At 36.6% G+C, this 72,089-nt stretch overlaps 2 protein-coding genes across 2 annotated transcripts; one reads left to right on the top strand and one right to left on the bottom strand.

Annotated features, from left to right (window-relative positions):
* The first annotated feature begins 40,515 nt into the window (after positions 1–40,515).
* Positions 40,516–44,788, top strand: LOC106668201. The gene is made up of 2 exons (XM_014396733.2): positions 40,516–40,625; positions 44,002–44,788. Exons 1-2 carry the CDS (start codon positions 40,578–40,580, stop codon positions 44,668–44,670), a joined length of 717 nt encoding a protein of 238 aa, XP_014252219.1. The 5' UTR covers positions 40,516–40,577; the 3' UTR covers positions 44,671–44,788.
* A 13,817-nt stretch (positions 44,789–58,605) lies between these two features.
* LOC106668077 (protein king tubby-like) lies at positions 58,606–59,733 on the bottom strand. Its single transcript, XM_014396501.1, has one exon. It carries the CDS (start codon positions 59,731–59,733, stop codon positions 58,606–58,608), a length of 1,128 nt encoding a protein of 375 aa, XP_014251987.1.
* Between the last annotated feature and the right edge of the window lie 12,356 nt (positions 59,734–72,089).

The raw sequence follows: 72,089 nt of genomic DNA, 5'->3' as shown, positions 1-72,089 counted from the left end.
TAACTTGTTGGTTGCTTTACATGGGCTTGATATGTTTTATTGTTTGAAATGTCAAATAGATAAAAATTTATTACAATTAGCTCCTAGACTGATATAAATTATCTGATAAAATGAATTTTTAGCGCGAAACCGCACTTGGAGATAGGTGAGTTATTACAATATTAAAAGGAAACATAATAGAAACGAGCGACGTCAAAACAAACAACTCGTCGGGTTTCCAAGCGAGATATGGAAGTGGAAACTTTAAATCGCGTTTATTAATAATGGCGTACACAATAATTCTCTTAGAGCGGAGGCTGGTGAGGAAATCTCCATAGGACTCCATCTCGTGAGTTCCACCTCTCCTGTGATAAACTTAGTTCACCGGATTGAGCCTTCAAGAGCAAATTGGTTATCACACTAACATAGCCGGCACCTTACTTTGCGGTTAAACTTGGTACATAACTCGGTCAAACGTGAATGGCGATATTCTTGACATACGCCGCATTAAAGTTTTGTGCGTTCTCCTGAGAAATTGCTCTGTTGTGTGTTTTCCCCGTTGTACGAATTAATTTCCGCCTCCCTGGCGAAATCCTACCGAGAAATAACGCTCAAGGAGGTCCCATTACCCTCAATTTGCAAAATCACCGTCTGATTTTCTCCACTCCAGTCTGACAGGTCCCGGGCGTGAGTCAAGCCCCTGGCAAATTGACACTGGGCCTTGTTTGTCGTCTTTTCCAGAACCAGTATGTAGAGATTTATTACGAGGAGAAGACGACAAATTAACCCTGTTTTGTTCTATCTGCTAATTGGCCAATTTGTAAACCCATAACTCTGAAATTTTACCGAGGTCTCCAAAGAAATTGGATCCTGGGAATATTCGGAGAGAAAAGTGCTAAAAATTCTAATAAGAATCTCGTTTCTGGGTGGTCTGCGAGTCGATGAACTAATCATGTTCATCAGGAGCAAAATCTCAATGCAAAACCCAACATTCTTTACCAAAAAAACTGCCTGACACAACTTCTCTCAATTATTTCTGGACCAATTATGATACTATATAGACGTAGGTTTATGGTATTTCCTTGCTAATAGATTTTAAAATAATAGGAATAATCATAAATTAATAAACATATAGAAGTAAATATGGTCTAATTTTACTGTCATTTTTACCCTTCCGTTATCATTCCAGTAACTGCGCTTTAGCCAAGCGTTTTTTTATATTTGTTTCGTTTTATTTGAAATTTCTAACTGTAGAATTAACTACGAGAAGTAAATAAAAAGGAGTTAAAGAAATATAATCGGCATGTATTGTCTTGTGCGGAGAAGTCACTCATTAGGGGCACTCCTACATAAATACATTGAACTGTATGCGATTTGGCATGCGCTTTGGTGATTCGAGACGATGGCGGCTTTGCCTATCTCGTCTGCCCGACTCCCTCAGCGATCCGTGACAGATTTCCCGTCCACTCTCTCGTAGTGCTTTTGTTGGAGAGATACCACGAAATGGAGCGTCTCGGCAAAACGGTTGTCTTGGTACCTGGACACATATGTATGTCTGGAGGGTAATGAAAATGGGGACGACGCGGCTAAGGCCGGGACGCCCCAACCTCCGTCCTTAACCACCGCAATCCGGCCCCCTGACGCTAAGAAGGTGGTAGCGTCAATAGGCCGGATCGACTGAGAAGCTCTCGCGTATCAAGAGCACTGTCGATCGGTGCCGCTCAGAGAATCTGACTCTTAGGTAATCTTCATGCGATTAAAAATAGGCCGTGCGAGGTTGACATACGGACTTGGGGCAAAGCGCGTGTATATGTCCGGCATGTACAGAACGGTTGCACGATGTGTTCAACCTAATTGAAGGGTGCAATTCCTTGGCTCCGTATAGAGAGCGCGAAGGAATGCCACTCGATTTGAGAATTGTGCTTGAGCACGGCAGCGATACCTTGGTCCCGTATTCCGATTCTTAAAGAAAACGGGGTTGGTCTTTTGTATATAGTAATAGGTGTGTAACTAGATTGTGTTGAGAGTGAAAGTATTTATTTGCATGCATGTATGATGTGAGATGGTCGATTGCGGGATATCGAGTAGCTCAACGACCGCTCGATTAGGCTAGTTTTATGATATGTATAAAGGGTGATGGAAGAATATCGAGTACTCTATCACCCTAATCGAATGAACGATATGTATATAAGAGTGAATGAATGTATTTAAAAATGAACGTGAGTACGAATGTGTTTGGAACTGCATGTTTTGGGTGCTGAATTGGCTTAGCTGTTGACCCCCCTCCGGAGCAAAACCTCGGTGACTGGATAGTCTGAGGTCTGTCTCCGGACTGCCAAACCCGGGGTGGATGACTCTCGAGTCGGCCGAAAATTACTGTGAACAGCAAAAGCTGTAATTGCTAGTCTACTGTGAAGCCGACAGGATCAACCGATACGTGTTTATATCCCAAATAAACCCAAATCCAAAACATCGCCGAATTTTACTGTCGTCGTTATTGTCCGTTATTCTTCCAGTAATTGCCTTTACCTGCGCGCCCTTGGTTTATTTCTCTCTCTCTTTCTCTCTCTCTCTCTCTCTCTCTCTCTCTCTCTCTCTCTCTCTCTCTCTCACACACACACATTCTTTCTGAATATATTTCTTCTTCGCTCATACTCTCTCTCTTTCTCTTAGACACCCTTTCTCTATATATTTCTTCGTATCTCTTTCTCTCACTCAATTTGTTACTGTTTTGTTTATTATAACTGCATTGAAATAAATTTGATTTATTGAAACAATTTTGCATCGTTAAATGCTAATGAATCTAGAATTCCGTAGATTATTTATGGGAGGAGTAGATGAAAATGACGTTTCCTGCTTTTGGAAAACAGTAAAATTGAAATCCAAGTCTCATAAATCACAACTCTCAAGCGCATTTCTTTATATTTGGTGACGTGAAGTGATTTACACAGGGATTATTGTTAAGTCCGGATGAAGTGCGAGCACCGCGCGCCCGTTAATCAAGACGGATGGCCTCTTTTGCCCGATGGACAATCGCGGCGAATCCCGTCCCAGGCCCTTGTTACTTATGCCGTTTTCGACTCTTGTTAGCTGCATCGCTGGACAGCCGTGACTGTTCAGGGTGGAAAACAATTTCGAATACGGCCGGTTTCCAGCTACGAGGCCGGTCAGAGAAGTCTTTTTTGTCACTCTGACAATGATTAATGATCCCAGATTGAAAATGCTGAAAAGAATTATAACCGCATATGTTTAAACTGGCTAATCCCTTTTAAAAGCCTCTTCCCGTTTACATGCGGATATAACATCAGTCCTTTATGGTCATTGTCCGCTGGTAACTGTGTTCCATCAGACCAAAAAAAATTGTTAAACAATTTGTTGATAAAAACAAAAAACAGTAAAATAGTAGTAAAACAGAAAATATCAAATCATTAAAATCGATATTTTTGGGCCATATACGTCAATTTCCTTTTGCGTGACCATTTTCATGTCATCGATTTTGCGTACTGAAGAATGCGCATTGGTCGAATTTGATGAGGTAATGTTATGTAGGATTAGGGTTAAAATTATGTTTTTCCCTTAAACGGAGAAAACATCGAGATACTCAGTTTATGTCCTCCAGGCTTAATTTTTGTTTATATCTATTGTTGAATTGATGGTAATTAATTATGGTGTTCAACTTATAATACGATTATCGACAGCCTTTAATTTGATCTTATGTGCTTGAAATATTGACAGACACAGTCTACCAACAGTAAGCTCCACAGGGCAACTCCTGTTTCTTCACCACTCAGGCTACAAAGAGAAAACTAAGATGTAGAAAAGTCTATGGTTTGGTAGTTTCCGGTCATTTCGGCCTTCCTGACATCTGATGATACTAACCAAGAGATGATCGCTGAAGAAAAAGTTACAAGTTCAACACCTCGCAAGCCTCAAGTAGTTAAAATAAGTTTGTAGTTTGGTGCCTTGCCCTGCTTATAACTTTGATTGACGTACAATCGCAGGCTCAACACTCGATGCCTGCAGGCAGACCAACATGATCAGTAATGACCAAATTACAGTGAATAATGTGGGAACAAGTCCAACCCCGACTTCCACCTAGAGCCCCTGGGAAACGCCTCGATGTTGCCGGTGGCTTACTTCCCTCAAGGAATGGGAGGCCGACGCACGAGGTAGGCTTAAAGGGGATATGGTGACCATAATCCAAGTTAAAGCGAACCTTGACGAAGGATGAATGACACTGGGGTTAATAAAAAATAATGTCTCAAAGCGAGCTCTCAGGGAACCTGCCGACACCCTGTTGTATCTAGAAGTTTGCCCTGTATCGTGACGCTGCTGCAGCAGACAGATTTCCTAGCTGCTCTAGGAACTGTACGAATCCTAATTAAGAATAATCAAACTTCATCTGAGATAGGCTCTGTGGCCGTCCAAATAGGCAGCAGAGTCACATCTATTAAAACGTCCCCTTCAAGGCAAAAGTCGACCTAGGTGCCCAGCATGCCAAGATGACCGACTCACGGTGTCGCACGTGTTGGAGGGGTGTCGCAGCTTGGACCCGTATGGGGACCGAAATGGAATACCGCCGTATTATAGGAGAATGGCAGCGAGTTTAAGGAAAAATTTTTTAGGTTTTTTAGAAATATTGGGATAATGGGTTGTATATAGTGGGGTATTTATTTCATAGGTTAAAGTTTAGATTTAGTTTATGTTAGAATTCCTATTGCCTATGGGCGGAGGTGCAGCATATTATTTCAAGGCTCCACCGCTGCTCCGCTAAGCCGGGTCGGGGCGGAATATCGAGTACCCTTCGACCTGGATTCTAGACAGAGGATATGCATGTGTGATAGGAGTATGTATTTATTGTATGAGTGAGTGTGAGAATGACTTGTTTTAGGGAACGAAGGGCGCCGAAATGACCAAAGAAGTCGATGGCGCCCGACTAGAGCCCAACCTCGGCGTCGCTCAGGCACCAAGGTGGGTGACTCCCCCTGATCTATCAGGGAGAGGCCAGAGGCCTTCTAGGAAGTCTCGTAATTCTATTTTCTATTTCAAGGCAAAAAGCCTGATGAAGTTCGGACACCTCTCGGCTGATGAGATAACCAAGGCCCGCCTATAGGGAACTTCAAGAAAAATACTATAAAATAATGATCACAGGAGGGCGTAGAATACATTCCCGAAGTGAGCCTTTTCTCTGACTATCAGGCAGGACATAAGTCCTTAGCTTTATAAGAGGTAAAGGCAAAAAGTGTATGGAGTTTTATGGAACCTCTGGGGAAGTCAGAGGCATCAATGACCTGACGCTGGCATGGGTCCTTGGACATTCGGAACGTAGAGACAATGGGAGCGAGGTCATGTTGGCCAAGTTAACCTAAGCCCCGAACCTTAATATGGCCAAAATACTACGACAATAAAGATACATCCAAAAATGGATCTTTAATCAGTCCACAAATTGGTAGAATAATACCCCATGTATGAGACACGCGAAGAGATTCATAGAAGGGCCATCCGTCTTACAAAGGAATTACTGGAAGGCAACCGCCACAGAACCAGGATTCTGGTTGGTCTCCTGACAGGACCTAATTGGAGTTCACGCAGAAGGAATACTTTGTAGATATTGTCAGGAGGAAGAAGAGACCGCGGATCGGGAGAGGATAAGCCGGAATCTAGTCTACAGTAAGAATAAGTTTACATTGGAACCGTCTTTCCAGAACTGATGGCGGCCAAATTTCAGACGCCCGATTCTGCCAACGAAAGTGGTTACACTGATCCGAATCCCATGGAAGTTTCAACCGATCTTTCATCATTTTTCCCTTTGTGCAATATGGACGAAATTGAAGATGTCGAATGTTGGTTGAAAATTTACTTTTGAGATAATGCTGTTTAGAAGGCGCGAAAGGGTTAATGATATTTTTTTGGTAGGGAGGTGTTGAATTTCATAAATTGTTCTCCCAATGAAGCCTGGAAGGTTTTTTCTTCTTCTAATCTTCTTCAACGTTCCATCCTTATAATGACATTGTCCTATCCCGAACCTACCACAACTAAATACCATAGATAATAAAATTAATTTAGTCATTGAGTGTAAATGCCATAGAGTTCCAGCGGTCAGGCTCTTTTTACCACCGGTCTGAGAGATTAGAAAGATGTCTTGTAATATTTGATCAATGCATAATTTTGTTCAGAAAACAATACATAAATAAAAGCCTGTCGGATTTTTTTTACGAGGGTTTGCAGCAGCAGAAGTCATGTAACCCCTCAGGGTACTGGTGTTTTTGAAAAAAAGCCCAGTATGTCGGGTTCGAATGCAGGGCCGCTGGATTCGAACCCGGGACCTTTACCCCACAGTGATGTGCGCCGTGTCAACGCCTAAGCCGTTGCGGCCACCGACGCCCCCAGCCTGTCGGTATTTGGTGATAAAATATCGTTCAAGCTTTTGAAATGCATTATTGGCTGTCACAATTGAGTCATGGATTTATTCAATATAGATTGTGCTTGAGAAAGGTCGTATTGCAATGAGAGCTTGGAGGACTAAATTGGGGCATTTTTTAAAATTTAACTTAGTCAAGAATTAATTTTGTTTCTTACTGCTTCGACCCAATTTTTCTTTAGAGACCGTTACCGCGGGGGCGGACGTCAATCCTCGGCCAGATGCATCCCGGATAAGGATGACTTTTCTGACAGACGTCGGAGAATTTTGACCGGTGCCTCTCAAGCACGGAGATGTGGAGATACAGTTAACCACGCCGAGCTCTTATTATTATTCATTCCATCAAGTTAACGGACGTTAAGTAGGCTCGGAATATTTTACCGGCGAAAGGTGGAACAAGAAAAAATCTGTGATAATTGTTTCTATTGTTGTTCCACGTGGGCTAACTCGTTCGAAGTTCTTTATGTTTTCGTTTAATCAAACGTACAGGCTCAGGGTTTTTTTATCAAATAGCAAAAAGCCTGGAGGGCTCGTAAATGCATAACTTCAGGGGCCATAACTTACGAGAAGTTCCGTAATCTGTTGAAAAAGCTTTGCTTGTTTAACAGCGGTCGGGCAACAATTTGATCGGCCGGCCACAACGGCACGTGGAGCCTTCAGGAACCCATTGTGTTCTTCGAAAGGAAAAAAAACCTTTTCAACCCCTGCACAACCGCCGACTCCGACAAAGGGGCTCCGATAAATTTTGTATATGGCCCGTTGTCATGACGACAATCTAAGCGAGCACTAAGCTCTATTCACTTCTAGTATCTATAAGAGGGCCAATGTTCGGCAAATAGCGTTCCTATCAAGTGCAGGAGAGCTACGCACCGGCGGCCACGGCGAGGAATTCCTTTCAGAAATGTTGGGGTATTTTTTTCTAATCCCGGCAGAACGGTGGACAGAATCTATATGGCTTGCGTAGATATAGAGTAAGCTAGTTTGTAAAAGTCACTTATTTCCTTCCCCCCTTTGCCATTTTTCATCTGTCTCAGTAGGTTTGATTAAATCCTTGTTACTTTGCCATTTCACATTTAAGTAAAGCGAATCATCTTTTAATTTGTAATGCATAATTATTATGTTCTAGCCAAGTCTGATAATAAAGCAAGACAGCTTCTATCTATCATTTATTTCATACATTTAATTAATTTTTATCATTTATATCATTATGTCATCTAATTTCTATCTCACTATTTTTTCCTCTCAATTATGAAGTTCTGTAACACTGTGTTGTGTTGTTCTTGTTGTTCTTTCATCACTGTTTATCTCATTATTCTCTCTCTCTCTCTCTCTCTCTCTCTCTCTCTCTCTCTCTCTCTCTCTCTCTCTCTAATTACCTATCTAGATGACACAGGTTTACATGACTTTTTATGACTAGGAAGACGGGTGTTTTTCCCATCAATTTTACACGCTGATTTCAGAAATGAACTCAGTTTTTTGATAGGACAAACATACCCCCTTGTGGACCCTCAAAAAATACTCCTACCTCCATTACAAATAAAACTGGGACTCATGAAACAGTTTGTAACAGCCTTATCTCAAGAGAGTGAGTGCTTTGAATACCTGGCTACGAAATTTCCTGCCGAACAAATAAAAGCAGGCATTTTCATTGGCCCTCAAATTAATCAGCTCTTCCGGGATGAAGGGTTTATAAAAACTATGTCAATGAAAGAAAAACTCGCATGGAATGGATTTAAAACTTTTTGGGCAATTTTAATTAATGATTTCAAAAATATGTTGAGCAATATGTTGAAGAGCTTTCAAGAACTAGGGTGATGAGCGTGAAAGTACATTTTCTACAATCACACGTAGACTATTTCCCCGAGAATCTTAGTGACTTCAGCGAGGAGCATGGTGAAAGGTTCCACCAGGATACAAGAGAAATGGAAAGCAGATACCAAGGCAACTGCAATTCGAGCATGATGGCAGACTACTGTTGGATGCTGAAGCGAGATTGCAAGGATGATGGGTCAACACGGAAAACCAAGAAATGAAAATTCAAAAACTAACCTAGAAATGAACTTGGTTACTTCATACATGACAGTGAAAATGTATCTAGTTTACTTAAACAGTAATATAACGTTTAAGTTCATGTCATTAATCTAAATTTTGGGTTAATACAATTTGCTATTATATTGAATTCGGTTTGTGAAAAATCCTGACAGAAAAATCTGAAGCCATATTCAGAATTAGCACTGAAAAAACATTCAGAAACACCTGATATGATGAAATCAACGCTGCAAAATTTTTCTTTTCCATACTGGTGTATTCATCTATCTATTTATGTGTCTATCTACGCATATATCTAATAATTTCGAAGTGTTTTACTTCGTGTCAGTTACTCTTTCAAAACTGTTTTTGTTTGTTACTTTTAAACACACACTTTTTCTTATCTATCATATAAAAATTTACGTATTTGTCACTCTGTTTTAATTCACTATTAATCTCTCTCTCTCTCTCTCTCTCTCTCTCTCTCCCTCTCTTCTCTCTTCCTTTAAGCTCTCCCACTTTTATCCTCTCTCTTTTACTCCCTCTCTTTAGTCCATATAATTTTCAAGGTCTGTTTCTTTCTTCTTCTACCTTTTCATCTCATTCACTCTCTTTGTTGCTCACTCTCTTTCTTTCTTTCCTTGTTTCACTTTTAGTATGAAACATTTGTCTGTTAGACCTGCATTTGTCTACTTCTCTCTCTCTTTTTTTTTTTTTTTTAATACTTAAATACACCCATACAGTATACTCATTCCGTTTGGTCGGTGGAGTACTTGATATTCCTCCACCTAAATATACTTAAGCTAAACTAGTTGGGGTCGATGGGGTACTTTTATAAATATTCCGCCATCGACCCCGAACACACACTCTTACGCTCTCATCGTTCGAAGGGTGATGATGACGTTATATTTCACCCTCACCCCTCGCCATTCATACTAATAAATACATGCACTCTGACAAAACATATAGATGCACAACACATTAGACATACTATATACAATAAAAAAAAAACAATTTCCCCTAAAAAGCTGAACAAGGGACTCTGAAGCTCGCTAACATGTTCGAGAACTCTTCTTAAGTCCGGCGGCTTGCCTACACGCTCTATGTATGGAGCCAAGGCATGACACGCCTCTATTATGTGGGACACATCGAGCAACCTTTCTCTGCATAAGGGGCACCTGCGCGGGCTTTGGCCCAAAAGCAGGTGCCCATGTGTCAACCGCGTATGGCCAATCCTCAGTCGGGTGAGGACGATCCCTCGTCTCCTGCTCAGATTCTCTGAGGGCCATTCTCTCTATTCCTCTCAGACAAATGTCTTTGTCAATCATTCTGTCTCTCTCCCCCTCTTTCTCTCTTTTTCTTCTTCGCTTCTGTGTCCGTGCTTCTCTAGACTACATTTTTTTGACTTCGGACAATTTTCTTTGTCTTTCACTCTCTTTCAGACTCATTTTTGTTTCTCAATGTTGATTTCACAATTCTTTGTCTGTCACCCTCTTTCTCTCTCTCTCTCTCTCTCTCTCTCTCTCTCTCTCTCTCTCTCTGTTCCTCCTCTCCCATGTGCGTTTTCGTTCTTTTCTCTTTAACTTTCTTTGTCGTTCATTTCTTTGTCTTCTTCCCCATCTCTTTCTCTCTCCATCCATCTATCTATCCCTTTCTTTCTCCTCTCTCTCCCTTCTTCACTCTTTCTTTTCTCATTCTTTGTTTCACTTTTGGTGCCTCCGTTTCGTTTTACTCCTCACTTTTTTTTTTTTTTTTTTTTTTTTTTTTTTTTTTTTTTTTTGAACCCACGACCGCCGCGTGAGAGTCTCTCATGCTAACCACTCGGCTACCGCGGTCCCCCCACTTTTTATCTCACACGTGCGTTGTCTCGCACGCTCTTTCCTTTTTCCTTCCTCTCATTCTTGGACTTTCTGTATCTAGCTCTTTTCTCTCTTTAACCTTCTCTTGCTTTCTCATTTCTGTTTCTCTTGTAAAACAACAATACGTAACTATACACAGGCAAATACGGAAGAGTGTTAATGCAAAATAAGTATCAACACTAAAGCAGAACTGAAGTTGTAGGAAATTAAATGATTTCAAATAGACATAATAGGTTTTCGTAAGACAGAAGACACTGCAGCCTAGAAAAATGGTTGTGGTTTGGGCCTAAGTCTCTATAAAATATTTGACGAACGCAAATAGTTTCTGGGCCGTTGCGACAGTGTGGGTAATTAATTCAGGGTTGGGAATGCTTATCCGAGGGTGTTCCCTCCCCTGCAACCCACGTTGAGATTAATCCGCGGCCCTGGCAGGAGCATCACGCCTCCCCGATCGTAACCCGACGATTTCTCGCATTTCCATAAACCCCTCCCATGGGAAATTATGAAATCTATCGAGTCCGCCTTCATGCCCGCCACGATTTTTGCACCCTGATGAAAACGGCCCGAGGGACGGCCGCCGGCGATAGGGCCGCCCGGTAATATGAAAAATGTATTTCGGCCCCTGAATTCCAAATTTCTCGTGAATTGTTAAAAGAATGATTCCTACCCTTGGGAAAGGGGATGTCGCAGGGGGTTGTATACGAGGTGGTAACTTATCATACTCGATTCAAACTTTTGATAAAATTAGGTATATTATGTTCGAATTATAACCGTATTTCATACAACCAATGAAGCCATTAAACATAAATAATTTATAAAATGGTTAAATTTTTCATCTTTCATTTCCAAGTGAATTCGCTCTCGTAAATCAACTTCTATTTCCCATTCTTCCCCGGTTGAATTGAATGTTTCGTCGTACTGAGATTTTTAGCCGCATGTTCGAGCGGCTGGTTTTCTTCATTGAAAGCAGTGTTTATTCCCAGCTATCGAAAATTTATGTGGACCCAGCAGCGGTCAGCGTAGCACTACAAGAGATTTATTCGAATCAGAAGCCTGCTGCAACACATTACAATTCAGGGCCCGGGGCGGTGGCCATTCCCAGCCCATTATTCACTCAAAACCGCCGCGGCGGGCGGCCAGGCATTTCTAGGGATTCTATTTCAACAACCACGGCAAATAGTGGTTCATTAACATAATATTATCCCGCTTAATATGAAATTATTCCGGGTAAACCTTGTGGTTTTCGGACGACGAGGATGCTTTCTTCATTTACAGAAAACTAATGACCAAAGATTACATTAAAGCAATTATTTACTTTTTTCCCTTGAAGGTTTCACCTTTCTACATTCTCACAAGTTTTGTTATTTCCGTTTATTATAGTTACCTATCACTGTTTTGGTATATGATGCGTGTTTTGGCTTCGTCCTACTTTTCGTTCTATATCTATGTCGGGTTCTTCGGAGGTAGGCCGACTAAACGATCAAAAACGACCAAAGTACATCAATCCGTATACTTTTTTTTCATTATGGTGGTGTGTATGCGGAGGGTAGTGGAGGGTAGTCAAGTTGTTAGCTTATGCAGATGACATAGTTTTACTCGCCTCACACCCTGCCTCTTTACAGGGAATGATCAGGTCTTTACAACAGAACAGCCTCAGATGGAACTTAAGAATAAATCTAAGATTATGGTGTTCAGAATCGGGGTAGACCTGCGAAAAGTGAGAGGTGATATTTAGAAACTGAGGGATAGAGGTGGTGAATGAGTATAGGTATTTGGGAATCCGACTCACGCCGGCACTGTCAATGAACAAACATTTTACGGATGCGGTGGATAGAGCAAGGATGGAACTAAATTCTATCTGGAGACCTCTTATAGACAACGGCGATATTGCTTACCCGACTAAGCTAAAATTATTTAACACAGTCAGCAGGTCTATTTTATGCTACGGCGCTCAGGTTTGGGGAGGAGAGATGTTTGGATAGGTAGAGGTCTAATGTCTCTGTCTAGTGAGATTCTGCTAGAATATATTAATGGCAAGGATGGGGCTGTCTTGGTCAATTTCTGCAAAGAGGCTTAATCTCTTAGAGCCAGAATCAGAGGCACCTGGTGAGGGTGGAGGCGGCTTCTTTTGTCGGATTCCCCTGAATAGGTGAACAGCTCATCTTCGACCTGAATATTATATTTTCAACACTTATTATTTGTTTTGTTTTTTACTATTAACTGTTGAGGTAGATAATGTACTGCATTAATATTTACTTTTACTTTTATTATTCCCATTTACTTTACTTTAGTTCATTTTATTATTGAGTTATGTGCACTATAGGTAATCATACATAAGAGATGTATATATTTGCAATCATGTTTCAGCTATTATTATATAATTATGTTCTATTATTACATTACTGAAATTTTTGAAGAAAGTATGTATTCCTTTTGTAAATATTAATTATAATTACTTCTAAATAAGAGAGATTTTAGTTATATATATATATATATAAGTTTATGTGCTAGACTCCCTCAGACGGTTTTAAACTATGAGGAACGTCTTTCTTGCTCTGTAATATATACTGCCGATCTGTAAACTTTGTATATATATTAAACAATAAAGACATATAGGAGTAGTAGTAGTAGTCAATCCGCATACCACGAGAAAAACTAACTAGATCTAATTGTCCAAATCACTTATTTCAATTAATAATTCCTTTTATGCAAGGTCTTCATTGAGATGAAAGAGTTAATTTCAGGAGCGGCATTCAAACCCACGATCTTCGACTGAATACGCAGCAGCCGAAGGTCGTGGGTTCGAATCCCGCTCCTGACACTTTTTCATTTCAAAACCTTACATAAATATTATAAATGTTTATTTTATTTCGTTACTACCCCTGGAGGACGCATGTAACGAAAGACCAGCCAACTCTGTCTCTCAATATGAGTGATCAATGGGCGAGGATATATAGAGGCCATCGTCTTTTAATGCGACCTGACAGGTTTCCGGGTTGGGAAAGTGTAAAAAAAGCCTGGGCAGTATGGTTAGGATGGATCGATAGCTTGATACGGAACTTTGAGAAAAAGATCGGATAAGCTCATTGTCTTAAAAAAGAAGTCGTTGAAGTGAGATAGTAACCTTGTTAGTAACATTAAAAGTAGTAAGCAGTTATTTGGAGGTCGTGAGATGCGGTCTGGTGTGACGTTGGTTTTAGAAAAACATTTTCTTTATCGTGGGAACGTTTCGATCTTTATTGAGATCATCTTCAGGGCTCAAAGTGTTTGATTTCCGTGTAGATGTGTCATTCTTTTCTGTACTGTTGAGAATCTCACGACCTCCAAATAATCATTAAGTAACGGCCACTAAACACCACACCTAGTAAACAGTTTTGAAATTTTATCAAGGACTAAAGATATGTATATATCTATTCAAAGTGACAGTAGGTAATGTGTTGTATAGAATTAATTGAGTTTTGACCGTCAAAATACATTTCGGTCCAAAATATTCTATCAGGGATTCTAAGTCTGCTGTATGGGTATAAGAAAGGCTTTTTTTCAATGTATAAAATATACATGTATAAATATATACTGTGTACATTTTTCTTCATTCAGTCTATTCCTTCACTTTTTACCTATCTTTGATAATCAAGGTGTTCTTGAGCGCTAGAGATTGTTTGGAAAGGATTCGGGTTAGAACACAAATTTGCAGTACCATCTGCATATGTGGAAATGATGGTATTGTAATAATTCAAGAATAACAAACAGGATGTGACCAAACATGCTCCCTTGTGAGACGCCCGCTCGAATTTGTCAATATCCGAGTCATTGTTGCCGCACCTCTGAAATCAATTAATAAGGAGTGTATAGAAAGCGTAAGATGTATAAAAGATGCCTTGGTGTAAGACCCGATCTAAAGCTACATCCAGGAACATACCCAAGTTACTCTTTGTTCACAGGCCAGAAGGTGTCAACAATTCTGATATGCTGGTTCATGGAATGACAGGAACAAAAACCAAAACAGTGAGAATCCAGGTTTTTGGACATGGAAGAATTCATCAGGCTGGGAGGTTTGAGACCTTTAGGAAACAAACTGACAGGTCCTACTAGTTACATCCTATTGTTCTTGACATGTTTGATATCAGCCTTATTAATGTAATTGTAATTGCGTATGAGAGACCAAAAAAAAAACGAACATAGGCAGACCAGGATGATCGGTAACAATCAAGTTCATCACTCAGCAGATTACAAAAAATCTCACAATTGGTTTTAGGTTGGTTGTTTCCTCGCATTTCGGTCTGTCTGTCTTTGCTGCTTGGATCTGTCAAACCACTAAGATTCCCCCTTTGGTTAGCGGGATTGTGAATCTATAATCGGATCGTTAGAGTCCATCCTGATCTGTCCATCGTGGCTGTCTTACTATCAGACGCGATTCGCTGATGATGCTATTAATTATTTATCTACAAAACTGCCATTTTGGTCATATATCCAGTAGGATTAACATGTAGTCATTTATTAGTGTAAGTCTAATCATCAAAATATTTGTACACTTTTTATACATTTATCTGTTTATCACTATTTCCATATAACTATTTATCCATCTTGCTATTCATTTTTTTATCACTATCTAATGACCTTACTTCAACTTTGCACCATACTACCAATTTTCTATTCAAATCACAATATAGCCATGCATTTCATTTGTATATGTAACCCTATATGTGTTGTTCTATCGTTGTATTGTACATTTTTCAGTTTGATAAAAACAATTACCATTCTATCTATAGTTATTTTTCTATATTTATCCAACTATCGGTATGGTATGGCATGGTATAGTGGTAAGAGTACTAGGAAGCAGGGTTTGTACTCCCCAGGCACTGCAGCCTTCTGGCTTATTGTATCTTCCTACTTCCTTAGTTCAGTTCAGTAGACTCTGTCTTTTTCCTTAGAACAATCAGATCATTGACTGTTGATGCTGCAATTTCATTTCCTAAGGATTTTAGTATGTTAGGTTGAATCTCCATTGAGGTGTTGCTTCGCATTCGAAAATGATATAGGTGGCTGTTTCCTCATTACATAATGTGCAGATGGGTCTTCATTTATATGCTCATGTTGTGTAGATGTTTTCTCAGATGCCAGTGACAGGTACTAACCTATCATGGTAAGTCCTATCACTCCCCAGGCAATGCAGCCTTCTGGCTTATTGTATCTTCCTAGTTCCTTAGTTCAATGCAATAGACTGTATCCTTCTCCTTAGAGGTATCACGTAGGTCATTGATTGTTGTTGCTACAATTTCATTCCCTAAGATTTTTCGTATGTTAGGTTGAATCTCCATTGTACTGTTGCTTCGCAATCGAAGGGTGGCTGTTTTCTTCTCTTCATTAATAATCTGCAGATGGAATCTTCGCCCAGCCCATGTTGTGTACATGTTTTCTTAGATGCCAGTGACCGGTTAGTAGCCCTATCACTCCTCTGAGTTTAGGCCTCTGCAGCTGCAGTAGTGATTTTGCAGTCTTGGTGAGGGTTGTTCCATCATAAGTCTACTGTGTCTAGCACCGCTACAGTTTATGCACTTCTCCTTTTGTTTTGTTTGGATCCATTCTGCGATGGAGGATTCTATATTTGTTAACCCAATTAAAGGTTCCGGGCTTATGTATAGATCCTACTCTGGCCATGCTGTCTGCTTTCTTGTTACCAAAATTCCATTGTGCCCTGGCACCTAAGATAGGTTATTGTGTTTCCCTAGGTTTTGGAGATTTTCGATACATTCACTGACTAATTTTGATGTAATTAATTTACACGCTAATGGTTTAATGGCTGCTTGGCTATCAGATCTTGTGTGGATTTTTTTGGCAGTGTAACCTCTTTTAAGATTTTTCAGAGCACAAGCATGTATTTCCGCTTGAAAGACCGAAGTGTACTTCCCTAATGCATCGCTAGAGTTTATCCATTTCTCCTTTTGTTTTGTTTGGATCCATTCTGCGATGGAAGATTCTACATTTGTTTTTGTTATCCCAAGTATAGGTTCGGGGCCTATGACTGGTCTTGCGGATCCTCCTCTGGCCAGTCTGTCTGCTTTCTCGTTACTCAAAATTCCTCTGTGTCCTGCCACCCAAGATATCTTCAGGTTGTTGTGTTTCTCCAGGTTTTGGAGATTTTGAATGCATTCACTGACGAATTTTGATGTAATTCTTTTACATGCTAATACTTTAATGGCTGCTAGGCTATTAGATCTTATGAGGATTTTTTGTCAGTGTAACTTCTTTTAACTTTTTCCAGGGAACAAACATTGATGGCATGTATTTCTGCTTGAATGCTCGAAGTGTACTTCCCTAATGAGTTTGAGTGCTTATATTTTGGGCTTGTACACTAAATGACCGATCCGGTTCGTTCGTTTGTTTTGGAGCCATCTGTATACCATATCATTGTGTCTAATGCTCTCCTGTGTTCTTCCTCTCCTTTATCGTCCGTTGAGACTTTGTACGATGTTGTGAAGATTGTTTCCGGGATCGTATAGTCAGTCCCCATTTCGAAAAAGTGTCTGATTTTGCTAATTATAATTGTATGCCCGAATTGTTTAGTTCCTATCAAATTTAATTGTTTTTCGAGCCCAAATGAGCTTTTCCTAGCCTCTCCTTGAATGAATATTTTCAGTGGAGGTAGGCTTAGCAGAGTTTCTAGTGCACTTGTAGGGGTAGTACTCATTGCCCCTGTGATACATAGGTTTGCTAGTCTTTGTATGCTACCTAATTTGAGTGGTTGCTTTTTGTTGAGCTATCGGTGAATCAATGTAGAAATTTGTGTTAGTTATTCACCCCAGCTTTTCGGCAATGCAAATTATACTCAAAACGGCGAGAAAAGAGAAAAGTGGATGAAATTAAATTATGAATATTCAAAAAAGCAAAAAAAAATGGGGAAAAATTCTGCGTCCTCTTTTGAATTGGTGATTTGTCTCGATTCGAGCCGGCCGGCCAATTTGTTTGATATTGGCAATTCCACGGTCCGAGTATAAATTACCTTTTTGAATAGTTGATTATACAAGTGGGTAAAGGGGTAAAAGTTTTGGCCCATTGCTAATTCCCTCTGTCTGCCGTTGGCCCGTCGGGCATCGCCGCGTCCCACGGCCGATCCAATCAGGTTTGCATATTGATGTCCGACGGTTTTCCCGTGATAGCCGAAAATACGAGCAAATTTTCCAACCCTTTTCCTTTCTAATGAGACACAATCCGAATATTTGTAACAACCGTTTGAGTTGGCCATTTACCACGCCGATTCTTCCCTTTAAGGAATTAGCTTCTTCATGCGTGACAACAGGATGTATTCGAATAGTCATAAAACTAACTTAATGTTTTATGCTTCCTTGTGAAACACTTTTTTTTCTACATCAGATACCGTTAATGATCAAATAACATGATTTTTTTAAATAATTTTATCTTTTTATGTTTGAATTGATGAGCACTTCTCAAGGGCTAACATTTTTCTTTTAATTAAAATCTAACAAAAAATCTGCAATTATTTTTAAAAATTCAATTAAATATAAATGATGTAATGCCACGTAAATTGAAACACGATTATGAAATCTAGATAGTTATATACATATATATATATCTGATTTTATATATATACCATCTATCTGATTTTTTTTAATGCTACAATATATTTAATAATTTAATAATTTCAATCAATAAATTATTCTTTCTGAGGTCTTGGTTGAGATAAAAAAGTCAATGTCACGAGCGGGAATCGAACTCACGACTCTCGGCTAAATACGCCGCTACTCTCCCACTTGAGCTATCGTGATTTCGATCCTTTCCGACACCAACTTCCCATCTCAACCCCACATTTTGAATTTTTCCTCTTTTTGCCATTTTCAAATGTGGTGTAATCGGATTGGATTCTCAACAATATATGAAATGGCGACGGGGGCTGTTTCGTGAAGTGAAAGTTCTTTTACTTTTTAAATATTAATCCATTTACGTTTTCGTAGTCAATTGACCAAGTTACATCTTTCAATCAATTAATTATTCTTCCTGAGATCTTGGTTGAGATATTTTTATATCAAAAAGTGGGAAAATTTGAACTGTTGTAGGTCGAGATGGAGAGTTTGTACAAGAGGATCGAAGTCAAGAAAGCTCAAGTGGTAAAATAGCGGCGTATTTAGCTGACGATCGTGGGTTCGAATCACACTCGTGACGCTGACTTTTCTTATCTCAACCATAACCTTAGAAAGAATTATTAATTGATTAAAAGGAGTAACATGATCAACTGATTACGAAAACGCAAATGGATTAACATTTAATAATCATATTTGTCAACGCATACTTTCTGGGTTGATCAGTCAAGCAAGTTTTCAAAACCGACGACCACACTGTCGGTATAATTAAAAAAAAATTTTTAGGGTGTATTAAGGACAGCTTTTCAAGTAAATACTTTTCCCAGGACAGGCCCATACACAATGGCGAAAAGTCGTCGTAACATCTTTGTGAGGATAGATAGTTTATCACAGACTACAAAGATAATTTGGTCGCCGTCAACCCAAGACGGGGTGCATATAGGCAAACCGAAACGATCATAAATGGCCAAATTACACAGTTGGTTTTTAAATTTTCTTTGTATTCTGTGGAGTGAAAAACTACCGGTCAATTTATTCTACCTATCCTTGCTGGTCGGTCAGACGATAGTGGGTTTAAAAAGGGGTCGACCAGGTTGGTAGGTCACGGATTTGAACCTAATTTTTTTGGTGATGCTCCAAAATATCGGACGCGAATACGCGAAATGAAATCATCAATAGCGGCTTACTTGAAGTAACAACCACGCCACAAGAAGAAAATATAAAGCTAGTTTCACCTAAAGAAGTAGCGCGAGAAATTAAAAATTTACCTGCTAAAAAGACTCCAGGATATGACCTTATCAATGGAGAAATACTAAAACAATTGCCAAAAAAGGGTATAGTTAAACTAACATACCTATTTAATGCTGCAATCAGACTGAAATATTTTCCCAGCATCTGGAAATTCGCAGAAGTCATTATGATAAAAAAAACAGGAAAACCGGCGTACGAGGTCAAATCATATAGACCAATATCACTACTACCAACAGTGTCTAAAATCTTCGAAAAGTTATTATTAAAACTAATAAAACACATCGTTGAAAAAAAGAAAATCATTCCTGACCACCAATTTGGATTCCGAACAAGACACTCAACAAATAGACCAAATTCACCAAGTAACAGACGTAATAGAAAAATCTCTCGAAGAAAAACAAATTTGTTCTGCTATCTTCCTTGATGTCTCACAAGCTTTTGACAAGGTCTGGCACGAAGGACTCATCATGAAACTAAAGGGTATGCTACCAAAGCAGTATGTCGATATTATCAGTTCCTACCTAACTGACAGACTGTTTAGAGACAAACAAGAAGATCAATATTCAAAATTAAAAACAATAAATGCAGGAGTGCCACAAGGTAGCATATTAGGTCCACTGCTTTACTTGTTATACACCAGTGATTTTCCGAAAATAGATGGAGTAAAAATTGCAACGTTTGCAGATGACACAGCAGTGATATCACTAGGACCGACTATCACCCACTCAATCAAAATCCTCCAAAATGCATGTAATAAGATAAACGAATGGACAAAAAAAATGGAAAATCAAGCTAAATCAACATAAATCAGTTCATCTAATCTTTACAAACAAAAAGGTGGATCATGTTCCGTCGCTGACAATCGATGGAACCACTATACCATACAGCAATACAGCTAAATATCTGGGAATGACCTTAGATACCAAGCTGAGATGGAAAGAACACGTGAAGAAAAAAAGGACAGAAATAGGTTTAAGGTTATGACAACTATACTGGTTGACAGGACGTGGCTCCAATCTTGCTATACAAAATAAAATTTTATTATATAAACAAGTCATAAAGCCTATGTGGACGTATGGTATTCAACTATGGGGTTGTACCAAACACAGCAAATATCAAAATCATACAAACACTCCAAAATAAAATCTTACGTGACATGGTCAATGCATCTTGGTACATAAGGAATAAGGACTTACGTAGGGATCTTAAGATCCCTGAAATCACGGCGGAAATACAAAGATTTGCCGCCAAACACCAGGCTCGTCTCAGCCAGCAGGAGAATGTGGACGCGACCAAATTCTTACATAACCGAAACATGGTCAGAAGATTAAAAAGAACAAAGCCATATGAACTTGTGTAGTTAAAAATGAATAGTGAATAGTGAAATGTAAATCTTATTACCAATGGGTTTATAAGAATTTAAACATTTATTTATTCTATGATATTATTGTAAAATTAATGGTTGGTCTAATAAGACCAGTTTTAATAAATAAATTTAATTAAAAAAAATTTTAATAGGTCCTATTTTTGCAATTTTTTTTAAACCTTGAATTTTCCATTTTTTAATATTTTTATTTAGCCTATCTACTCGCTCAAATTAACTGTGTAAATATAACATTTTACAGAATTTTTTATGTATATTATTTTATTACAATAAAAATATAATAAAATTTATTAAAGTTTATCAATAACCTAAAAATGTTAAAAAAGCGAATATTTTTCAAGTAAACTAGCTCATATTATTTTTTCTTGAACTTTCGTTTAGCACCTCTAGAGACCCCTAAAATATAAATTCTATGAATTAATCCATATTTGCTTAGTGATAATAATTGGCCATTGATACTTATTCCAATTAATTATTCTTGTTATCTAAGGCTGAATACGCCGCAGCTCTAACCACTTGAGCTATCGTGACTTCGATCCTAGCCGAAGGTCGACGGTTCGAATCCCTCTCGTGACACTAATTTTTCATCACATCCAAAAACCTTAGATAAAAAGAATAATTAATTTAAATAATAAATTTTATTATGTAAGGTTTTGGTCGAAATGAACAAAGCTAGGGCCACGAGCCGGATTCGAACCCACGACCTTCGGCTTAATACCCAGCTGCTCTAACCACTTGAACTATCGTGACTTAGGTCGTGGGTTCGAATCCCGCTCGTGGCACTAGCTTTTTCATTTCGACCCAAACCTTACAGAAAAATATTAATTAATTGAAAGAAGTAATTTGGTCAGTAGACCACTAAATATAATGCATTTAATAAACTTTATGTTTGACATTAATTTTATCTATTTTTTGGACCATAAAATTTTTTCAATTTTTGAGAAGTCATTATCGGAATATCTGATTGAAACGGTTATAATTCAATAACGGCTAATAGGATTTTAACGTCAAACAGACCATCTAGGAGAGATGAGACTAAATCAGTGCCTTGCCCTGCTTATAATCCTAACGGACGGACAAGCCCCAACACTGAAAAATGAATTTATGGTTACCATAACTAAATCTTAGATAGCATAAGAGCTTGGATTATTTATCAGATTGTAGATTTATATGGTCGATAGACAGCTATATACAAAATTGCAGAAAAGTGATGGGATAAAAAGAAACCTAGTGATGCATAATTAATCGGAAAATAATATAATAGCAACGTTTCTGTCTCTTATGCCTATAAGGTTTTTTATAATAGATAGGTTATTATATTTATATTACTGCAATTATTCATATATGAAATATGAATAATTTCGAAGTTGTTCTTGTAAAAAGTACATATTGATAGATTAATGAGAATTGAATTGGTTCAATACGTCAAGGTGTGACAGATAAATGTATATTTGAAAGATAAAGAGATGTATTATTGTACATGTTCGTGTTTAGATGGATATACGATCTGATATGCTGATATAACAATTGATAATGCCTGGTCTCATTGTGAATACGATATTGATTTTAACATAGTTTTAGCCTCGGTGTTATTATTAGCACAGAAATTGCAGCGGGCGAGGTCACTTGTTAACAAAACAATCAGTGTTTTCAGAAGGCAAGGTCGAGAAGGGACAGGCGAGTTAACACGAGGAAACTAGGCTAATTCAATTAGCTACCCGTTGGTCCTGTGCCCTGGCTGCGACACCCTGTGTAAAAACTCGTCTGTTCTGGAAAATGCGACCGGGCGGAAAAAGTAATTTGAATCAGGTTTTGCCCATAAATGGGTCGCTGCGTTTCAATGCGAATCCTTTTTGTTCGTAACTAAGTATTGTTTAAAATCGGCATATTATATTGTTCGAACGTTTAGTCAAGATGTGGGAAAGCGAGTCGGTTGTTGAAAACTCGAGCGTCAAGCAGGGAACAAACTTACCCGATGCAACGCCATGCGACGCTACCCGACGGAAATTCAATGTCCATTTTTCCATAAGATTGTATTACCCCCGTACACATCTGCCCGATGCTATGCTACGCAACCCTACTCTACGCTAAGCGATCCCCACTCTCCAGATTTTCGTCGGGTAGGATCGAGTACAGTCGAAGACAAAATAAACTCATAATTTTATTCAAAATACATGTATTAATGCGATTATATTAATTACAACATACTTATTTCAATACAAGCCAATTAACCGAGATCAAAAATCCATTAGTTTTTGTTTAAAAAAATTAATTTTAATGGTTTGGTAGAAAATTGATCAAAACACCAGGATACCAATTTTTTGATTTAAGACGAAAATCAAAACGAATTTAACTAACAATTTATTTCATGGTTTTGCTCATAAAATGACACCATTTTCGTCGAGTAGCTTCAGAACAGGACTCATATTTTTTGTAGTTTATTTCAAACTATGTATATGTAATTTTGTCGTTACATTAATTAAAACATTCCTATTTTAATGTAAACGAAATTAAGATTTTTTGATATATTGAATTCAACTAACAATTAATTACACGATGTTACTCATAAAATTTAAGTAACAATTTATTTCATGGTTTTGATCATAAAATTACACCATTTCCGTCGAGTAGCTTCAGTACTGGACACTCATATTTTTTTTAGTTTATTTCAAACTAAGTATATGTCATTTTGTCGTTATATTAATCATAACATTCCTATTTTAACGTAAACCAAATTAAACGAGATCAAAAATTATTTAATTATGATGGTTAGGCAGAAAATTGATCGAAACACCGGAATAACTTTATTTAAAACAATTAAGTTTAAGAAACAATTTATTACGTGGTTATGTTCATAAAATTTATCTAACAATTTATTACAAGGTTTTGCTCAAAGTAGTGCATTAAAAACAAAAGAGGCGTTGCGATTGTGATAGTGATTATTGTGATACACGCTGTGTGACAGTACGTGGCGTGAGCTTGACTTCGCATAGATGTGCACACCGTACCAAAACGTGACAAGGCGTCGGGTAGCGCCACATGGCGTTGCATCGAGTAAGTGCCTTCCCGGTTTTATGCTTGCCCGTTTATAAAAAAGACCTGCACTTTTTTTTCTGCGAAGGACACGAAAGTTCACTTAAAGCCACTTGTAAAGACAATGATGGGACACCTGCAAAGGTACAATGTTCCCGGCGTGTCTTCCACCGCCTTAATTGCAACGGACAATGAATAAATAAATCCGAGGCCGTTCCCGTCCATTAAAGGCTCCCGTTAAACAAGGTACTACATGATAATTAAGTTGGTTTAACATCCTCTGTTACTTTCCTCTGAAGAAAATAAGTATTCCAAAACCTAACGCCTACGGGATTTTCTGCTTATTATAAAACTTAAAATTATGATTATAATGAACTCAAAAGGTTTTATCTGTCTTCACCTTGATTGATTAGCTAAAACTTAAACCTGAGTTTCCAGTACATTTTATGGAGTGGAAGGGAAAAGAGGGAAAATTAAAATGCCTCATATTAAAGCTAACTATAATTTATGATATATACAAAATCAGTGTTGCTTTTGTTAATTATCTGGTTTAGTGAGACTCTATCTTTGTATCTATATATCTATCCATCTATCTCCATTTGTCCTCCCCCAACAAAAAAAAAAAAAATTTTTTTTCGAACTCCCTGGACTTTAAGTTAATTTTGTGGTAACTCTTTTGTTTTGCAAGTCACTCTCTATCATTTCACACTCACGCTCTCACTTTCTCTCCCTCTTGGAGTGGAAGAGGAAAGCGGGAAAATGAAAATGCCTCATGTTAATGCTAATTGTAATTTATCATAAATACAAAATCAATGTTGGTTTTGTTAATTATCTGGTTTAGCCAGACTCTATCCATCCAACTCTACCTATGTGTATTTATCCATCCATCTATCTTTCTTTGTCCCCCCACCGACACACGTTTTTTCGTACTCCCTGGATTTTAAGTTAATTTTGTGGTAACTCGTTTGCTTTACCAGTCACTCTCTATCATTTCACACTAACCCACTCAGTTTCCCTCTCTCTTTTGCTTTCTCTTTCTCAATTTTTCTTCGTCTATCAAAAACAAAATCCTGTTAAGGTTTCTTTAAACCTCAGATTCATTTTTTGGGAACTTTTACTTTGCAAGTCACTCTCATTCCTTCAATCCTTACCTTTATTGCCTCTCACTCATACACTTTCTTAAGATGTGACTATTTTTAGTTTTTCCTGTTTCATTTTAGTCCTAGCGTTTTACACTTTTTCTCTCTCCCTAATTATTTTTCTCTCTCGGTTCAATCTATTAATCGAATATAATTTCTCTTCTTCTTCCCTTTATTTTTTACTTTTGTCTTCTCGTAACTCTTATATTATTTCACGTTTTCTCTCTCTCTTTCTCTTCTCTCCCTCTTTTCATATTTTATCTTTCTAATTATTTTTATTTTATTTCTCTTTTCATGTTTGTCTGTTGGTCTTTATCCCTTTCTCTCTCTCTCTCTCTCTCTCTCTCTCTCTCTCTCTCTCTTTCTCACTTACTCTCAGTCTCGTTTCCTCGACTTCATCTCCTTTTTTTCTCATTTTCATCTCTCTTTGTCTTATTCCCCCTTACACTCTCTTTCTCTTCTCTCTCTCTCTCACTCTCTTTCTCTCTAAATGTTCTACCTCCTTTACGTTGCACTCTACAATATAATAAGAAGGAAAAACGTGAAATAAAAATGCTTTGTATAACGATAATTATAATCCATAAGATTTTTATTAGCCACTTTTAACTAATGTAATGATTTAAATTGATTAATAAATTTTATGCACGGTGTAGTTGTGTTAAAAAATTAGTTTCACGAGTGGGACTTGAACTGACGACCTCAATACGACGCTGCGCAACCACTTGGACTATTGTGACCTCGGTGGCGTCGGATTTATGATATATGCTAAATTCATTGTGAGTTTTATTATCTGGATTGTACAGCCTTCACTGTAGTACAATAAATTCAAGTTGCTTTAACTGTTATATTTTTTTTTCGAAAATTAGTAATGATGTGATAAAATGGTTATTGTTCTCGTGGTTGTTATCAGGGATGTGGTCAAAGAAAGATTTTCGTTTAAATCTTCGCCTAGTTTTCCGATATAAAAACCTACTGTATAGTACCTTCTTCAGGGCTCTAGGATATATTAAACATTTTTTGCTAATTTATCATCAAATACATATAAGAACAAGACACATATTTTTGTCCTTACTGATTTTTGGTAAGAATTATATAAACTTAAGTTTTTTTAAATTTATGTTTAATGGCCTAATTGACCAAGTAAATTATTTCAATTAATTATTGTTATTATGTAAAGCTTTGCTTGAGTTGAAAAACTTAGTGTCTCAAGCGGGATTCGAACCATCAACCGAAGTAGAGAGCTGAAATACGCCGCTGTTCTAACCACTGAAAAAGTTGCAGTCACGACAGCTCAAGTGGTCAGAGCAGCGGCATTATTGAGATCGTGGGTTCGAATTCCCTTCGTTACACTAACTTTTTCATCTCACCAAGACCTTACGTAAAAAGAATAATTAATTGAATCCAATTCTTATCCTGGCGCCGATAAGCGCCGTTCCGCCCGTTTCGTCGACAGGTCAGTTGATAAAGGCGGATAAATCTATTTGGTCCCTTTTGAATCGTCGGCTCTCCGGCTGGCGAATTGTCAGGTTGAAGCAGTTGAGGCATATGTAAATAAGAAGCTTCTTAGGCCTTTGCCAAACTCGAGGTATTTTTCTATTTATCTAGCTGTCTTCGGATCCAATCATACAATAATAAACACCCGCCGATCTCACTAACTGGCGCAAGTTTGACAACGCTAAAACTCACGGTAAATAAACTCAGACTTAACAGTTTACAGATTTGATTAAAACACTTTTGATAATAACGTCAAGCGATGAAATAATTTTAAGACCATGTTAACTCATTCGTCTAATTTTGTCACGTGTTTCTTGGTTAAGACATCTTGACAAAACTATCGACGTTCACTATTTCGATGGAATATACAGTACTTTCCCTATATACTACGTCTTACTGCTCCTCACGAATGCAACAAATTAAACAACCGGTGACTATAATATTGTATACTGGAACAATTGGATTTTGTCGTCACTAGAACTATAGTGTTATTTTTTCCTGCCTTTCCTTCCCTCATAAAACTTCTTTTTGTCTTTTTTCTCTATGTCCCCCTTACTTCCCTTCTTTTTATTACGTTCATCACTTGTCTTCTCTCTCTCTCTTGTCTTTTTTCCTTCATCATCTCTCTTTGTCTTTTATCAATCTCTCTCCATCTCTCTGTATCTCTCTTTTCTCTTTGCTTTTCGATATCTTTTAACCTATTTATCTTTTTTAGCTCTCTCTACTTCTCTCTCTCTCTCTCTCTCTCTCTCTCTCTCTCTCTCTCTCTCTCTCGCCCGCCTCCATTAATTCGTCTTTTCTGTTTATTTTCTTTTTCTCATAATTTTTGTCTTCTTTCTCTTCTCCCTTACTTCCTTTCTTTTTCTTACTTTCATAACTTAATGTCTTCTCTCTTTTCCCCACGATTCCTCTGTCTTCTCTTTTGTCTTTTTTCCTTCCTCATTCTCTCTTTATTTCTATCAATCTCATTCTCTTTTGCTTTCTCTCTTTATCTCTCTCTCTCTCTCTAGTTTCTCTTTTCTCTTTGTCTTCTCGATTTCTCTTTATATCTCCCTACTGCGCTCATTCTCTCTCTCTCTCTCTCTCTCTCTCTCTCTCTCTCTCTCTCTCTCTCTCTCTCTCCCCTGCCTTTTCCTTTTTTGTTTTATTTACCCCCTGATATATACACAGGATTTTATGATATCACAAAGGTCCCAGGCAAAGTGGCCAATGCAAAGTACCATCAGTAGGTGTTTATAGTTCATCTCTCTCTCTATTTCTTTCCCCCTTTTTGTCTCTATCTCTCTTCCTCTTTCTCTTCGCTTTTTATGCATATATATCTATCTCTATGATGTACTGTAGTTAAAAAGAAAACTTTTCGAAGCAACGTGGTATAGATAAAAAAGCTTTTTCATCGGTTTGTTTTGAATTGAAGGAAATCCACTTGGTACCACCTGTAAGATGTTGCGGTTTGTTTTGAACAAAACGAAAGTAATTTTAGCCCAATTAGATTTATGAGCGATGATAAATTGGTTGTGTAGTATAATGCCATTCGACAAAGGACACTGACGTATGAAAATGATCCGGCAAAAACCGAATCCAAAGGAAATTATTCGCGAAAGAAAGTTTGTGATACCAGTATGGTAGGATTAAAAGGGGATTGTTTATTTTACAAAAATGCATCAAGAAAAGCGCACAGAATTGACGAACAAGGAGACGTGTTCAGGGCAATGGAATGACGAACATATCTTTGGCCACTCAGCCTAATTATTGAAGGGTTGTTTAGGTGTGTGTTCAACACCAAAATTCTCACCTCTCTCCTTCAGACTTACTACAATTTTTCACAGCTAAAAATCAAAGTTTGGTGACACAGTATCACGAAAATTACCGTAATGATAGATGATAAAACTAACATTTACTTGCCAACCTTGTTCTTGTTGCAATTCTACACAAAAATTCCCTTTTATTTAATTTTGTCAAATTTTCATTCTGTCAGAAATTAATAGTACATCTCTTTTAATCGAAAGGAAAGCTTAAGTTTTGGGAAATCGACGAATTTTCATCACCCCCTAGCATTAATTTCCACCTTTTCCACGGGTGTTTGAGTTCGGAGCGAATTTGTGGATTTACGCCTCCTCTGGGAGTGAGTTTTGCACTTAGGAAACCAGTTCGACGAGTCTTCTCGGTTTCCCTTCGGTAAACAGTACGGATCCGTTACCGACGGAGGTTGTGTCACCCCTCAGGAGATATGAGTGCGCTTGTATACCTAACCTTAAAAGGTTCCGTCGGATGACATGGATTCTTTGTTAATAAGGGAATTTGTTTAAATTTAAATATAAACGCGAATTTAATTTTTCTCCAAGGATAGACTAAGGTCTGGACGTTTTATACTGTTCCATTTACGTTGTAGTGGTCAATTGACAAAGTTACTTCTTTCAATAAATTATTATTTTTATATAAGGTGTTGGTTGAAATAACAAAAGTCAGTGTCACGAGCGGGATTCGATCCCGCCACTTTCGGATAAATACGCTGCTCTCCGGAGAGTTGGTGTCCGAGGGGATCGAAGTCACGATAGCTCAAGTGGTAGAGCAGCGGCGTATTTAGCCGAAGGTTGTGGGTATATCTGAACCAAGACCTTACATAAAAAGAATTTTTATATGTATTTAACCACAAATTGTAATTATTTGTTTAGCAAAGTGACTATCAACTATTTTTATCATGGTTTATAGCAAATAAATTAAAATTTGACACAGTAGTTCGATCTGTAAGCTAAAAGCCGCCGTAAAGATGGAATGTGCGGGATTGAAGGGCTTGTTGTGAATCCCCGTCGTCTTCAAAAGGATGTTATGTAAACTGGCAGGACACGTGATTCAGGAGCCCTTTGTAAATGTTCGTCCTTTCCGTTTCCTTTAAAGAAGCCGCCCTTTTTCCCTATTGAGCAACCCTTGCAATACTAATTGTCCACTTCTGCCACTCCTTGGAACGGCTTCCGGTCTTCTATTTTGATTATAAAAGCAGGGAATTTTTGTAATTTGATGGAAATGTCTGTTCTCCCAAGGGTTGTCAGCTAAACGGTTAAATCGCGCGAAGTTTTTCTTGACGGGCTTTTCTAACTCCCTTTTCCTCTTTTTTGCGACAAATCCCCTGGGTATGTCGTCCCACTTCATGAACATTAAGGCTTATCTCTTGCAAAATCACGCCGACAAAAATACCAGTGTTCCACACCCACACAAATTGGTCACATGATTTATGTACAAGATAACAATCAAATTTTCTGAAGAGTCACAAGAGTACAATGATAAACTGAACATTTTTATCAAATTTGAATATTATCTACATAAGTCTAAAAATAAATTCTTAGGGCGCATATAAGTATCTTAGAGCAGATCCCATACGACGATGTTTAGCAGAAATGATCCTATTAAACTTTGATGAATTAAATAAACCTGTACCAGTTTAGCACTACCACGCAATTCTTTTAAATATTTTTAGACATTCCTTAGGTGTTCAATCGGTCTGACACAAGAAACTACAAATAAAACTCAAATCCCTCCTTTCTAGTACATATCTATCCTAAAGCCATACCAGCCTGATCGTTTCTTCCTTGTATCTATCAAACTTACACCGCTCCAATTGAGTTAATCTACTTAAGTGTACCTTAAGGAAGCGTCCTAGGGCCGGTAATTTTTGCATATACGTAGCGGATTACCTCAACACCACATGATCATCCTTACCTTTAGCACAACACCGTCCCTATACTTCCAGTTCGATCTTTGCAAGACAAAGTACTAGTACGAAGTACCATGGTGCCTTGCAAGAAGAATAAAAATAAACGAAAACAACTCCCAATATGTGTCCGTTACTCTAAAATGAAAAATACTACCTCCCGTTTTTCAGGGGTTCGCGACACCAGGAGTCTTATGAACTCCCGTGGTGACTGTTTAAAAAATGCCCGTTTGTAAGTACGCTGGATTCGAACCCGGGAGCTTGACCTTACAGTGATCAACGTGTCAACGCTGAAACCGTAGAGGCCACCGACGCCCATAAATATTACAGGATTGTGGCAAATACTTAGAAGATACGTAGGCAAAATGTTGATATGGATTCGGCATACACGACAGATACTCAGTAATCGAAACACCCATACATTTGCTGATGATAGATCCTCCCTTTCTTCTACATACTCTCTCACCCTAAAAATCCAAGGAAAACTTTTCTGCAGTCCTTAATTACACTCTTAATTTTGTTCTAGTATGTACTTTTCTATCCTATGTGATGGTATCTTTCTTGTGACATATCAAACTCAATCTCTCAGATTTTTTATCATTCAACTCGGCAGACTTCCCCCAACTCCTATAACACTCTTACATTTGGAGACAACAAATCCTTACTTTCTATAGTACATATTTAATCGTTTCTTTCATATACACTACCAAGTTACCCCACTTAGACTTATCATGTCTGGTGTTCTTCAAGGGAGCATCCTAGATCCGTTACATTTCGACATACACACGGCAGACTTCACTCAACTCCTTAATAACACCCTTCATTTGCACACAACAAATCATTCCTTTCTATTACATATTTAATCGTTTCTTTCTTATAAATTACGAAATTCAACTACTCAGGTGTTTCTCAAGGAAGGATCCGTTACTTTTCATCACATACAAGGCAGATTTTTCTCCACACTATAATAACATCCACACGATTGTTGTCGATATTCTAGGCAAACCCCGATTCTATCCTTTCAGTTAGATCTTTCCAAAACTCTTTACCTTCAAACCTAGCTAGGTTCTGAAAATGGAGAATAAAATTAAATGAAACCAAATCACATTGTTCCCTCAAATGGAAAATTCTCTCTCACCTTTATCTGAAAATGGAAATGAAAATTATATTTGTATACTCGATTTTCCGCAATTTCATTATAATAATATGTACTTATAAAATATTCGATTATTAATGTAGAAATAGTTTTTAATCACGTCAACATCGATAAAATTTTATTTCTCGTATTATTTTTATATAGAATTTTAAAAGTTTACAAACATTAGAAATTTAATATTTTCTTTTAAACTTTCTCCTTATAATCACGTTTTTATACTGGGTTAATAATTTAATATTTGCGTAATTAATAGCATGTTTCTTTGAAACTCGATAGTCTGCAGGCCTTGCGTAAACCGCAAGTCCCTTGAAAATGTATTAAATTCCATAAAGTCGATGAGAATCCTTATGAACTCTGCTTGCCGATGCGCATCCATTCACCACCTAGAGATAATGTAAATTCCGTTAATTAACTAAAACTGAAAAAATCTGTCATAATGGATTATTGAAATTGGAAAAAAGTTGTTAAATTTTCTCACTGGTTGAACAAGTTTAAAGTCAGACTTTTGTCAACATAAATAAAAACAGTTATTCAGATATCGTGCGATGCGGTCGGGTGTGATGTAGGTTTCAGAAAAACATTTTCTTTATCGTGCCAACGTTTCGATCTTTTATTGAGATCATCTTCAGGGCCTGGGATTTNCCTGAAGATGATCTCAATAAAAGATCGAAACGTTGGCACGATAAAGAAAATGTTTTTCTGAAACCTACATCACACCCGACCGCATCTCACGATATCTGAAACTATCGATTAACGGTCACTAATCTCTACACATAAATAAAAACAGCTGTTCTGCAAGATATTTGGACAGCATACGTATAGAATATTTAATATTACGAAGTATTCCAAAATAAAATATACACAATGTCGGTTTCAAGGAAGCGTTAAATTTCATCCTTTAATTTCAAACAGATAACTTTTCATTTATCCTCGAAACTCCAACATGGCCCCTTCACAGCATCAAGTACCTTATCATTCATTAAAAAAAGATAAATAAGTAAATAAAAACTTGGTTAAACGTAACGACCTGACAATATTTTATGTGCCAACGCACAAATGAATGCTTGTTGAAAGGAAAAAACAAACAATCCAGAGTAGGCTCTTCAAGACCTTATAAAATATACAAGAATTTATAAAATATACTCCTCTACGTCAGACTGCATAAGCACAGCTCAAAAAGTAAACTATATGAACTGCCAGAAGCAGTAAACTCATTGCCCATACCAAAACGGGTAAACCATTGATGCAGTCAGACATCGTACGTGGCTACGGTTATTTAGCCAGAAAACGGAAAAATAATCGAGCAATGACAGTCAATGAACTATCATTTTTTCAAAGAACGAACGAGTCAAATGAGAATAATAATGAATAAAGAAACTAGGAAATTACAATAAACCAAATCTGCCACATTATCCGATTTCGTTTAATATTATTCCTCATTTATGGAATGTAGGTTTTTAATTTAATATATCATTACTCTGATAGAAGAAAGAAGTCTGCCGTATTGAAAAGTAACAGACCTACTACACTCCCTTGAGGAACACCGGAAAAAGTTTCAAAGAGATTTGGTAACACATAAAGATGAGACCGTATGTACTAATGTATAATGAAAAATTTGAGTAAGTCTAAACAGACCCCAGGGGTAAGACTGTTAATTGTAAATAAATTATATCTCACGTAAAATTGTTTTAAACAATTTTAGCCATATCATTCAAAAGTTTAAATTGCACATTTTAATGTACAAAATCGAACCCAATCCACTGGCTTTGAGAATAATATTTATTATCCTGCTTTGTTTATTTGCTAACTTCATTAACTCAAGTATACAGAGATGGGTTTACGAATTGTTTTTCTTTTATGGCTATCCATCGAAAACCCCTCCGTAGGTTGGGGCAATAAAGTTTAAAACGATTAAAAACGTAAGGCTGTTTATTGGGCGTCATATACTTACATATGAAGATATTCCATCGTAAATGATCAACCTTTCAAGTGGGCTTAAAAGTAGTTTAAAAGCCACTAAAGTACACGCATATATGACTACAGCCGAATTTTTTAAAGCTTTTAGAAGAATTCATATTTTGACATGGATTATAAACGATAAAAATTGAATAAAACTGTTTTCACATTTGTAATGTTTACAAAACGCGCATTGTGTAAAAACCTTAAGCACAAACACTAAAAAGAAATTTCATTGGTGTTTAAAATTTCCAATCTTCTTTAATAACAACGGGACATGTTCATTTAGAAAACATTGGCACAGACCAATTTGATTTAAGTTCAGCGAAGCATTGTGTTGCTAAAATGGATTTCATTAGCACCGAAAGCCTGCTATTAGATAATTACCGGTGCAAACGGAATGTCAGTAACTCGGAATTAAATTCTGATTTGAACATAGCGAGAGTGGCCTCTGTCATCGAAGATAGACTTTGTGCATTCGACCTGAAAATTACTCAACATGTCATCTTATATCAACATCCGCGATTCTCAATCCGGTTCTAGAATGAAGGAGAAATACACAAATTGTTCTATTGACGAGGTGAATATGAAACAGACGAAAGGTACTTTTTCGAATAAGTACAAGTTGACAAATACAAACTTTTATATGATTTTTCTATCATAAATGCTTTATGATTCACGACTTCATTTCTTTCTTTATTGATTTTATAAAATAATAAACCGAACATAATTATTATAATGAAGAATGATTTAAATTTTTGCATAAATTTCAGAAGAAATAATGGATCTCAGGAATGAATGTCAAACTGAATTTTGGCTCCTGCAGGAAATCGTTAACAGTTCGATCTTTTTTTCAAAAATGTTTAAATGTTATTTATGTATTTAATAATAAAAAGTGAGATCTAATAGGCCTCATTGTTATTTAGGAATAACCCGTTGGAAATTTTTTATCGTACGATTTTCATACCAATTTTTGTTAGCCAGAATGAATCCTTCAATATGTAATTTAAATTGTAAGGTTTCCTCGTCTGAACTGCGTAGTGCGGAATCTGTAGTTGGATCTGTGACTTTCGGGTTGTAGGGATATAAGCAGGTCGAGACAGGGTAATAAATATAATAAATAGTACATCCAATCCTGCTTGTTATTATATTAAATTCGTACGCCAAGATGACTTCTTGAAAATATATTTCAAATTTTAGGATGTCATCGTAGTTTTGTTTGTATTTGTCGATTTTTCAGAGGTAAAGCTAGAGTGAGTATTGATGATGTCGAAAAGCCCCAACTTAATGACCTAAATAAGAAAGTATTTGCAAGTATTCAAACAACATGGGTTAGAAACGACAATACTATAGATATTTCAGAGTAAAAATTTTTATATGTGTTTCCACAACGAAAAACGAGATCGAGCGGACCACCTAAGCACACATGATGGTTATCAACTTCGAAAGCTAAGATGAGTTAGTTCTTCAGATTTCTTCTTTTGGTCTGCAGTGTCAGTCTGACCGACAAAACTTCAAGCGTAGTTAATTTAAGTTTTTAGACACAACCAGATTATCGATATTTAAAAATAAAAAATTTAGCTTTACATTTTAAAAATTGAAGTTGTTTGAAGAAGAAAAAACGAGCAGACCAAGTAGGGATAGTATATCCATTCACACGTGTGTACCTACTGAAGAAGCTGACAATACTGCTCGATGATCATGAATAAAATATAAGTGCTTCTGGTCCGAAGAAAAAATTGACAAATACAATTGAACCCTCAGTATGACCCGATCACCACTGGCAACAACAACATAACTTTGAAAAGGTGCTATGCAGCTGGATTTCTTGTATAGTCAGAATATTTTATCTTACGACCTACCGGATAAGACAACAGTATCTAATGATATCGAAAAGCTTAAGTCTTTTTCTAGCGTAAAGAAAAAATGGACAAATACCGACCTAGCTTTGAAAAGGTGCGTTCAGCTGGACCTTTTTGTAGTTTCAGGACTTCAACATCACGACCTTAAGGGCAGACATTGTTGTTCATAAGTAGCGAAAGTGGTAATCGTTGAAAAAAACCTAAAGAAAAAATTGATAAGTACAGCTGGATCCATCGTCAGATACGATGAGTCTTTGTAAAACCAACTAACTTTGAAAATGTGCGATACAGCTGGATTTATTGTAAATTCAGGACTTCAGTCCCAGAACGAAAGAAGTGTTCGACGAACATGAGTAGCATTAGTGCGATCTGCTGACAAATATAATGGGATGTTGGGTCAGATCCGATCACAACTGGCAACAACCGAATAACATTGAAAAATAGTGAGATTATTAAAACTGATTGCAACGTATGACGTTGAACGAGCGTGACCGAGCGTACGAACAAAACCAGATCCAAATATGTTATGATTTTTATCAAGCTCACCTAAATATGCAATAAAATAAAAATTAAATTTGTGGAAATTAACATGCAACCTAAAACCTGTTTTAAACGGTTTTGTGTTGGTTTGAATTTTATTTTCATTGGGAGTTTAACATGGTCGTTTTGACACAATGCCTCCATAAATCCGTCTGAGTGATAATTTTGATTATATGTTTATTTTCATGTTTTATTTATTTATTAACTCGATAATGAATGGGTTGTTTACAGTGTCAACTGAACATGTTACAATGTTGCACTATAATCACCAAGGATTTTTTTTTTGAGGAACTTTATTTTCTTTGTGATTAAAACACCCAATAAAATACATTCAGTTATTTGTCACAGTAAAATGTGTACAATGAAAATGTCATTTCACAACAGGATTTAACATGTGCATCTTATCGGAGCGGACTTCCGATTACGCGATGATAAAAAATATCGGCGTAAAGATTTTGCGTTTCATGTTGTTCCCGAATTTTGACACTTTCCTCCATAAATGGATGAACGATATTTTTAAATAGAAACTGTTGAAAATTTTAAATCTCGACCATTGGTCTTCGAACCGATTTACCCCTAAGCCGGAGATAGGATGTAAAAGGATTAGAACTAAAACATAATTAATAATCTTTCAATTAATTAATCTTTATGTAAGGTATTAGTTGAGATAAAAAAGTCAGTGTCACAATCGGGATTCGAACCCACGACCTTTGGCTAAATACGCAGCTGCTCTCGGGAGAGTTGCTGTCCGAGGGGATCGAAGTCACCATAGCTCAAGTGGTAGAGCAGCGGCGTATTTAGCCGAAGGTCGTGGAATCGAAACACGCTCGTGCTACTGACTTTTTTTATCTCAACAATACCTTACATAAATATTAATTAGTTCAAAAATGTTATTTGTTCAATCGGACTACGAAATGTAATGAATATAATTAATAATATAACATAAAACCAACCGATAGCATTTTATAATAATATAAAAACTAACTAATAATTACAAATAAAAGATAAGAATGAAGTTTATAAAACAGTAACACAATATATGGGAATATTTTATGTAGAAGGCTTAACGAAAATTTTTATAAAATCATGTAAACAGGAAATCATTAAAACAAAAATTAAGTTTTACACATACATTTGTGAAATGGTACATATCATTTTTTCTTATATAACAGAGTCAGTAAACTAAATGCAAAAAATCCTACATTGGAAAAATGTTTTTATATAAAAGAGTGAACCAACACAAATAGATGTAAGGAATAAAAGGGAAACAACTATATTAGGACAGAATGCAATAAAAAGTAGGCATAAAATTAATTTCGATGAAGTTCAGGTCTAGAAATAAGCTATATAAATTTAGAAGGCAACAACAACATCCAACTATTAATTATTAAAAATAAAATCTGTAGCCAATATAATAAATAAATGTACAAAAGAACAATAAAATTTAAATTAATTTAAGGTTTTAAGTTGAGATAAAAAAGTCAATGTCACGAGCGGGATTCGAACCCATGACCTTCGGCTTGATACGCCGCTACTCTACCACTTGAGCTATGGTGACTTCAATTGGTCAAGCGGACCACGAAAAATAGTGAACCTGCTTCCCGATTTACTCATCGTCAACAAGACAAGAGGATCTTTAACGTCCGCACCTGGCTCATGGCCTTATCGGACGCTTTGATTCTCAAGATGAGAGCTGACGCACTTCTGCATACGACGGAAAAGTATTACCGCCGCAGCATTGGTGTAGTGGTGTCCCGGCCCCTAAGGGTCAGTAGCCACGCTCTCCGCTTGTCCACTCCGAATGGTCGGGCCCGCATTGTGCGTCGGGTCGTACGCCGCACGCGAGGGGCTAACGGGCCGAAATACATCAGCCCGTCCCCCCCCTCGCGTACTCCCTAGATAGAGAAGGCGACTCTATCTCTCTGAGTGTAGAGGCTCCTCCAGCGTAGAAACTTTCGGGAACGCCCCGACAGCGGTTTCGGATTAAAAAGTGGGATTGCTACCCACCCCCTAGATGAGTACTGCCTACGGACAAAGGTCTCTTATCAAGCTCAGCCTACACCTGCTGCACGTAATCGAGGGACGCCATAGGTCTAGCCTAGGTGGTCCGATCCTTCGCTTCCCCAAGGGTACCACGCCGGTCATACGCACAACAATGCAAAGCATACTCGTCAGAAACCGCCGATACCACTACCCTTTTCCAGTCGCTTACTCACGCATTCGAGGGACTGTAGCATGATCATGACGTCCTCAACGCTTACATGCTGTCGTCCGGTCGCAACGTTTCCCGTGAGGACCGGGGATAATACATTGGCCATACGCAAGCTTCACGAAAGGTCCCAGGTAGAAGACAGCCTCTCTCTAAGTTCCCGCCAGGGGCGTCACCACAAGCCCGTTCCCAATGTGACAGAGGGCCGGATTTTGGAACATTTCTGTCTTTCTGTCTTTTCTAGGAAAAGGTCAAAAAGCTTGACCTATGCGTCCCTCATGAGCTCACTGACAGTCCGCGGTTAAAATGCCTTGCGTTTCGAAGCTCGCCAGGCAAAAAACCCGAGCCTTTTGTTGAAAGAATAATTACTTACGATGAAAAATTGATTGCATATGACAATTAGCGTCGGTCAGGGCAGTGGTTAAACATCGACGAAAGACTAGGACCCATGCCCAAACCAAATTACACCCCAAAAAATTGATGGTGATTCACTATTCCTTTTGCCTAGATGAGAGACCATCTACATCGTACTGCAAGGAAATTACCAAAATGCACAATAATTACTCAAAAACCCACATGCGTTGGCAAATCGAAAAGGTCCTATACTTGGCCAGGCCTCACGTTTCAAAACGTACTGTAAACAAATTGAAAGAACTTGTCTACGAAGTTCTTCAGCATACACTTTATTCTCCGAACTTGTCTCCAACAGATATTCACCGTTTACGGAGATAGAAAACTTCCTCAAAGAAAAAAATTTGAAAATGATGTTCAAGTCCAAAAAGCGTTTTCAGATTTTGTTTCATTTCAAAGCTCAGGATCGTTCAGTTCCACCGTAATAAAGTTGATCACGGGTTGGGAAAAATGGTTAGAAAATAAAGGCAAGTATTTCGAATAAAATCATTTTGTTTTTAAATAGTAATTTTACATAAAAACCTTTACCTTGGATATGGACATTTCATGTGAAACAACCCAATAAATAGGAATATCACAGATGCTTGGCAACTTACAGGTACTTAGTCAAAAAGTTTGGTCAAAAGGATTAAACAGGTTTGTCAAATAATAACAAAACACCATCTTCTTAACATAAATAGGAAACGTAACTATAAAAATATAAATAATAAAACAATTTCTCTTAACAGGTACTTATATATATCACGTAGGTGATGACTAGCTTTCCTTTTTGGGAGGTGATATACACCCTGCCACAACGGATTTACCTCCTTTTTCACAGCCTGTTTTTTTTAAATAAATAATAGTATACATAAATAATATTGTTTATATTTTCTTTTCATTAATTAAAATCTAATGCGATTTGCTCTGATTTCTTGGGGGAGAGGGTTTGTCTTGTTCTAAAACTTAGATCATAGATTGGGAACACTAGATCATAGTTTTTACAAACCATTTTTTAAATTTAAACACTACTTTTCTTTCCAATAGTCGTTTTAATTTTTTGATGTATCTGATATATATGTTATGGGTTGGTAAAATTTTTGCCCTCTGAAGATTTTTTTTTTTGTTCCACTCGTTCTACTATTCATTGAACCTTGTTTTTATTTTCCTAATTGAAGACAATATCACTGTTTTATTGTCCTATCAATCAAATTGCCTTTAAATAAAAAATTTTTATAGTAAACAAAAAATTATACTTTTGGAAGTGATAAAATTATCTCGGACATGTTCAGCTCCTCTTGATTTTATCCAAAATCTTTTGCCTTATGATCTTGCATATTAGCCATGGTACGAATTTTTGTGTGTTCAAATTGGGGGTTATCGGGAAAAAAGGGCCAGAGGCGACGGTGGGAATCGAACCCACGACCGCGGCGTGAGAGTCTCTCATGCTAGCCACTCGGCTACCGCGGTCCTTTTATTTTCCTTATGGAAGACAATATCACACGTTTTATTACACATGTTTTATCGCCCTATCAATCAAATTGTATGCAATATTAATTTTCATTTTGAATGAATGACTGGATGAATAGTGTAAAACCCTATTTATTTTCCTATGTCCTCCTAAACTATTTTCTGACTACAATCCTAACCTTAAGTTAACTATTAGAAAAACTGGTCGATGGCGTAGATGATCATATTAATAAGAATGTTCAAAATAAGTAATTCTGTATTTTCTAAATATATAGACTGAAGAGGAGAGATTGGTGCTCCCGAAATTGATTTCTTTTATAAATGGATTTTATGGTTGTGAGTGCCTTAAAAAAGCCCTTAAAAAAACAAATTAAAATAAATCAACAATCAGGAATAAAGAAGAGGAGAATAAAAGGATTAGGATTCAGGCGGATTTCCACCGTCGTGGACTTTTCTCGGGCTTAAAATCCACGTCACATTAGGCACAACGTCGTCATCACAACGAGCCCGTCCGCTTTAATTAAAACAGGCCGGAAAGCCGATAACGCGCCGGATATCGGCGGAGGTACAGACCGGCAGATTAATTGAGACGTCGCAACTAGAATTTGAACCGATTAAATCTAGATTTACAACGTTATCCGGATGGGACACTGACAGCGGACGATCATTGAGCATAATTTATTGTGTAACGTTGGTAATAAAGGCTAATTTATTATATAGCAAAATGTGGTCACTTGTATACCGATAGATACACTCGATCTTTCGCGAATTCATAACTCATTCATTCACTTTCTACCGTAATATATTATTTATCTACACGACGAAAGGATATTTCCCATCCTCATCGATAATTTAGTCATCTCTCATATTCACACTCAATGATGTCACTTTTCGTTTCCAATGACACCTGTCTCATTATACGTGCTGATTAAATTGAAGTTTTTGTAGGATCTATCCTCAAATGCAAAACTTTGTAGTACAATGGAGAAGTCAGTAGAGTTTCATTTTCCATTTTTTAACCGACATGACTAAATGATAATTTAATCTCTAAAGATAAGTTACATTATCAATGAAAGAATACATTTTCAGTTTATTCCGTTGAGAAATGTCATCGAGTATGGTGCTCTCACTGATCTTTCTGCTGTTTCTACAGGTATTGGTTATTTTCATTGTTAAATTTAAAAAAACACATCGATTTTAAATAAATTATACTAAAAATGAATATTTGTCTTTGAAACTCTGTTGATGTAAAATCGTAGAAAAACATACGTATACATGAAGAGGCCACAATGTTCACAAAATTGCCTTTATAGAAATACTAACAAGAGGCTAAGGATGTACGAATATTGATTCAAATTGAATGAATTTTGGTAATAATAGGCCAAAAAATATTAAACACCTTAGTAGCTGAAATTTTTTTTAAAAATTACTTACCTAATTTTTTAAATGGGGTATTCTGGTTTCCAAAATCTATTTACATAGTCGAAAAGCTGAAATGTTCATCATTCTAATGATAGAAAGCAAAACTAATGGAAATGAATTTAAAAAAAAGTAAGTGAAAAAATAGACACCGGAGAAATAAAAGTTTTTTACTGCAAATAAAATTATTTTGAGCCCGCTTTAAAGCCTTTAAATACAAATTTTTATAGCAAACAAAAAATAATATTTTTGGAACTGATAAAATTACGTTGGAACTAAATGAAAATGCTCCTCTTGATTTTATCCAAATTCAATTTTTTTACAACTAATGGCAAACGAAATTTCTTTTCATACAGACTTCGTCAATAATATTATGCTTTTCATTACAAGTGGGAAAAATAAAAATGGAGTTAACAAAAGTTCCAAAAAACGTTAAAAGTATAAGCAAGGGTAAAGCCAAAGGTATTTCTGGGAATGTGATCAATGAACAGTTGCCAGGATATCGGACGATTTTCACCGATGGGTCAAAATCAGAGATAGGCTCAGGGTGTGCCCTGTTTGACCCAACGGCGAACTATGAATGCACCATTAGTGTACCGAATGAATGTAGCGTTTAATCGACAGAAATCGATATATCAGGTGCTCTTTGCTACTTATGCTCAGCAGAGTACAAAAAAATGGTTCTCACAGATTCTCTTAGCTCAATCCAAAAATTAGTACAAAAGAAATTGAAATTTACGGATCATGTAATTTTAGCGATCTTAAAAAATGCCATCATTAAAGACAGCAAAATAGAAAGTCATCGTAGCATGGTTATGGGCAGATGCACGTGTGATGTAATGAATGGGCAGATACACTAAGGGAACAATCAGTGAAATCGGCGGCGGTTTTCACTATTTAAATTACATTTCGATCTGATCCCAAAGATTAGAAAATTTGCTTTGCAAAAATGGCAGCTGAAATATCAAGTATTAGAAAAAGACCCATTTTAAAAACAGATTCAACTAAAAGTTTACGTGCAAAACTGGTTCAAAAAGGGCATGTCGGGAAAACTATAATTAGGTTAAGGTGTAACCATGCCGTGTGAAAACAATGTAAAGCAAAAGTAGGTTTGAGCCAAACATCAAGCTGCGGGTACTGCAAAGGGGAATAATCGATTGAGCATAATAATACGATGAATTGCGTAAAGTACAGAGATGAAAGAAAAGGATTGTTTGATGGTCTAGAGAAAATTATGGAGACCATTTGACTACAGGATAATTATATGTGCAGGGAATGGTAAGGTGTATCAGCTGTTTCTTAAATATTTAAATAAAATCAATCATAATGTACAGAGAATATTAGCAAAGAGATAGGGTTATGGGGGGGTGGCGTGGGCATCGCGATGGACCGCTGGTCTAGGCACCTACTTGATTTCCTTGACTGTCCGATGATTTAGGATGTGTTTTTTATTACGGAAGGTGAGAATAGCATGGCACACATGCACATCCTTCGAAGTCAGTCAGCTCCCTTCAGCAGAACAGAAAGAATATGTTAAGAAACATGGGGAGATGCTTTGGCTTTTATCAAGGGGTTGCATACCAGTTGTGTGGGGGGGGGAGTCCACCGTTCGCAACGACGTAACTACCACTCGTTTAAGGCTTTAACGCCAATACCAAAAAAATCTGATTTATAGATAGAATCGTTTCAAATTTATAATTATTTGTGTAATCTGAAAAAAATAGCAATTTTTAGGAGGAATTTTTTAGGGAATGGTTATTCGGAGATCGTGAGACGCGGTCTGGTGTGACGTAGGTTTTAGAAAAACATTTTCCTTATCGTGCCAAGGTTTCGATCTTTATTGAGATTATCTTGAGGGCTCAAAGTGTTTGTTTTCATCGTGATTGTGTCATTCTTGTGTGTCGTGTTGAGAGTGTTGGGCACTCCTCCGAATAATGATTGATTAACGGTCACTAAACACCACACATTTTTAACGAATCTTTTTAAATTTACACAATAACTGGTATTTTGGTGTTTCTTCGGTGTTCAAAAATCGAATTTTTTTTCTCGAGAAAATAGGATCTTGATCTACTTTTCTCGTTAGGGCACTAGGTCGTTGAATTCGCCAGCTCTATAGCATGCCATTGTAATACACAATTAGTGATCGAAGAAGGTGAAATATTTTTTATCGATAAAAAATTTCGATATTCGGATTTTGCTCTTTTAAAAACTCTTGAATACAAATTTAAAAAAAATACTGTTTTTTCCTCGAAATTTTTGCCTTACAAATAAATTAAACGGCTGCACATATCAAATGAAAAATTTAAGAGGCATTAGAACTTTATCAACTATTATAGCAGCACAAATGTAATCTTAAATAAATTAGAAAATAAAAAGTTTTGAGGGTTTTTGTAATTTCAACCTCATTTTTCTTACTTAAAATGACAGAAAATCTATACTTTATTGTTGTAGCATGAAAAAACACATATTTTGCTTTCCAACGTTTTAAAAATGTATCAATTTGGATAAAACCCAAAATATCTATGAATTTTCAAATGAAACGTCATATCACCAGAAGAAAAACTAACCTGCCGTACCCAAAAATAGCCATTTTTTGTTTGTCGTAAAATTTCGTATTTACTGGGATTGACGAATGCTTACAATGATTAGGAATCAAATTATAAAAATTACATAGTTTACCAAATGCGTTGTTTTATAGACCCAATTTCATTTAATAGGTCTTCCACTTGATCTGTTTTCCTTAGGTATAAAAGCAAAACGAGACATGTAATAACATTCCTTGTACAATAAGAAAAAATATTTTAATAACTATGCAAATGATTTAAAATATTTTTCTCCACCACTTATGGCTTATTGGAACGTATGCTCGGACTCTTATGTAAATAATATTGTACGACCTAGTATCACCAAGAAAAGTTAGTATTGCCACTATCGCCTCTCCCTGTAAATCGAAATAATATCTAGTAATATTTTAAATAAATTTTAAAAGAAATAATAATAAAAACTTAAACGGTTTTTTAATTGTAAAAATAGCGCTTCAGTTAGCTTTTAAAAATAAAATTGTCTTTAAACATATCAAAATTACTAATGATAAAAAATACATTTTTCAGCAATGTACCTGTTTTACAACTGCAGAAAATACAAATTTAGAAGTGAACAACGATCAGATTGAATCTACCGAAGCAGCTTTCCTGAAAATGAATCAATTTATGGAATCGGTGAACAAGTTTCAACAAGATTGGGTTTACGTACAATCAACAATAGACGAGGTTATAATGAATATTAAAAGGATCAATAAACAACATGTGACCTTGAAAACTCCTGAAAACGAGGTGGACCACGATAGCATGGTTCATAGTGATTATTATGACTATGATGCACGTCGGTCAAAAATTGTACATCAGAAACCAGCTGGTGACATCCTGGCATCTCCTGTAGAAAACTATTTCGGCAATATCATGAATGAAATAAAAATGTTTGAGAAAGAAATAAATTTCCTAAGACCCCTGTTGGAATTACAACTGAATTCCTGCAAAGACTGTAAAAAAGTGATTCAATGGGCCAATATAGCTATTCTCTCGGCTGAGGAATATTTGTCTCAATTGATCGACAAGCAAAAAACCGGCTATCAGCTTATTAAGAAAGTGCACAAAAAATGCAGTAAGTACTACTCGCAAAGAGTAGAAATAGAAGAACAAAAGTTAAAGAATGGCTTGTGTTCTAACACCGATGACCTCTCTAAGTTCTTATGCGAAAACTATGATCTAGAAGATAAATGAAAAAAATCAGACGAAAATGCGTATTACATGATAAGAAGATTTACATCACTATTTTTAAAGAACTAAATTTCCTATTATAACCATAAATTAGCGTAAATAAAATGTATGCATTATCTAATGATTTTTTACTATATGTAACACGTATATCATAACATACTAATGTAACATCCAAATTGTATATTATACAACCACCAATTCGTTGAAAATAAAATTATACTAAATGTATTGATTTATCCTCGAATCGAACTTATTACTTCTGTGACTTGCTGACAATATTGACAAGAGACGAGAACTCGGCTGCCCCGTGTGATATGCCTTATCCGCCCTGTCGCCGATGTTAACCTCTCGGGTTGAGGTGTGGGTCAGAGTCTTACTCATTCTTGACTGGTGGAGTATTATACATTCTTCTATTACTCACATATGTAACTAATCTGATTGACGACCAATGGAGCACTCAATATTCCTCCATCGGTCCTTTGACACTACACATTCACGCTAATAAATAAGTGATTGAAACAGCAAGGCGCGGTGAGGTGAGATGTATGCCAGAAAAACAATTTTCCATTTAATTTCTGACGTTTCGACTAATTTGTGGATACTTTTTCTCAATTGTAAATAAGGGCTCCATTTTCATGCCAAATTAAAATGTTCTGCATCGTAGAAAATTTTTGTTTTTATGTTACCATTAATGAAATTAATATACGAAACACAATATTTTAAAAAAATCTCAATCTAAATAACGATTTTTATGCTGATTTGAATTGCCACTAAAATTAGCTTTTGGAAAAAGCTTGAATAACCCTATTAAGTCAATTAATTAAGATTTCCCTTGTTTACTTATAATGAACACGTTGTTGGAAAAAACTTTTCTGACAGTGAGAACAAATAATTCCATAAAAAAAACCCTGGTTGGAACACGGGTCTCCACCAATTTTTGTAAGTTTTAAGAACAAAACCTGCACACAAAATATTTGATACTAGAATACATTTACCTCCTACTACACAAAATAAAAAAAAAATTAGCGCTCAGAAATTTTCCGATTCACAGTCGGCTCTTGGAAAATCTACAAAACTTAGAAAGTTGTATATAGGCATTAATCTCAACAGAGGAAAAATTACAATTAATTAATAATAAATGATAATAATAAATAATTAATAATAAAAATATTATACATATTTAACTAATCATAATAATTTGTTAAAGAAAGAACCTAACAATATTTGAAATAAATATTAATTTTAACTAGACCTAGCTAAGTCATATAAGCCATCGGGGTGTCGATGTTTTCGAAAAACGCCTCATTGTAAGTATGGTTTGAATGCAGCTGGATTGGAACTCGGAACCTTTAGCTTACAGTGATAAACGCTGTCACGACTAAACCTTTGCTGCCACCGATGACCCTTACAGCATTAATAATGGGTTATATTTTTATAGAGTGCTACCTAACCTTTTACACTCTTTAGTTTAAAAATAAAGAAAATCATTTCAATTTCATCTTTTCAAGAGACACTTTTTGTAGCTAATTAGTTTTTAAATCGTTTTCTTTGACAATCATTTTTCACTCTTAAAAGTCTTTAAGTCGAGAAAGCCCGATGCTCTTGGCCAACGACGGACGAAGCTTCCGTTACATAGTCCAAGTCGTGGGTGTGCCGCGCTCTATTATCCATGATGGTCTACAGAGGTTTGGAACCACCAGAAGTCTCCATCGAAATAAAGGTAGTGGTCGTCTACATGTACGACGGCGAAATCTTTTTACTGCTCTCACCGCACCACTGAACGGACATTTAACTTCCATGATAAGTAGTCCACTCCAAACGTAATACAAGGTAAGATGTAAAACAATCATCAGAATGCCTCGTGAGAATAGCCTTCTCTCTAGACGTCTAGTACTTTTAAGGTATCGAGTAGGGCTATTCGCAAATATAGTAGTTATAGTATGTAAGAATTACCGCAATGAAGGTCTACTGACATGAATCTCATAGAACACTTATGGGATGTGATGAAGAGACGGTTCAGACATCGTTCGCCACCTCCAACAAGCGTAGCTTAAAACCGCATATGTCGAAGAATGGGATTTGTTTCACAAGACGAAATCCGATCGCTTATCTACTCGGCCGAACAGAACAAATACCATTTTTAAAATTTTGATATTTTTGACAAACTGTGCGTGGAAACTTCATGCTGAATGGCGTAGCCATAGTTTTTAAAGATTTTGGAAACTTGTTTATTGATTGACATTTATTTGATTTGTTTTTATAACAATAAAATAATTACATTTATTAGGTTTTGTGGTCCTATTGACCAAATAAATTCTTTTCAATTAATTAATCTTTAATTAAGGTTTTGTTTGAAAGAAAAAGTCAGTGTCACGAGCGGAATTCGGACCAACGACATTCGGCTAGATACGCCGCTACTCTACCACTTGAGTTATCGTGATTTTGATCCAAACCAAAACCTTAATTAAAGATTAATTAATTGAAAAGAATTTATTTGGTCAATCGGACCACAAAACCTAATAAATGTAATAAGCAAAATGAACTACACTTCACTAAAACTCTCCATGGCCATTTCATTTGTCGCCGAGAATCAAACAGATTACACGACATTTGAAAAATGGCAAAAAGGAAGGAAATTTCGAGAGGTGGGTTGAGATGGGAAGTTCCTAGGATCGAATTCACGATATCTCAAGTGGTAGAGCAGCGGCGTATTTAGCCGGAAGTCGTGGGTTCGAATCCCGCTCGTGACACTGACTTTTTTATCTCAACCAAGACCTTACATAGTAAGAATAATTTTTACCGTTTACACTATTAACCAGTGTCATCATCAGGGTATAAGCATGGAAAAAGTCGCAGGGATACCCCTCCGGAGAAGCATAAACCCCGTCTAATAGATAAGAACAGTGATGGTCGGTTTAATCGAAATGTTCAATAACTACCAACTTATAAATTCGTTATGTTTTGGCCGTTTCCGATTGAATTGAAAAGACTATTATGTTAAATTTAAATAGAACTTAAAATATTTGTGAGAATTACTTACGAAAAAGGATGTATCTGGTAAGAAAATGTTTTTTATTGTACAAGCATATATTTTTTTATTATTACTCTAATTTCTTTTACAATGCAATAGAAATTTAACATGTAATGAAACACAAATTTAAATTAATACCACGGGGTTTTCATTTCTTTTTTTCACTACATTGCATCTCCACAATAATTGATGCGTTTTATGAAGGAAACGAGTTTTCATAGCATAAAACAAGTGGAAAATAAAGTGAGTGGCACAAGCGTTAATTTTATTTATTGAATATTAACAATCATTTTATATGCGTTTCTATAACACAAGTGTCAGGTGTGACAATCTGATATTGGCAGCCCTATGGAATACAGTAAATTTACTAATTTCGTGGTCCGCTTGACCAATTAATATATTACAATTAATAAAGGTTTTTAGTTGAGATAAAAAAGTCAATGGCACGAGAGGGATTCGAACCCACAACCTTCGGCTTGATACGCCGCTGCTCTACCACTTGAGCTATTGTGACCTCGATCCACTCGGACACTAACTTCTCATCTGAACCCCACCTTTTGAATTTTCCCTCTTTTTTGCCATTTTTCAAATATCGTGTTATCGGATTGGATTCTCGGCGATAAATGAAATGGCCACGGAGAGCAGCGGCGTATCTAGTCGAAGATCGTCGGTTCGAATCCCGCTCGTGCGGTTGACTTTTTTTATCTCAACTAAAACCTTAATTAATTGTAATTGAATAAGTTTTGAAAATTTTTGCACAAAAAGTTTTAGACAGATTAAAGAAATTGAAAATTCTGTCATTTATACTATACTATCTCTTGATGTCCTTCTGTCATAGTGTGTTGATCGCAGATCTTTAAATTTTTTTTATTAAAAATATTTCATTTATAATTTTATCGTATTGACCTGGGTTTGGAGGCCAATTTGCCAAGAGTTTATTATGAAAGGTGTTTCCGATTTTGAATGGAAGGTTGTTAACTCAGATTAAATGTGGATTCGGCTCGGACGGTCCCGGAGGGTTTTGGGGCCGTTACCATTGTCATTACACCCGGATTGCAAACAACCGACAAAACCGATTACACCCCGAACGGCCTGAGGATCCGATAATTAGTGGGTACAAGCCTTTTCCAAACAGGCCAGTAGGTAAATTAATGTTTTAGGAATTGTTTCAATTTCAATAATTGAACTTGTAACAACATATATATTGGCCGAGGCATATTGGATATTACAAAGGTTCGGCACTCGATCCCTGTTTCACGTTCGTCACATAGTTCGATACACTTTACCGCGGATTCGCGGAATTTTCAACTCGTTATCAATTAATATCAAGTATCAAAGTAAAGCAGTGACCTGTGAAATCGACGTTTTGGAAAATATAAAATCGGTTATTTGCCTCTCATATCAAACAAACCCGATCTCTTATCTCCTTAATGTGTGGTGATTAGTGACCGTTAATCGATATTTATTTAGAAATCCTGAGATGCGGTCTGGTGTGATGTAGTTTTCAGAAAAACATTTTCTTTATCCTGCCAACGTTTCGATCTTTATTGAGATCATCTTCAGGGCCTGGGATTTACAAAAATTGTTTACATATTACAATTACATTTTGGATGTGGAAAAGTGAATTTATACAATGCAAAATATATTTTTTATATATTAAGTCAAAGTATTTCTATTCATCAAAGTGTGTGTCTTCTGTGTAATTGTGCCATTCTTGAGTGTCCTGTCGAGAGTGCCAGTGAGATTTTGCTATTTTGTGTTTATATGCGTTGGATTTTGAAGGGGTGGGGAAGGATATCGGTATAGAAAAGACACGACACGGCGAGTAGACGAAAAGACTCTTTGAGTGAGTAGAAATAGTTTGATTGAATATATAAAAAGTATATTTTGCATTGTATAAATTCACTTTCCCACATTCAAAATGTAATTGCGATATGTAAACAATTTTTGTAAATCCCAGGCCCTGAAGATGATCTCAAGAAAGATCGAAACGTTGGCACGATAAAGAATTTTTTTTTCCTGAAACCTACATCACACCAGACCGCATCTCACGATTTCTAAATAAATATGTCCTTAATGTTAATTTTAAAAATATCTTCCATATATATCGTAGTCCAAAAAATATAAACGTGAAAATAATTATAATATAATTGAACGTATGAATGAACTGCATTGTACTGTTACTATGCCTTTCGTTCCTCCAGTCTGCGGCTTCTTACCGCAAGTCCTCGAGCCGGCCAAATGGCATAAAAGCGGACATTATTCAACCTTTAAGTAATGTATTGGTTAAGATAAAGATTAATTAATTGAAAAAGGTTATTTGGTCAATCGGACCACAAAATCTATTGGATTTAAGAAGCAAACAACCCGCACCCCTCAGGCCACGGGTGCATCATTAGGGGGTTCGTATGTACTCCCGGGTGAGTGATCAGTCCCATTTTAGAAATAATTTTTCATTTAATTAAGGTTTTTAGTTGACATAAAAAAGTCAGTGTCACGAGCGGGATTCGAACCCACGACCTTTGGCTAGATACGCCGCTACTCTGCCACTTGAGCTATCGTGACTTCGATCCACTCGGACACCAAAACCGCACTTTTTAACTTTTCCTTCCTTTTTGTCAATTTTCAAATGTCGTGTAATCTATTTGATTCTCGGCGACATATGAAATGGCCACGGATAACTTTAGTGAAGATATACTTCATTTTAACTTATTAAATTCACTAGTTTTCGTGGTCTGCTTGACCAATTATTATCTTTCAATTAATTAAGGATTTTAGTTGAGATAAACGGATCAAAGTCACGATAACTCAAGTGTTAGAGTAGCGGCGTATCTAGCCAAAGGTCCGTGGGTTCGACTCCCTCTCGTGACACTGACTTTTTTATCTCAACCAAAAATAATACTGAACCACGGGAGTAAAGCATCCAAGCGGCTCTATTAATAAAGGTTTGTACTCGTGATGGTCGTGGTTTGCAAACAAATTGAACCTTAGCTAGAGGGTACCTACAACCGGAGCCGGAGATAGAGTTCCTTCTCGATCTCTTCTGAGCTGGTGAAAGGGACGGCTGAAAAGGCCGGAAAGCACAAAACTGCTTTTTTCAAGGCACATGTATGTCCTTTTTATGGCATTTCTGCACTTGCACTACCTCGCTAGCCGTGGGATGTGACAAGTCCATCCTCCTGGTGTTCTCTTTGAGAACACTGGACGTCTGAAAAGTCCCCTCGGGGATAAGTCCGGACGTTCAAGATCCACATGGTTCTCAACACATGAGTAAAGGTGGGAACATCTGAGACCGACTACTGTGAGGTCGTTACTAAGTCCGTAAGTCCGTCGAACGTTAGCTGGTTCGTCCAACCGGAGGGAAAATCCGCCAACTAATCACAATACTTTATAATACCCGAAATTATCTCTATTTGAAATTATTAGAATTGCCTATAATATTAGAAATTCTAGCTTATTAGCGTTAAATACTTGTAAGTACTGAGTGAAAAAAAAATACTATGCCAATAACCTATTAACTGTACCTAACTTCGTTCGTATTATTATAAACTTGAGCCGTAAATTAAAGATTTCTATGAGCTTCATGAATCGTTTATTTGTTGTTTTCAGATTATAAAGTATATTTACTGAATTAAGATAAGGGTATGAATAATTTCATACTGGTTAAGCAGGTTTGGAAGCGTCTAATAGCTAAATGATACGGTAACGACCAATTAGCTTATCGTCGAATATAGGCAATTAATTTGGGCATGAAGTTTCAGCATGGGCGGATGTTGTTCGCAAAAGTGCGATACGCCACGCGCCAGTATTTTAAAAATGGTCCAAGGGCGTAAGGGAGAAAGAGCGAAGGGCTGTGATGAATATTCAGATTAAAAGCAGTGTTTGACGAGCAATTACTGGGCCAGGCGTCGTCGGAGGACACTCTCCAGCATTAATTCCCTCGGCTGTTATTTCGGAGGCCGACAACGGCCGAAGGCCTCTAAATAATCATCTAATATTATTAGTTGTGACAAGCAGTGGTGGCAACAAATTTATTGCGTTGTTGGTTACAGGTAAAGCGGGACACTATTAGAAACAGACAAACTCGTACAATCTTCCAACCTGTAAACCTAATCACAACTGACACCCTGACTAAAACATCAAAAAATAAGATCTAAAACAAGATCGGTAAAGAAGCACGTAGGTACCAAGAAACGTCTTTGTCAACATTCTCCTAGGCGTAAAACTGCAGAAAAATCAAAGGAATTACTTTCTAAACAGGCTTTATGAAATATTGAGAATGTAAAAACAGGTACCACTATTTTGGTGTAGTGTATTATATATTGTACTACTCTATAGGCTGATGAGAAGAATTATACGGATAAAGAAAAACTGAAACTAGTAAATAGAAGTAAAGAGTTATACGATATGTATAAGTTAAATTATACAAGGAGGAGCACAATATTACAACTTTGATGGACGTGGCGTAAATAGATCTTTAGATAAATAAAAAGTAAATCGTAGAATATTGATTATTTGTGCCAGTATTGGATCATAGGTAAGGCTCGGACACAAGTACTTGCTATAACATCAGTTTGGCCTATCTTAAGTTACAGTTAAATAGAGTATTTTATTTATAGCCGACTATAAACAAAAATGATCGTCACAACCAAACAACAGGTTTTCCTGAATGAAACTTCCCTTATTTTTTCAGAGGAAGCGTGTAAGAGACAAAAGAGAGGGAATACGAGAGGGAAAGAGAGAGAGAGAGAGAGAGAGAGAGAGAGAGAGAGAGAGAGAGAGGGGAGAAAGAGAGTGAGACAGACAGACAGACAGAGGAAAGAGAAAAAGGAAGGAAAAAATATTAAAGTAAAACAGACATAGTTAGAGGGTAGAGTTGAAGAGAGAGGTAACTTAGAGAGAAAGGCAATAAAAAAAGGTTAAAGGAAGATAAAACAGAGAGCGGAGAGTAAGTGAATGACTGATAGCTAAAACGAAATAGAGATAAAAAAAGAAAACTACAAGAGGAAGATATATAGTAGAGAGAATAGTTGAGAGAGAGAAAGAGAGGAGAGAGAGAGTGATGGGGGAGGAGAGAGAGTGAGACAGACAGAGGAAAGAGAAAAAGGAAGGAAAAAATATTAAAGTAAAACAGACATAGTTAAAAGGCGAAAGATTTATTCGTTATGAAGGGAGACCAGAATAACAGACATAGTTAGAGGGTGGAGTTGAAGAGAGAGGTAACTTAGAGAGAAAGGCAATAAAAAAGGTTAAAGAAAGGTAAAACAGAGAGCGAGAGAGTAAGTGAATGACTGATAGCTAAAACGAAATAGAGATAAAAAAGAAAACTACAAGAGGAAGATATATAGTAGAGAGAGAGAGAGAGAGAGAGAGAGAGAGAGAGAGAGAGGGAGAGAGGGAGAGAGAGAGAGGGAGAGAGTGATGGGGGGAGGATAAAGCGAGTGAGACAGACAGAGGAAAGAGAAAAAGGAAGGAAAAAATATTAAAGGAAACTGACATAGTTAGAGGGTGGAGTTGAAGAGAGAGGTAACTTAGAGAGAAAGGTAATAAAAAAGGTGAAAGAAAGATAAAACAGAGAGCAAGAGTGTAAGTGAATGAGTGATAGTTAAAACGAAATAGAGACAAAAAAGATAACTACATGTGGAAGAGGGAGGGAAAGAAAGAGAGTTAGAAACGAATGTTGAGAGTGTGGGAATGAGAGTTCGAGAATGACTGAAAGAAAGAGATAGATACCCAGACAAATATATCTGTCGCACAAGCACCCAAAAAAATATGTATAAAGATGGATGGATAGATAATGAAGAGAAGGAATGATATTTTTCAAGTAATTACAGTCTTTATTTGTAACTTTTGGATATAATAGTTGTTGTTATTCTAGTAAACTCTATCTCAGCACTGGAGCTTGTTTTTAACTTAGACATCTGCTTTTCTTTATAATGCGCAATTAGACGTTTCGGATTCAAGCCCGTGACGCAATCTGATCCTTTCAGAGTTGATTCTCTTTTTCAAATCCACTTCCCTCGGAGATCCTTGTCAAACGTTGGGCGAGATAAGATTAGGAGTCCATGAAAGAGCCGCTGAGACAGACGGTGACGCCGCCGAGAGGATCGCTGATCCCGAGGGAAGACCGTCATTTATTTTCGGCCAACTAGGCTTAAGAAGGAACAAAACGGCATGAGACGGATGACTCTAAACGGCGGAGGGAGTACAGAAAATCCTTTCAGAGCTTGTTTTTCCCCCTATCAGGCCTTTTCCGGGTCCCAGTAGGGAATGGCTCATAACTCTAATTGACTCGCAGGTGGGTAGGATTTCTCAACCTATAAGTAATCATTAAAACGAAATTCCTCTCTCTCTTAATATGTGTATCTAGCATAAAAATGTATAACTCTGATATAAAAAAATTCAAGATCTTTAAATACCAGCGACAGTTAGTCTGCATTCCTATAACATTGCACATAACAAAATATCTATATTAAATAAAATAACAATTACGAAAACTTTTCCACAAAAAAATCTAATTATTATATTTTTTAAATGCTAATTTTTGATGATTGGATCAGACGACCAAGGTTGATTATTATTACTCCCTCTTTCTTGTACGGGGTGTCCAGTGGCCCTGCATTCGAACCCGGAACCTTTACCTTACAGTGATAAGCGTCGTGTTACGCCTAAAGGCCAGACCTCAACTGACAGCATCGGGCTCTCACCGCGTGATGGCCGACTGTCTGCCGTCACACGGAGAGCGATTAGGACAATGGAAGTGAGCCGGCTAGTCCCCACATCTTCGCTCCAACGCACCGCGCCGACCCCGCATCGTACCCGTCTAGTTTGGTTTAATATTTGACGGACACGTACCGTGTGGGATGCAGTGTAGTTTATTTTTTTTAAATATTTTTTTAAATATTTCGTTTATCTATATTTATTCTCGGTTATGTTTTCATAATCTTAGTATAATTTTATTTGGTAAAATGGATGCAAATTAACTAATTGAGGAGGTCAGAAAAGAAAGTTTCCTGTGTTGTATGATCAGAAATTAAATAATGTTCAAATAAATTAATGCCTTTCAATACATTTTTTCCTTGCGCTCTGTGGGATCCAGGCTTATTGTACCGTCCACCGACACCTTGTTCGAGAGAAAGGGAATAATAATAATCAATCTTGGCCGTCTGATCCTAATATCAAAAATTAGCATTTAACAAATATAATAATTAAATTTTTTTTGTGAAAAAGTTTTGGTGATTGTTCTTTTATTTAATATAGATATTTTGTTATGTGCTATATTATAGGAATGCAGTATTTTAACTGTCGCTGGCATTTAAATACATACTTACAAACTGTCTTTTTCTGGCACGCCGAGATTCATATAGATTCATATAACCCTCAGACACACACACACACTCTCTCACTCTCTCTCTCTCTTTCTCTCGCTCTCTACAGCTCTCTCTCTCTCTCTTTCTCTCGCTCTCTACAGCTCTCTCTCTCTCTCTCTCTCTCTCTCTATATATATATATATATANAAATATATATTTATATCACATCCTCTCATGCGCACGTGCTCTTTTTCTTCCTCTCTATTTTTCTTTGGGTGTCAGCATACACATTTTTATGTGTTATTTGTCTGATTATATGTACTAATACTATCTATCTATCTATCCAACTATCTAACTACCTTGCTACATATCTGGTTATACTGTCAGGTACTTGTCTCTTCCCGTTATTATTTTTCTGCTATCTTGCAATTTGTATCTATCTGTCTCTCGTTATTTTCTATCTTTATATCTTTCTTTAGCTCTCTATCTACTTATCATCTATTTCACTATTTATCTATCTATCTGGCTGTCTATTTCTATCTCTGTAACCATCTAATATCTAACTATCAACTATCTCTATATCTCTTTCTTTCCCTCTCTCTCTCCCTCTCTACCCCATCCTCCCTTACATGTGTGAAGCTATCTATCTTATCTGTCACATATTTAATCATATATATCAATGTCTTACTATCTCTCTACCTTTTATCTGCCTATCTATTTTCTCCTCTCTCTAGCGTTGTATAGCACAACTCGTGTACACTTATTCTCTGTTCAAACAACGTGACATTTTTTTGTTGTCAGGGTTTCTATTACTCTAAAATCTGGGGTGCCCCAAGGCTCTAGCATTTCTCCTATCNATTTTGTCTCATGTAAATTATTCTAAGGGGACACCAGTCCCAGAATAAAGTTATTTTTTTTCTTCGTCTTCTTCTTCTTCTATGGAGCTGCTCCAGGCAGGAGATATTCACTGTGAAACTAAATTGGGTGTTAGGTACGAACTAGAATGGTTGGGAAAAGTCGTTCAAATGTTTTGAGAACATAGTAAAAATTAAGTCCTTTTCTGCAGAGATTTGAACGAAATAATAGCAACGATATTAGCTTTGTTTCGAATTAAAGATAATCTCATTTTTTTCTTTATTTTTATAAGTCGAAATATTATCTAGAAAGAAAAGTATTTTCGTTTATAATTTAATTAATTCGTTTTGAATATAATTAAATTAGCAAATTCAATATTTAACGTCGCCCCCACACATTCGAATTGTGCGTGATTATTGGCTTTCCCACAAAGGACGGCTGGCGGGCAACGCTCTTGGTAGAAGCTTTACAAAGGTTTCCGACCGTAAGGGGATTATGTTTACCTTTGGCAGGATAACAAAACCTCCCTCCAGAACCCTCATTTCATACCTTAACAGAGATATGAGGGGTGTACGGCGGTATCTATTTATCCTAAGAGCTTCCCACCTTTGCAATATTGAGGGAGGAGTTAAATTTGCCCTCTCCTTGTAATACAAAGGGAATTTTATCAACCTGAGCTTTTTTTGTTATGACTTGTTTTGAGAAAAATATATAAGGTGTCTTTGCACGTAAATACGCTCATAATTTTTATTGCAAGATTAAATTAAATAGAATCATGCGTGCACATGTAACCAATCAACTAGAAGGTAAACCATAGTTAAGTGTGCGTTAACCATGAAAAATATTTCGTCAAACTCATTAGATTTCGTGGTCCGATTGACCAAATAACATCTTTCAATTAATTAATCTTTGTGTAAGGTATTGGTTAAGATAAAAAAAGTCAGTGTTCCGAGCAGGATTCGAACCCACGACCCTCGGCTAAATGTGCCGCAGCTCTACCACTTGAGCTGTCGTGACTTCGATCCATACCAACACCCCATCTCAACCCAAAATGGCAAAAAGGAGGGAAAATTAAAAAAAAAAGTGGGGTTGAGATGGGAGGTTGGTCACGATAGCTCAAGTGGTAGAGCAGTGGCGTATTTAGCCGAAGGTCGTGGGTTCGAATCTCGCTCGTGACACTGACTCAACCAATACCTTACAAAAAGATTAATTAATTGAAAAATTTCGTCAAATGTTCACCGCGCTTGTATTAATCATTTTGATCATATTTCAAGTATTCTATTTGCTGGAAATGGCTCATTTGATACTTAAGACCGAGCCCTTTAATTAACCTCCATTTAACCTTAACCAGACACTTTCAATGAACTAAGCCAAGTTTGACATTCGTTTACTATTTCCTAAGATCCAAGCTTGTTTAGTTATGTTTATAGCAGATTATCTCAGAAAGCGTCTGGCAATGGAAAAATCTATGGAATCGCTTGTGGACGGAGCAATCTTGATGAGGGGGAGTGTGCCAGCACTCGAAACGTACGACAGGAAAGAGGCTAGGTAACATCGTCAGTCGTCCATAAACAAATAGATAGACATTAACTAAAAATTTTTTGTATACAATTTATTTTGGTATGATCTATAAAAAACGTAAATTTATAATTAGTAAATAAAATGAAAACATAGAAATAGAGAATTTACATTTTGATTTGTGTATTGTGTAAGCTAGACAATTTTAGATCTAAAAAAATTGAATTTATAAAATGCTCGAAAATTTTAGATTAAAAGAAAAGAATGAATTTATACAATGCTAGAAAAAAATTTAATCTAAAATTTTCTATATAAATTCATTCTTTTTTTAAATCAAAAATTTTCTAACATTGTATAAATTCAATTTTTTAATCTGAAATTTTATAGCATTGTATAAATTCATTCTTTTTTTACATGTAAAATTTTCTAGCATTTTTTAAATTCAATTTTTTTAATCTAAAGTTTTCTAGCACTGTATAAATTCATAATTCGTTTCCATATCCTACATGCATTTGTAAAATTCAAACAATGTTTATAAATCCCAGACCCTGAAGATGATCTCAATAAAGTTCGAAAGTTCGCACCAAAAAGAAAATGTTTTTCTAAAACCTACGTCACACCAGACCGCATCTCACGATCTCCGAATAAATATTGACTAACGGTCACTAAACACCACACATTTATAATTTCGTTGCAAAAATGAAAAAAAATCCACAGGCTCGCAATTTTTTGTCGTTATCTTAATTGGTTAACGGCAAACCATTCTTCAAACAGGCAGGTACTGTGATGATGGCCCATCCCAATTAAAATTTTCAAATTTTCGAATTAGGAAGAAACCCGAGAAATCTGATTGGTCATGGATGGGTCAGCTGGAAAATTTCTAAAGAGGGGATAGATTAACAAAAAAAACCATCAGTCGCCATTTTGCTCGGCCCGAAAGTGGATTCTGTCGATTAAGTTTAATTGATTATAAAAATTAGAAAATATTTAAAATTTGAGAAAAAAGGTTTTGGAAGGTGTTTGATTCTGTTAGCAAACCATTATTGTAAATTTTGGATACAAATGATAATATTTTAGTTGAAAAAAGGTTAAAAATAAAATCGTAAAAATATTTATTAAAAATATTGCTTCCATGTGGTATGGATCCCGGGATTCAGTTCCTTCAAGTCGATACACGAACTAGTTTACGCTGATAAAATAAATCGTACTTCTCTGTCCGATGACCTATTCGCAGGCGAGTTTGTAGTCGAAACTACTCAGGGCTATTCCGAACGCCTGGAGAGCGCAAAGCGGGTAGCTGTAATCCATGGAGAAGGAATCTCGCGAGATCTTGCCGAACTGCATGACGAGGGATTCCGGTTCGACGCCCCGGACAAGCTTGAAGTTCTTCACCGACGCCCTCTTTACGCGACCTTCGAAGTTGATCACATGGACCCTCTTGGTGGCGTCCCAGGTGGGCGTCTTGTTCTGAAAAGTAATAATGCCGTTCGTCTGGTTGTTCCTGAAGGATTCGTGGAGGATGGAGCTTCTCGACTTCTTTCCCGCTGAAATCTCTGTCCTCGATCCGTCACTATCCACGGAAGGGAGGATCACTGTGAATTTCCTCGGTCCTTTCAGACCGAACAGGTTCTTCTTGTATATAATCCCGCCCAGCTCTATGGAAAAGTCCCGATTCGAGTACCTACCGACGTCGTAAAGGGTGTAGTTTGTGCCTATCAGGTTGGAATTCAACTTTCCTATGTAAGTGGGAGCCTTTCGAGAAAAGTTGTCAGGATCTGTTGATATCGTGTAGCTACCCGATCTGCTGAACATACATTTCTTACCGGCAAGGAGGAAGGTCCTTTTCTTTGGCGCGTGCTGGAAGTAGAGGCAAAAGACGGGAAACGTCCCTCTTTTTTCCCTTCTTATTTTACATTTGTAAACCCTGCCCTCTGGAGCCGTTTCGAAGATGAGGCTTTCAGCGTTGAACGGCATCTCGTCGAGTTTGACATCCTCGTTGTTTTCCTGTTCTTGCCCCCGCCTTTCCCAGGACTGTACGATGCCCTCCAAATGCGAGAAATCCGCCTGATGGCCTGTCGTCGATTCGATGGCGTCTATGAATTCGATGTAATCGTCCTCGGTGTATTCCTCCCCGTTCCAGGCCGAAACGTCGGACCGTAGTTCGAAGCTGGAATGGTATCTCCTCATGAGCGGCTTCCAGCCGTACACGTTCGGCATCACCGTACCGAAGAACTTTTTCCGCAAGTGGATTTTCTCCATGACGCGCCGGGCCTGCTGTTCGAGTCGCAGGTTGAACATATTCGGTGGGTTCACCCCCTTGGCGGACGGCTCTTCCTCTCCACTCACCTTCATTAACGCCTCTTTCATAACAAATTGTATAACAAATTGTGAATAACAACAAAAAGATCCATAACAAACTTCAAAAAAGTAACATATGGAAAATAAGAAGTAGGTATAAGGAAATCATGTGTCAATGTTTTTATCTCTTTACGAGTTTGCTTAAATTAAATATCTTGGAAATTATTTTTTTTAATAACAAAGAAAATAACCAAAATTAAGTAAAATATTTACAAATATAAAACTATCTGTAGAGCTTACATTAATACAAGGAAAGTAGAAAGAAACAAAATCCTAGATAACCGTAGAGGCTAATGTAATGGAAAGGATAAAAATGAAACGAAAAAATAAATAATTAAGGTATAATCATTAAATAAATACATATAAAATGAAATTATTTACCTAGTTATTCATAGTATATACATTTTTGAAATGTTTACTCTCTTCTTAACATGGCGCTTCATTGCCTGATAAGCTCTCATCAAATTTTTAAGAGGTGTGTTAAGTTATAATTTCTCAACAAATGTGGTAAGGTAGGGGCTTTCGTTTTTAAAACTTTTCAATTTTGGCCGGAAGACTTTAAAATTCAACATTAGCTTGAAGAGAACCATCCTCGGCATTTACAGGCTACTCGGGTATTAAAGCATTTTTGGTGGGGATCGGGTGTTCATCAGGGTTGTCTCCTGTTATCTGACGATCTACGACTCTTGAACGGGGTGTCAGAGTGGCCAGTACAGTGATCAAAGTCTTGATGTACGCAAAAAATGTCTTTCCTATGATATAAGAAATTTTTCAGACTGTATAAATCATCGTTTTCGTACCAATTAGAAGAATCTATCTTCTGCCACTCGCAATATTTTCAGATGCCTATTGGATGGAAATTAATTGAAAACTTGAAATAGTCCAAAATATTTTTCTGGTTTTACTGCAGGTATGGTTTGGTTGAGCCATTTCCTGATAGTGTTTTACTGTCGATGCAGGTGTTGAACTTACTTTTTGCGTTTTTTGCGAGTTCTTGGTGGCTACGCCAGGAAGTAATGGCGCCCTTAAGCCGGGAACACACTTAGCCGATGGGACGCCAACCAATGCTGCCCGACGCCTTGTCACGTTTGGTAGGGTGTGCACATCTATGCGAACTCAAGCCTCAAGTGATCACGTCACGTACAGTCACACAGCGTGTACCCCAAATCACTATTACAATTGCAACGCCTCTTTTGTTCTTAATGCACTATTTTGAGCAAAACCATGTAATAAATTGTTTGTTAAATTTAATTGTTTTAAATAAAGTTATTCCGGTGTTTTGGTAAATTTTCTTCCTAACCATCATAATTAAATATTTTTTATAAAAATTTATGAATTTTTGATCTCGTTTAATTTAACTGAGGAACATCCTCCCTCATACGTACTATCTTATACTGAGATCTGATCTGACGGATCGATTTTGTCGAGTCCGTCAGGGAACTGAATTCTCTCCTTATATACGCATAGGGGAGGGTGTTCCTCAGGGAAGCATACTTGGCCCTTTTCTATTTTCCATATACACTGCAGATATTCCTACACACGTTAACATTTCGACACACACATTCGCTGATGTTACAGCGATTCTTACACGCAATTCGGACCCCTCAATTAACACTCAACACTTACAACAACACCTGAATGAATTAATAATATGGTTCACAAAGTGGAGAATAAAGGTAAACCTAACAAAAAGCACACAGATCAATTTTACCTTACGTAAAAATGTCTGTCCTGCGGTGAATATAAATGGAATTCCATTGCCTACCACTGACCTTGATCGTTATCTTGGACTTTTCCAGTTACCAGTTTCGGATCATGGATGAACGACTGACTTGGAATCCCCATACAAGACTGAAAAGACAGCAAACAAACCGACGTTATAAATTGTTAAAAAGACTACTCGACTCACGATCAAAATTAGACCTTGAAAATAAACTTTTAATTTACAAGACAATGATTAGACCTCTCTGGGCGTACGGTTGTGAAGTGTGGGGCTCAACCAAGGATTCCAATTCCCAGCGTCTCCAATCAATCCAATCTAAAATTCTCCGTCAAATTATAAATGCTCCATTTTACGTTTCAAATTACACTATCCATAAAGACCTACACATCCCGTTTGTACACGAACTCATCAAAACCCGATATAAAAAATTTCATCAATCACTGAACACACACAGTAATCTATTCGTACGAAATTTATCACTTCCAACCATACCTGAAAATCCTCCAAGACGCCTGAAGCGAAAGTGGCCCCGCGACCTTCTCATTGTGTGAAGACTGAACAAGATATCAGTGTGAAGGAGTGTTTCCACTGGGCAACTTCTCCTACAAGAGCCTCAAATGATAATTCAACATATACGAACATATTTACTTAATACATCACTTGTAGTTGTAAATACCAAATAAATGTACCAAAAAAACGGTTTAATTTGGTTTACATTAAAATAGGAATGTTATAATTAATATAACGACAAAATTACATATACTTAGTTTGAAATAAACTACAAAAATATGAGTGTCCAGTACTGAAGCTACTCGACGGAAATGGTGTCATTTTATGAGCAAAACCTTGAAATAAATTGTTAGTTAATTTTATGAGCAAAACCGTGTAATAAATGGTTAATTAAATTCATTACATCAAAAAAATGGTATTCCGATGTTTTGATCAATTTTCTACCAAACCATTAAAATTAATTTTTTTAAAATAGAAACTAAAGAATTTTTGATCTCGGTTAATTTGGTTTATATTAAAATAAGTATGTTGTAATTAATATAACGGTAGTAATACATGTAGGTTGAATAAAAATATGAGTTTCCGGTCCTTTTGTCTTCGACTGTACTCGATGCGACCCGACGAAAATCTGGAGAGTGGGGATCGCAGAGCGTAGAGTAGGGTAGCATAGCATCGGGCGGATGTGCATGGAGGTAATAAAATTGGTCTTTGGATTTGCGTCGGGTATCATCGGGTAAGTGTGCTCTTGGCTTTAGCTACGTTATTGAGATATGAGAGTCCTTTTTTGCCTCGAACGATGTCAGTAGCTAGAAGTCACAAATGTGACGAAAGATGTACTTGAGGGTAAACAGGACACTGGATGCCCAACCTGAAGAGGTAGAATTTCAGGAAGTTAGTCGATGCTCTGAACACAGGTCTTCCTGTCAACTACATCCACTCACTTTCAGGTAAATTGGTTGGAAACAACTCTAATATTTTTAGCGTAGTATCACCAAAAACATTTCATTACAATCGATGTTCTCACAAATTGTTGCCCTTTCATATGCCATTTAAGTTTAGTCATGTTCCGGTGAAGTGGAATTTGAGTTACAACGAAAATTATATTCTGAAAGGAAGATTAGATTTAAGTTAGTATAAAAAGCGACTTGAATAGGTAGAAAATGGTAACTGGAGATAATGATTTTGTGGTAGTTGAAGTAGAAGTTTCAATAAGTCCGTAATGGACTGCTATCGGCTCAACGATAGGGGCTTCTTAAGGTTAACCGTTTTGGAAAATAAACCCCTGCCCGTTTCCACCAGTCGACCGCCTCTTGGTGTTTAATTGGCGCTTTGGGCTTAACGATGGCGGAAATATCCGGCTTAATTAACGCGCCGTGTTTTTTTATGGGAAAGTCGGGCATTTTTCTCATTAAACGGCAACATTGTTCCTGGCCGAGTACCCCGTCCCGTTCTAATCTCAATAACTCCATCTCAACTGATAACTTTATTTTTCTCCCTCGGAAGTTTAAGGAAATACAACTAATTACACGGGCAACAAAATGGAGATACCGATCAGAAAAGGGGCGGATGGGAAGGAAGTCGGTGGAGATTCTCATGAAAGATAATTTTCATGCAAATTATTTTCTCCCCCCTCCCATAACATCCGATTTTTCCCGGCTTTGTCTAGAATGAAGCGGAGAAGGGCTTAAAGAGCTTTCAATTTATTAAATGTAAACACTTTTTCCTTTTTAGAAAAAAAAGGTGATAAAAAAAATTCAAGTCTTTTTACGGGGCTTCCTGTCAGGCTTTATAACCGTTCTATAACGAGATTACAAAATTAAGGTCACGCTTTAAGCCTTGCTCTCATCCCTTTGGAATTAACATAACGCTAGTAAAAAACGTGGAAAGAAAAAAGAATATCAGGTGAAAGGAAAGAGTGCCTTTAAAACTATAAAAGGCGAACCAACGGCCCGGTAAACTTGGCGAAATACTCCTTGTACTGTTGCGAAAAACACTCCGGCAAAAAGCCTTTTTCAATAATGGTCCAAACTTACCCCAGCGGACAGTTTCGCGAACAATTTTCTCCAGGGAGAAAATCTAAAAATATAATATCATTGTTATTTTTGTACGCTATATACAATACCAAAAAGGGGTTATGAATCTTATGGTTAAAGTGTCATTTATTTTTAAGTTGGTGGGAAAAAGACAGAAAGACAAGATAACATCTAATAATATCTATCTAAAATAGTTCAATATAAATTGTATTTTTCATCCCTCTAAATGTATACATTTATCTATTTATCTAGCGAGAGAGAGAGAGAGAGAGAGAGAGAGAGAGAGAGAGTGATGGGGGAGGAGAGAGAGAGGAGTAAAGAGAGGTAAAGAGAGAGTAAGGAAAGAAGGAGAGAAAAATAGGTAGAGCGAGAATGAGGAGAAAGAGATAGAGTAGATACACGTAGATATTTAGATATGTAGGTAGATATAGAAAAAGCGAAAAGGAGAGAGAGAGGGAGAGAGAGAGAGAGAGAGAGAGAGAGAGAGAGAGAGTGAGAGAGAGTGTGAGATAGAGGGGGAAAGAGAAATAACGGAAGTATGGCAGACATAGATAGAGGATGGAGTTGAGAGAGGTAATTAAGAGAGCAAGGTAATAAAAAAAAGGTAAAACAAAGAATGAAAAAACAAAGAGCGAGATAATAATCGAATGAGTGTTAATTAAAAAAAATAGAGATAAAAAAGAAACTTACAATAGAAAGATAGAATATAGTGGAGAGTATAGTAGTAAAAGAAAGTGAGAGAGAGAGAGAGAAAAGAAAGAGAGAGAGAGAAAGGGGAGGGAGAAAGAGTGAGAGGGGGAAGAGAAATGACGGAAGTAAGGCAGACATAGATAGAGGGTGGAGTTGAGAGAGGGGTAATTAAGGGAGCAAGGTAATAAAAAAAAGGTAAAACAAAGAATGAAAAAACAAAGAGCGAGATAATAATCGAATGAGTGTTAATTAAAACAAAATAGAGATATAAAATAAAATTACAAGAGAAAGATTTGAACATAGGGAGAGTATAGTAGAGCAAGAGAGAGAAAGAAAGAGAGAGAGAGAGAGAGAGAGAGAGAGAACGAGTGGGAGAGAGAAATTTAACTAAGAGCAAGCCGCAAAGAAACAAAAATGTGTTGGGTTTTTAAGAAAAAAAGGTGAACGTCCTGTAGTCATAATTAGCCCATTAGCACACAGGATTTACAAAAACCCTCTAGTTATTTTGTTTCATATTTTCATGGAAACATAATGTACGTAAAGAACCAGCAAGTTGGTCTTTCACCGTTTTGAGGAACAAAGCTTACAATTAAGGAGGATGACTCTTTCTTCAGGGTCGCAAAAGAGCCGCCCCAGGGTCGCTTCGAGACGAGATAAAAGCTAAGGGGTTTTCCTTGCCCTTTTCCGCCTCCAAGCCTGGTCTTGCAGAAAGTAAGACTTTCCAATCTGAGAAAATATAAATACAGGAGTAACAAAGGAGGGACACAAAGCACCGGTTCCTTTTGTACGCATTTTTATAATTTTTTTTCCCCAATTCACATTCACCCGAACAATAAGCCATTGTATATTGACTGTAATGATTTTTTCTTGAAATTCCAATATAGCTGGAAAGTGATATAAATTTAAGTGACCAATTGAGAATTGAACACTTTTAATCATTTTTACAAAGCCATAAATAAATAAAATATTTTCAACGCCTATATTTTAAAAAAAAATTTTTGTTTTGATCATGAATGAGGATTTTAAAGGGAAATAATTATTATTTAATTAGTCAGTTACTTAAAATTTGTATCACACTATTTCCTCCCCTTGCTTTCTAACCGAACTTCATTCTACTCTCCTTCCACTATCGCATTATCTCTATGTTTAAATAACTAATTATTTAACAAATTTGTTGTTGTTGTTTTGTGAATGCATGTGAGTTTTAGTGGGTGTTGTTTTATAAATTATTATATTTTTCTTTTTCTTTTCTCTTTAATCATTTTTCTACACATCTCTATCTGTCTATTTTTATCTATGTATCTATATGTTTGTCAGATATGTCATCCTTGTTCTCACTTTCTTATTCTTAGCAACCTCTAATTTTTCTTTTCCTATCACATTCTATTGTTAGCTATCTATCACATTAACTTTCTCACCCCTCACTCTCCGCCACAGTCTTTCTCTTCCTCTCTTGCTATTTATTTATATATTTCACTTTTTCTCTGCCTGTCCGACTTTNTATCTGTTTATCTATATATTCCAATTGTTTTAGATTGTTAACTGGTATACTAATATAATGCATATCTACAATCTTATACGTGTCTTAGCAAATCTTCATTCTTGTCCATTTGTTTGTTCAAATTTATTTTTTAATAGTTTAATGTGTAATATTTTTCCAACTGACTTAGACACGTTTTAATGTATTTATTTACAAGCTAGATGATAAAAGCTGCCAAATGTTAATAAATTGTTTAAAAATATTTAATTATGGTGAATTAATTTATGCCACATTTTTGGTAATTAGAAACATGCTCAATTGGAAACGAAGGAGGAATAAATAAATAAAAGTTCCCCACCTGGTTCCAGGCTCCCCTCCAGAGGTGTCAAGTGGACAAGTCATTAGAAGCGTTCTTGCCATTGGCCTCGACCCGCCATTCGGAGTCACGACGCCATTCGTAATTACAAGCCCATCCTGTAATTAATATCTTTTTTTTATTAGACTTTTTTTCGATTAAAAATTATGCGAAGAAGGTGTTTCCGCTCAAACCAACAAAAAAAATTTGCAATATCGGTACAAGAAATCACAGTAATTTTACTATTTAAATTGTTGTGAAAATAAAAATATTAAAAATTAACAGGTTCTAATTGATATTATGAATTTTGTACCTTTTTAGTCTAAGTACAAATATTGTAAGGTCACCCAAGCCTTGGGCAATATGCCACCGTCTTTCAAGTGGAAATTGTGGCTATTGAACAGTGCGCTAGGGAGTTAAAAGGCAGGGGATTGTCAATAGAAGAATAGCCATCTACTCGGACAGTTAGGCGGCACTGAAGGCAATTGTCGCATCGACAGTAAGGTCCAGTCTTTTGGCACTGAATTAGTGCCCTGACAGAGATTGGGGAAAATGGTAAAAATTACCCTTGTCTTGGTGCCAGGCCACACAGGGCAGATGAGCAAGGAAGAAGCCGATAAATTGGCCAAAAAATGTTCTATATGAACACCTATTGGCCCTGAACCCTTGTAGATTACCAAACTGCCATAAATGCGGATCCATTAGACGATGGATTAATAACAAGTTCTCCTCTCAAAAGTTAATCAAAGGAACATCGCGGAAACTAACGAGAAAACTACTAAATCTAGAAATTGCTAGGACTAGAATATCAGACTGCTAACACGTCCTCTGTTGGTGCAAAAGCCTATGTAGGCTAAAATTCCTAACCCAGGTGAAGAAAAGCCAGGACCTGAAGGATACATACAGGAGCCCCTGAAAAATTTGTAGTCCTGTAAAAAGCCTCAACCTTTGGTATGGTATGGTAGAAAAGGATACTAGGAAGTGGGGATTGTATTCCCCAGGCACTGCAGCCTTCTGGCTTATTGTACCTTCCTAGTTCCTTAGTTCAGTCAATAGACTCAATCCTTCTTCTTAGAAGTATCAGGTCATTGACTGTTGCTGCTGCAATTTGATTCCCTAAGTCTTTTCCGTACGTTAGGTTAAACCTCCATTGAGCTGTTGCTTCGTTCGAAGATGATATGAGTGGCTGTTTCCTCCTCCTCATTACATAATCTGCAAATGGGATCATCGCTGTATATACTCATGTTGTATAGATGTTTTCTCAGATACCAGTGACCGGTTAGTAGTCTTACCACTCCTCTGAGTTTGGCCTTCTCCAATTGCAGCAGTGTTTTTGCCAGTCTCGGTGAGGGTTGTTTCATCATAAGTTCACTATGTCTAGCACCGCTAGAGTTTATCTATTTCTCCTTTTGTTTTGTTTGGATCCATTCTAATGAAGGATTCTATATTTGTTTTTGTTATCCCAAGCCTATGTATGGTCTTGCAGATCCTCCTCTGGCCAGTCTGTCTCCTTTCTCGTTACCAAAAATTCCTCTGTGTCCTGGCACCCAAGATATCTTCAGGTTGTTGGGTTTTTCAAAGTTTTGGAGGTTTTGGGTGCATTCACTGACGAATTTTGATGTGATTCTTTTACATGCTAATGGTTTAATGGCTGCTTGGCTATCAAATCTTGTGGGGATTTTTATGGCAGTGTAACCTCTTTTAAGATTTTCCAGGGCACAAGCATTGATGGCATGTATTTCCGCTTGAAAGACCGAAGTGTACTTCCCTAATGAGTTTGATTGCTCATGTTTTGGGCTTGTACAGAAAACGCCTGATCCGGTTCCTTCGTTTGTTTTGGAGCCGTATGTGTACCATATCATTGTATGTGATGCTCTCTTGTGTTCTTCCTCTCCTTTATAGTCCAGATAGGAAGTTGCGAAGATTGTTTCCGGGCCTCAACCTTTACGAAGAGCTCTAGATTAAAAAATGGAGATGCACAATACACAATGCGGTCGTAAAGTGGAGGACTATATAATCTAATTTAAAGATCACCCAATGTTAATTTTCATTGCCGTTCCATGTTTTATCTTTGTAATTCTGTAATCTCCAATCAACTCGGTCAAACCAAAACAGGGCAGGGCAACCAAAATGCCCGGAACTTGTCTCCACGCAGACCTCAATTTTTTCTTAATACATAAAACATGTACATGATGAATACTTAAATCGTTTTAATCATCCCTTTTGTGTGTAATTTTATTGTCAAGAGAGTATGTGACGCTGTTGGCACTAGGAAGATCAGGATCATTTTCCTTATGTTAATTTACAAGTCGTCACCTATACGACCTCGCGTTATAATTTGTAACATTTATGATAATCGATCATCGTCTTCGCCACGCTCGGATGGCTCCTTATTTACATAAAACACCAACCTTCACGTGTCTTGTTTGCCCTTTTTGTACATTACGGCCAATAAGGGTTATAATCCTGTAAAAAATTTGATCCTGAGCTGAGCCGGCGACTCCTGGCCCTTTTTTTCCCTTCTGGACACAGGTTCAACATTCGATCCACGATGTTAGAAAAAAACGCGAAGGATCGCTCTTCTCCACCGGCTTAATTGACAGACGTGGCGTTTAAACAAATAAAGCCCTTGTTGCATATCATTAATAGCTAAACGCTAGATGTTTCCAGCATAAAAACGAACGGCCCATTACACATTTTTTACCACATCAGAACTCCTTGCAATGCATTTAATAGTAATTTTACAGTCTTCTTTTTTCTTTTATCTTTTCCATACTATTTCCATTAATGAATAATGTTTATTGTATTATTAACCCTATGCTTTATGAGAGGTAGAAGAAGAAGTAGACATAGGTAGATTAATAGATAGATAGATAGATAGATCGATAGAAAAACAGAACGAGAGAAAGTCAGTGAGATAGAGACAAGAAGAGTGAATGAGAGAGAGGAAGTGAGAGGGGAGAGAAATGGCGCAATAAAGTACATACAATAAGTTTTTTTTCAATTTAAAATTCTCTGAATTCTCGCCTATAAAATATGAGTAACTATTGCTGACTATAGACAAACTTAGTCTTTTCAAAATAATTATCTACTGTATTGACAGTCCTTTTTTACTTAGTCAAATTAGTTTTCCTGTACTGAACTATTTGACCAGGCAAAATAGATATTTTCATATTTCCTACCATTCAACTAACTATATATTGTCAGTAAGATGCGTTCAGCCAATAACTTTCCAAATCTTATTATTTTTAATATTCTTTTTCTTCATTCTACAGATAAGTGGGCAGGCATGTTACATCTTGAATTATTATGTATAATTTAATTTTTAAATTTCGTGGTCCGATTAACCGAATAATTTTTAAATTAATGAATCTTTATATAAGGCATCGATTGAGATAAAAAAAGTCAGTGTCACGATCGGGATTCGAACCCATGACCTTATGCTAAATGCGCCGCTGCTCTACCACTTGAGCTGTCGTGCTTTTTTATCTCAACCAATACCTTACATATGTATAATTTAAGTTAAAATATCTTCCATTATATTTACAACAATAATATTTTTTGTATAATTATTTAACTCTCTCTTCTGTTCGTATATGTATATATTTCCATGTTTAACTTTATATTATATCTAATTAAAAATTTTACTGAATTGAAATATATTGAAAACAAAATATGCTCAAAGTACTCTTATTTTTACTTACTAAATCAACATATTTTTATGTAATAGTTTGTTAATATTATTTATATAATATCATAATATATGTTATATTATTTTTCAATGGCAGTTTAAAAATTTGCAATAACAATGATAAACGTGATCTTTTTGTAGGTATATTTAATTTTTTTCTTTGTTTTCTTAGTTTTGCTTTTATATTGGTATAGGTTTATATTGTATGAATAGACATTTTTTCTAAATTGGATTAATTACGTAAAATTATTATTATTAAATGCATACATAGGTAGAAATTTAGATAAATAGGAGTGACCGATAAATAGGAGAAGTGAGAAGAAGTGAGGTAAGTAAGAGAGAGAGGTTTTAATTTAAAAAATAAAAGATTAGGAAAGAACAATGAAGGTGAGCAAGTGAATGATCATAAAAAAAACAAACGGAGCTTTTCATAACAGGATCGCAAAAATAGATATGCAGCTAAACATCTGCTGAATGAAAGTGAAAAATTGAAAGAGAGAGTGAGAGTGAAGAGAGAGAGAGAGAAAGAGAGAGAGAGAGTGAGAGAGAGAAAAATGGACCAAAAGATATAGAGAAAGCGAAAGATAAGCAGAAATAAGCAGACAGTCAGACAGATAGTAAATATAGTTTGTAGATAGTGAGTGAGTAGAGGAGAGAGAGAGAGAGAGAGAGAGAGAGAGAGAGAGAGAGAGAGAGGGTTTTTTGATTGATTGAATAAACGTTTTATTAATTTGAATAAAACAAAAAGTATTACACATTTTTATTAAATAATTCACGTTACAAAACTTTTGTTGATGTATAAATTTATAAGAAAATATGTATTTATTTATGCAAAACAAGAAACAATGAATAATCAAAAGAAATAGAAATGATAAACAACAACAGATTAGTTAGTCATTACATTAAATTAATTGTTATTCAGATATCGTGAGATGCGGGCGGGTGTGATGTAGGTTTCAGAAAAACATTTTCTTTATCGTGCCAACGTTTCGATCTTTTATTGAATCGTGTTTATCTTGTTTGAATAGAAAATATATTTTGCATTGTATAAATTCACTTTTCCACATCCTAAATGTATTTGTTAAACGTAAACATTGTTTGTAAATCCCAGGTCCTGAAGATGATCTCAATAAAGATCGAAACGTTGGCACGATAAAGAAAATGTTTTTCTGAAACCTACATCACACCCGACCGCATCTCACGATATCAGAATAACTATCGATTAACGGTCACTAATCTCATACATTAAATTAATTATTCAATTAGATTTTAATTTTTGTTATTATTGTAATTATTTGAAGGATACAAAAACACATAACATAAAATGTACGTAGTATTAATTAATTTGTATTTCCATGATATTATAATGTTTTTAATTATTTTCCATCAGATGTTAAGAAAGTCTGTTTTTAAAGTCAGAAAACTACTCTAAGAGGAAATATTGTTTGGAACGTTGTTAAACATCTTTAAACTGGTAATTAAAAAAGAGTTGGAGACGTGTCTAATGTTTAATGTTTTAATTTTTCTCTTATATTTTACAAATAGATAGTTCGGTTGCTTTAATTTTAAACATTGTTGATATGATGGTCATTTTTTTAATTTATCGTATATTAACATATTAATTCTCTTTACTTCGTTTGCCAAACTTTAGAAGTAAACATTTATAAAATATCATTTACTGTTTAAAAAGTTCCCCCATTTTTTTTTTCTTTTAGATCATATAAATCTTAAGAGAGACAAATTGTCCAAAAATAGGTTGCAAGAAATCTATCAGTTTGCCGGTTTTATAACGCCAGGGAATGTAGTTTCAGGTGAAAAGTAAGCCTGAAGTTCAGAAAAAGGAAATCGCAAATGTTTTGTATTCCAGC

The sequence above is a fragment of the Cimex lectularius genome, unplaced genomic scaffold (genome assembly GCF_000648675.2).
Source record: "Cimex lectularius strain Harlan isolate CLEC.00 unplaced genomic scaffold, Clec_2.1 scaffold180, whole genome shotgun sequence".
In the NCBI taxonomy this organism is placed as follows: Eukaryota; Metazoa; Arthropoda; class Insecta; order Hemiptera; family Cimicidae; genus Cimex; species Cimex lectularius.
The sequence above is the reverse complement of the archived record's forward strand: the minus strand, read 5'-3'. Positions and strand labels throughout refer to the sequence as shown.

Bases quoted from the DNA above. Each gene is read 5' to 3' on its own strand.
- LOC106668201 (XM_014396733.2), top strand. From the start codon at position 40,578: ATGTCATCGAGTATGGTGCTCTCACTGATCTTTCTGCTGTTTCTACAG. The intron at 40,626-44,001 runs GTATTGGTTATT...TACATTTTTCAG, and splicing joins TCTTTCTGCTGTTTCTACAG to CAATGTACCTGTTTTACAAC.
- LOC106668077 (XM_014396501.1), bottom strand. From the start codon at position 59,733: ATGAAGGTGAGTGGAGAGGAAGAGCCGTCCGCCAAGGGGGTGAACCCA.